General features: G+C 40.4%; 1 protein-coding gene across 1 annotated transcript; it reads right to left on the reverse strand.

Moving 5' to 3' along the window:
- Positions 1–22,541: 22,541 nt before the first annotated feature.
- LOC149299439 (cadherin-related family member 2-like) lies at positions 22,542–50,729 on the reverse strand. The gene is made up of 30 exons (XM_089485999.1): positions 50,693–50,729; positions 49,935–50,074; positions 48,387–48,440; positions 47,828–47,917; positions 47,197–47,286; positions 46,270–46,389; positions 43,793–43,936; positions 42,751–42,826; positions 41,043–41,158; positions 40,501–40,731; positions 39,603–39,758; positions 38,983–39,147; positions 38,817–38,878; positions 36,504–36,747; positions 36,170–36,409; positions 34,996–35,065; positions 34,030–34,635; positions 32,876–32,947; positions 32,236–32,285; positions 31,806–31,957; positions 31,613–31,715; positions 30,916–31,004; positions 30,170–30,247; positions 29,395–29,472; positions 29,086–29,146; positions 28,243–28,370; positions 27,759–27,872; positions 26,565–26,648; positions 25,836–25,896; positions 22,542–22,670 (listed from the first exon to the last, which is right to left on the reverse strand). The coding sequence occupies exons 1-30, from the start codon at positions 50,727–50,729 to the stop codon at positions 22,542–22,544; spliced, it is 3,840 nt and encodes a 1,279-aa protein (XP_089342125.1).
- Between the last annotated feature and the right edge of the window lie 21,360 nt (positions 50,730–72,089).

Consider the following 72,089-nt stretch of genomic DNA (forward strand, 5'->3'; position numbering starts at 1 on the left):
TTCAGAATACCAATCCCTTCAAATCCCCCAAATTGCATACACATCCTTTGAGTAGTTTCTGAGAGCCAACTCACAAACTCCCTGTGGACAGATTGCCATTAAGAGGCAATAGGTTTAGCTGTTTTCACTATTCTTTAAAAGCTAGTTAAAAGATATTCACATTTAAAATAATAAAAAAAAACAAGTGTTAACTAGGGGCTGCTCAGGCTGTGAAGATTTATTAACCTCTGCAGTGCTAGACAATGCAATCACTGTTCTGGAATGCTACTTTAGCAGTTGGGGTAGATGTCCCACAGTGCTACTTTTGCCCCAAACAGCTTGTGAGCGCTTTTGCCCCAAGCAGCTTATCAGTGCCATCCTAACACCCAAACAGCTTGTTTGTGCCATCTTTGCCACAGCTTACCAGTGCCCCCAAACAGCTTATCTATGCCATATTTGCCCCAAACAGCTAGTCTGTGCCCTCATTGGCCTCAAACAGATAGTCTGTGCCATCATTGCCCCCAAACAACTTGTCTATGCTTTCTTTGCTCTTTGGTTTGAAGGGCCCTTGCTATACAATTTTGAACCGGTAAGAGGAGACAGGAACAAGTGGTCACAGGGGTCGCCCTGGGCCTTCTAGAGGCACAGGCCCCATCGTAGTTACGCCACTCATGTGGTAGTTATACTATAACTTGATAGTTTTTCTGCCTCATTTATATGTATTTTATTCAATTGCCAAAATGTACTTTGGACAAGACTGAACAGTGTACATTGAGTGTTTTTTCTTTTAAATATACTCTGAGGCAATTGGCTGGACTTGCCTCTTAGTCTCTGTTGATTAAAAGCTTTGTCGTCCCTGGCATGCTCAGTGACCGATCAGCAATTTAAAAAGGTCCAAAACCCCCTCCCACACTAGAGAACAAGGATTGGCTGGAGATATGGGAGGCTGCCTCCAAATCTGCGGCCGTTAAAACACACTTAGATTCTATACTAATCCTTTTCAACTCTTTTGAATACATCTTAGATCTTTGGACTTGTGGAGGAAAAACTATGGACTTTAGGCCTTTAACGTACATGTTTAGTGGTCCTCTTTAGGAGCAAATTAGTGCCTTGTGTGAACAAATGACCATCATAACAGATGGAAATAAATTACTACATTACTTTCATAATTGAACAATCATCTAACAATCATAGACACAATGAATGAGAATCTACTCATGGATAAACTTACAACGCTACCGCATGATACTCCTCAATCATGTTATAGAACTTGGACTCCATGGCTACAGAGCCCACAAGTGAATCTCAGGAGAATCGCAATCTAATTTCTACTCTTAAGCCTGCTCCCTGTGAGTTTTCCCGTGCGTCACAGCACTAAAAGTGAAGTTTGGTTTACAAAAATGTCAGCCAAGGAGACATGACAATGCTTGCTGATGCTTCAAGATTGCGCTTTTGAACATGAAAATGAATGAGCGTTTTCCCCTTTCTTTCTGTCTTGGGTAGGTGTGTTTTTTCTTAATCTGATACTTTATTTTTTTACTTATGTTCAGTAAATAGAAATTGATGCAGTGGGATGTGATTGGCAAAAGTGAAGACCATTTCTAAAAAATGCATTTTGCTCTTTGAACAAAAGAGCTGATAAAAATACCAGTTCTTACAGTTCTTACAAAGTACAACCGTAAGGTGCTGAACACTGTACTTTTAACTAAAAAAAAGTTATTTAAATGAAGAATTTAAAAAAATAACCCAAACCCTATCTTTAAGCAGGGCTCAATCATGTAGCTGAAAGCCTAAAAACCCAACCTGCTACCATTGCAACATTTATTGTTAGATCAACTTAATATACAGAGACAATTATATGATCTGTGGTAACATTAGACATTGTGACATGAAGGATGCTCAATTTGAAACCCCTCTCCAGTAATTATTAACACATTTATATAAGCATATATTGAGATGATACTGGATCTCGCATGACCCTCAGCCAGAATGATGAGGGTAATGTGAGTTATAGTTTGCAAAAGTGAGTGGACCCGAGGTGCAGAAAGGGTGTATGAATGTATGAATGCATATTTTCCCCCTATATTGTGTTTCTTTACATTAAAAGCAGCATTTAAACCCATATTGTGTGTCCCCACATTGTGTGATATGTTGTGTTACCTACACATTGTGTTCTGGCTGCTGCAAGAATCCAGTGGGACTGGAAAGTGGCTACCTTACCAGAGCATGGTAAGAGGCCACATGGGGGCTGCAACAGCACAGACCTCCGTTGATTTTATAGCTCCCTGGGCCGGTCAGAGGAAATCAGAGGATCTCCCGAACGGGTCCATATTTCTCACTGTGCACAAAAAGCGGAACAGTGAGCCAGCTAACTAGGACAAATATTCTCACATAAATTGTCACTGTTGGTAGTTTGCACACATGTGTTCCATATGCGGTCTACATGTATGTACAACTACATATATTGAGTAAACTCACTTAGGAAGATTATTTCATCTTCATCATGTTAGTTTTTAATTTAGCATTGATGGAGAGATCAGAGTGGCAGAGTTTTTACCATATCACATGGCGTTTTTACCATGTGATATGGTGCATGGTTTGGCTTAACCTAGGCATCTATTAATGGCTTAAAGCATCCAGAATAAAATGAAAAAAATTAATATATTTTTATGATGGTTTCACTGGCTTAAAGTACTGATCTGATCAGGACAAGAAAGTGTCCAAATCCCCAACAAACAGTTAAACTAGGTTTAGATACAAAAAACAGGATACAAAAAAATGTAACAGGATACAAAATGTTTTTTTATGTATGCTGTATTACACATGGTAGCTTACCTAAGGGGGGGGGGGGTCCGCCCTGGGTGCCACTAGTCAGGGGGGGTACCAGGTCAGCCAGGGGCCAGCAAGCAGATGTCTATGCGGCCTGACAGCTGCCTAATGTGAGTCCACAGCTTAACGATGTGGAGCTTGCACAGTGTGTGAGGAAACTCTCTTTTCCTGCTTCCCCTGGGTGGGAAAAGAGAGTTTCCTCACACACTGTGCGAGCGCCACAGCAGTAAACTGCAGGACTGCATTAGGCAGCCGCCGGGCCACATAGACATCTGTGCGGGCCCAGTGATGCTTGGCTGGCCCCTGGACCAGTGAAATCTACAAGAGAGGTAAGGGGGTGTGGGAGAGTGAATGGGTGAATTAATTAATTAATAAATGAGTGAGTGAGTGAGTGAGTGAGTGCTTAGGAGAAGAAATGAGGCAGGCAGACTGTTGGGGGCAAAGGTGGCACAGATAGGCTGTTAAAGGGGCAGAGGTGGCATGGGCAGGCTGTTAAGGGGCAGAGGTGGCACAGGCAGATTGTTTAGGGGGCAGAGGTGGCACAGGCAGGCTGGTTTAGGGGCAGTGGTGGCACAGGCAGGCTGTTTGAGGGGCAGAGGCTTTCCACATCAGTGTCTAGCTCAGTGTATAGTGATGGGAGTTATGCTGTTCCACCAGCAATATCTGACTTAGTATATAGAGATAGGAGTAATGTTGTACCATATCTGTTCAGTAAATGTTATTTATTTAAAATGTATTTAATTTATTTATATTTTTATAATTTATTTGTTCAGATTTCTAGTTTGTTTTGTAGTTGATTTGTGAAATAAATATTCTTGCCAACATACATTTTTTGTATGTGAGGGTGGTGCCACATACAGGTTTCCCCCCCAGTGCCAAATAATCTAGGTCGCCTCTGATTATAGATCTTCCATATATGTACCTGGTTTTTGCAGAAATCAGGTGATTTATGACTTAATCCAATTTATTCTTTTCCATTTTCAGCAACACTAAGTCTAAATTGTCTGCAAGCTATCTATTTGTCTTTACCATTTCAAAGAATTAGATAATAATACTACAACTCCCACCTAGCTGGTCAAGGCTAATGGTAGGTGCAGGCAAACAAAGTTAGGGACACAATGACCAAACCATGGTATTAGATCTTACTCTGTGCACATGCTGATATTTGGTCAGCCCACACTAATTTGTTAAATCACTTTTTTCTGTTTTTCAGAACATCGCAAAGCAAGATTTTAGAATATTATGGAAGAAAGCTGGTCCAGAGATGGGCAGTCCTAAAGAGCTACAGAGATTGCAGCTGTCTAAACCAGATGCTGTCAGTGAGAACATTTCCCTCCGTTCCCCCATATCATCCAGAATCTGGCAGGCAGATGACCCTACACGCCATTTAGGGTTCACTGGGGAGGATCTTAGCATGCGAAATTTCTGTGTCAGCGTACATGGAGATGCTGATTTCTTGGAGGGAAGTTTCAGCTTTGATACTGAAGGAGATAGCTTTCGAGCATTGCAAAGGATTGATTCTGTGGATGCTCTTAGTACTATTCCCGTAATGTTAGCTGAGGAAGAGAATAAACCATTAAAGCAACATGACAGTACAGAGCTTACCACAGCAGACAACACTGAACACAAGAGTCACTTAGAGAAATGTCTAGAAGAATGCACATTCACTGCCACTGGATTTAGTGAGTTAACAAACAGGGACTTTAAATCCCCAAATGATGTCACAGAATGTGGCAAAGTCAAACAGGATCAGCCTCCCAGCCAAGACATAACCCATAGAGGAGGCTACTCAGAAACTACACAATTGGACAGGGTAAACTTAAGATGTTTCGTAAAAATAGACCATGAACCTGTGTTGCACAAAGAACATTTATATGGAGCTGTTGAATGCTCAAGTGACTTTAAAAAAGACGAGTCAAGTACTGAAATAGGAACAGCAAAAGACAAAGTGACCTCACATACATGTGGAACTGACATTGTGCCCTCCCAAGTTCCTTCCTCAGTTGAAGAAATTACAACAATTAGGGTAACTCAAGATTCCTCACTTAGTGTGACATCAAATATAGATTCTAGCTTGAGTACAATGACTGGCCCCATAGGTGACAACACACTAAGAGACATTTTGCCAGAGACTTCCACAAAAGTTAAAGAAGACAAAATGATTCATGGAAAACCAGCTCCTAATCAGGATGCCAACACTTTTGTTGATGAAAGAAAAACTGAGACCATGACAGATGGGAAGACAGGATGTGAGGAGGCTGCCAATGGAGACTTTAATGCAAAAACACACTTGTATGAGCTAGTGCCATCTAATAATGATAGGAGTACACAAGCTGATAAAGTGGAGTATAGATCTATTGCCATAAGCCCTATTGTTCCTCCAGATGGCAGCTCATCATTCAATTTTCAAACTGGAATGGCCACTAAAGGAACATCATCTGTTGCAAATTCCTATAATGTTAGAACAGCTGGGAAAGAGTGTACTGGTAGAGATGAGCAACCTAAAACCTCTTCGTTTGAGCTCAATCCTCCCAATCAAGATGTTGATACTGAAACAAGAGTGCAGTGCAGGTCTATAGCAGTGAGCCCCATTGTACCACCAGGTGGGTCAACATCATTTACATTTCAAACTGAAAACCCACAGGCCACTAAATCCGTACAGGGCTCTAGTGATCAATTGACCAACATTAGAGGTGCCCACAATCTCCACAAACCCTACTCAACTGAACTGACTCCATCCATTATAAATGTTGGAACTGAAACAAAAGTAGAATATAAATCTGTTGCAGTGAGTCCCATAATCCCACCAGATGGATCTTCATTCACATTTCAAACGCAAAAAAGTTTCAACATTACAGCAGGGGTGCAGCCATCACAAGGTGGAGATACATTATCAAAAACATATTCCTTTGAACTGACTCCTCCTAATCAGGATGTGGGGTCCCAGGCAGACACCAGAGCAGAGTGTGTTTCAGTTGCTGTTAGTCCAATTATCCCACCAGGTCAATTGTCCACATTTATCTTTCACACAGAGCAAAAGAATGAAGAAATGTTTGGCAGTGCAGGCAAGGCAGGAGAAAGTGCCCCTATACAGAACCAAACAGGCACACCACACAAACAAAACCATAGTGTTGGCACTCAGGCTGACACCAAAGTGCAATGTATATCTGTGGCGGTCAGTCCTTTTGTGCTCCCTGATGGATCTTCCTCATTTCCTTTCCTCACAGAGAAGACAGCTCAAAACCAGCCTGCAGACAACAAAACCGACAAGGATCTTAAAAATACAGAAAATCTTCCAAAGACCTACTCATTTGAGCTCACTCCTCCTGAGGAGGATACTGGGACTGCTACTTGTGTGGAATACAGATCTGTAGCCCTTAGTCCTTTTGTTCCACCTGGTGAATCTTCTTTTAGTTTCCTAAGTGAAAAACAAGAAGTATCATCTAAAATGTATGAGCTAACAAAACCCAGTCAAGAGGTTGGGACTCAAGCTGACAACAAAGTTGACTGTGTATCTGTTGCCGTCAGCCCAATAGTTCTGCCACAGGGGTCTTCTACTTTTAATTTCCAAACAGAACAGAAATCCCAGGAATCAAGTGCACTTCCAGCAGCTCAATCACTGCAAATCAAACCTCATAATCTAAAGGATGTTGGGACTCAGGTTGAGACTAATGTACAGTGCACATCAATAGCTGTGAGTCCTTTTATGCCCATGGAAGGATCGTGCTCGTTTACATTTCATACCGGGGCTGCAAACCAAGATACACCATGTCCAGCATGCTCATATGTGAAGCCTGTCATGAAGGATGCAGGGATGCAAGTGTCTTTTGTGGTTGAAACAAGGTCTGCTGCTACTGACCCAATGACTCCTACTGGTAAATCTTCTTGTGCCACTTATCCTGAGGTCCGTGTGAAAGAACCCAAAGGAGATCACCCAGAGCCAGTGAGAGAGGTTAGCTGGGATGAAAAGGGGATGACATGGGAAGTATATGGAGCATCTATGGAAGTTGAAGTATTGGGGATGGCAATACAGAAGCACTTGGAAAAGCAGATTGAAGAGCATGGGCGGCAAAAAGTGTTGACACCTCAAAATACAAGAGGAAGCTCTATTCGAGGCGCAACAGGAAAGGGTGAGACCAAAAGGCAACCCAGCACATTCCGCACATTTTTCCACAGGCGACCGCGTTGCTGCTCAAAAGCTGGGCCTGCAGTGGAGTGAATCACCCAGCGATAAAGCCATTTTATAAAACAATCAAGCAAAACACATTAAAAAAACACACAGAAAAATCTTCAACTGTCTTCTGCAGCTGTTAAGTTACAACTCGAATTATAAAAGAGCAAAATCAAACCCTGAAAATAAAGTCTAAAAAGTCCACTCTCAAATTACAAATAGCTAAAATGTTCTACTTTGAGAAAGTCTTTTTCAGAGTAGAGGAAGAATTTTGTCATTTTTTAGGCATACAGTTCACCTTAGCAAGCATTAACGTGTTGACTGCATCTTAACTAAAATCGAACGAGGGAGACGGGGGGAAAAGTAGGAAGATGGCAGTTACAGCCACAACCAGAGCTATCTCTAGAAAATATTTTTGGACACAAAACAATAGGGTTAGCATAGGCCCTATTGTGTAAGTGATATGATTATCATATTGTTGCTTTCAGGAGGGTTTGGGATACATTTTTTTTTAAAAAAGGTTAGGATTATGCCAGGTGAAGCAAGACAATATTACTTTCATCCTTAACTGTAAATATACAGAGATTTGATATCGGTTATTAGAACACATGCAATACATTTAATTCATGACTGGTAATTCCATTGTTGCTTCATTAAGTGAATTGTTAAGGAGCCAGGAAAAATTGATATATATTCCATTGCGTCATTTTAGAAATATTATTAATCTATATTGTTTGCTTGAGAGTTTGGGTAGTTTCTTAGATGCAATATATCTCTGTGGACAGCTGTAAGTTATTGCTGACTTTTTCTACTTTTTAAATATTAAACACACAATTTCATATGTGTTTAAAGAAAGACATGCATTTAATGTGGTCTCACTGGTCTCGTGTATAGTTGAAGCCAACTCTAGGAGAGCTTAAAATTACATTTTTGTAACCTATATATATGAGAAAATAGGTAAAGCTAAATTAATGGCCTGTACACAACCAATTGCCAGAATCATTAAATTGGTCTCTAAAATATAGTAGAGCCCCAAGCACTTTATGTCTAATGTGGGGTCCCTGATGGTCATCATCTTTGATGTTTAGTAGATGTTTAGTTACTAAAACGTAATACAGTGAATCAAGGAGAGCTGAAACACTTCAAGTGCATTGTGAAGGGCTAAACCGGTGATTTCCTGTTGTTAAACCTGGCTAATCAGTCCCTGAATAATGCATTGTTAATGTGATGACATTAAAGAAATATTAATGATTCAAGTATGTATTATACGGGGCCCATTTAGTCCTTTTTTTTGCAGGAGAATCTAGCAGAGACTAGCTGTGCCTAATAAAGCCGTTCAGTTGAAATGTTTGAAGTGTATATATATGGGACTTGTGTAAATGGACCAAAAAAGATTCAGACAAATTTTCCTTTAATATTTGGTCCATTTGCTTTCGTGCAACAAATTTAATTTCCTGCTCTTTCGGTCGAGACAAAATTCGGAAGGCTTTTTCCATTCGGAAATAAAATTTGTCACTCACCAGCATTCACTCTCTCACACTCTTATTCACTATTTCTCATGTTCCCTACCTTCTCTGCTGACCACTTTGGTGTCCCCTTCTCCTTTCCCACAGCTCAGCTACTTCTCTTACCTCTTCTTGTTTATCTGTCTTTGTTCGTCCGCCTCTCCCTGTGTCTTCTTTCTTCATCTGCTTCTCCATTAACTAGGCCGTTTGGAGCACTTCCGCAAAAGGGAGAAGCCTCAGAGCACACCATCTCCCCTGATTGGAGGAATGGGGAGAGGATGTCCCGATGAGTCCGCTCTTTCATGGAAATACTCAGAGAGGTGAGAATAATAAAGACAGATTTGTGGAAAAAAAGAAGTGTTTCTGCAGCTCCCTTTTTTTTTCAATCTATCTGCATTATTCTGGCCTCTTGAAGTACTTCCGCAAAAAGGTAGAGACACATGAATAGCCTCTTCCTCCAATCACGGAGAGGGTGTGCCTGGAGTGCCCTTTTGTAGGAGTGTTCTAGGAGGCCTGGTTCATGGAAAAGTGATAAGGAAAAAAGACAGGAAGAAGCAGGTAAAAAAGAAGACAGAAGAAGAAGACAAAAAGAACAACAAGAGGCAAGAGAAGAAGCAGAGCTGAGGGAAAGGGACTTAGAAGCAGTCGGCGGAGAAGGTAGGCAGACATTGAGAGAGTGTATGAGAGAATGTGAGAAAGACGGAGAGAAAATGCGCAAGTGTGAATGAAAAAACAACAAAAATGTGGAGCTCTCTGCTTTGTTTTTGTTTGTTTCGTTGGGGAATTGGATTCCTAAACAGTCTTACAGGGAGGCCAATAGTCACTGTAAAAGCTGGCTGGGTACCCTCCCTAGATTTGCTTTTACGTAACTTTGGGGGTCCTATTGATTTTCAGACTCTGTCCCCTTTTGTAGTAAGTTAATATATATATTAAAATCATCTGGGTCCTGTTTAATTTGGCTTACTCTCCACTTGTAGAATCTCGCCATGATCTTTAGCAGCCACTGTGAAATACAAAGAGAGTAATCTGAAAGAAACAACAAAATCAAGTTGAAAGACTCAGAAAAGAATTTGCTGGAGACATAGACCCATTTCAGTGGCATCATCACACATAAAGGGCAGTATGAGAGACTGCGAAAATGAATACCTCTGACCACTTTTATTTTTTTCTGCTTACTGCTGAGTATATTTGCATATATATGCATCAATAACTGTTCTTGCAGATTACACTGGTACTAAATATTGCTATTTGTATTCTTATAATTACCCCTTCAAAAACATATTCAAATATATTTGACCAAGGGCACTTTAACCAAGAACACTAATGATTAGCACTAGTTTAGAGAATAAAATTACAATACCTTGGTCCCCTCCCTTGTGTAAACGTTTAAAGCTATGGCTTGGTAAAAATGTGTCCGTTTTTCTTAAATGTAATTGTAATATTGCATTAGTTAGATTTAATCTGTTATCAGATGTAAGGAGCTCATAAGGTCAAATATATAGTTTTACAATGTAATAATGAAGATACATTACCAAAAATAGTGAAACAAGAAACTTGTCTCCTGACATTTTGGCTCTGTGATCTTGTGTGCTATGATCACAAAGTGGGGTAGAGCAGTGATTAGTGGCATCACAACATCTCACCATATCCAGCAAACTGCAGTGGCGAGATTCTTTGTTAAATATCTGATACAATCCAGAGACAGCCATTGGCAGCCATGAACCAATTTATATAAATACGGTACATACTAATCAGTTTATTATAATAAATGAAAATATTATGACAAGTCAAAGGAGCATTCTTAATCCCTTCAGCGTGATCTACTTGCAGAGACTAGTGAGTATTGACCAGAGACAAACTTAAATCTCTTCTAATCCTCTTTGCCTGGATAGGTTGAGTCAAAGTTGCCCTCCTTCACCTGAGACATTAAATAAAAGCTGAACTGTCCTTTTCTGATCAAATTTTCCTGAAAAATTGTATGTGTTTGGCCTTTTAGGAATAATTAATAACAAAACTTTAACAAAAGTGTTCTAATCATTTTACATTAATCCTTCCTACATTATACATTAATACGGGGCAGGGCTCTGATTGAGATGAGTGCCCTTGATTACTCTTTGTCTCTAACACTGCTTCTAAAGTAACATTGTCTTTTGCTTTAAATGCCATGAAATATACCCAGCATGGTCAAAACCATTACAAAATAATTTGAACAAAAAAATAAAATAGTGGGGCCATACACAAAAACCTATGGGGCATCCATGTATCTACAGTCAGTTCCAATGGAAGAGAGCAAAGATTGTGTTGCTCTCGTTGTCTGCTTGTGTTTTAGTTTGTATTATTGCAATAACAATGCTTAAAATTTCTGGGAATAATCTAATAAACGCTCTTTGCATATGGAGTGCTAAATAGTGTGCAGGGTTGCAACACTGCATCCACTTAACACACCTTTCTAGTTTTCCTATCATTCTGAGCGCAAGCTGCCGCAGAGTAATGGAATTTGTAAGAGAAGCAGCCGCTACCTTTGGTGGGGTCTCAGATACCTACAAGTATAAATTCTTTTCTCAAGATTGTAATTAAACTGAAGATATGTGTAAAAATATAATTCTAGTGTAAAAGTGTGATCAGCGAAAACTCAACCCAGATTTTGTGAAATGCCACATGTCGTGCGTATTATTGTTAGTAGCGTATATTTCTGTAGATCTTATACATTATTTAAGTGCCAGAGGGATGCCCACAGGATGCTTTGAGCATTCCTCTGCCCATTCGCACAAAGTCATAGACATTTTATGTGCATTCATTTTATAAAACAAGGCAACTTACACCTTCTTGCAATCAGTTTCTGCAGCAAATGCTTAACATAAATAAATCTGTTTTTAAGACATTTTGCATTGAACATATAAACATTTCTGTGATGTATGGTCAAGAGGCAAGTGTCAATATGTATAAGATGTTTAGCTGTATGTCACAGGTTATGTATTCAAATTCATACTTGGGGTCGGTGGGGTTGAGCATAACAACTGAGCGTATTTATTATTTCTATGATTAATCTTTTAAAGATTTAATTTACAATTTTGCATGATTTATGTTTGGGGGAAAAGGTTTGTGAGATGAAGTCTGCTGATGAAACCTAAGCTGCATTTACAACTTCCATGTCAATGTCCATCAAACATATTTCTGTCACTCTTTCATTGCTGAGTCTGACCTTTTTTCAAGGTCATACTGTAGAACACCGTATCCAGTCCATCTGGTAATTAGTGCACACTGGGTGTAATTAATCAGCCAGAGTCGTTCCATCTAAAATGTATAAAGAAAAGCTTGTTGAAGCTCAAGATGATTTTCCCAGGTTATAAATATGGACTTTTGTTGTCATGAATAAATATATAGCTACAAACAGAATGTGGTTTATAGCTTCATTTATCCCAAACAAATCATCTTAAATATTTGAATGTAACCCCTTTCTTTACTGAGGGTATTTTGTACCCAAAAACCTGGGACTTTTTCCTGAGCAATTTTATGATCCTTTAACCATGATTTAGATTTCTTTGTGTACCCACACAAATTATATATTGTTTTTAAGGACATATAGAGCTTTCTATTGATATTTTAGATGTATAGTCATTTAATATGAATATTACATTAAAATAATGAACATTTTTTGAAAAAAACTAAATTTTCTTCTAATATTTTACTATGATAATTGACCCTAAACTAGTTCAGTTGATTTTAAAAATACCAAACATGTGTAGGTTTTTTATGGTTTTTCTTTGGAAGTTACACAAAATGGAACATGCCGTTCCCTTTCCAAACTTGGAATTTTTACGTTTTCGGAGAGAAGGTAACCCAGGGTATTTTACCAGGAGCATTTTTTCCCTAAACTTTTAATTTTTCTTAGAATTCATATTACATACAACTACATTCTCTTTTTTAATCTTGAAATGTTAAATTTGTACTTTCTGAAGCCTATGTCTCAGTTGGCACTGTTTAGCAGCCCACCAGCTTAAAATACCCCACCAAAGTGTATATTTTTGAGAAGGCAACCCACAGAAGTTCACCAGGAGCATTTGGATGCTTATCATGCAACAATTTGATCACCAATCCTTGGTGAAGGGAGCCATAACATTTTTGTTTGCTTTTATTTACCACCCTTTGCATGTTTCTTAGGATTGTCTGTACACATTACATGCAACTGCAGAAAAAGCAACCAAAAATGTATTCAGCTGCGTTTCCAGATGCAAGAATACGTTTTTTTGTGAATTTTGTAACTAATTTTCTTTTGGGAGGCTTATTTCTCATTTGGGTTCACTCCATGTAGAAGCCACAATAGGGCAAAACATGTTGCGTGACACTTTTGAGCTCGCATACTTTCATGCTTTATTTTGTATTTTATGGAATTTTTATTTTTGCTAATTCATATACATTTTTCTCATCTTACCTGGTAACTTTCTTGGAAATACATAGTATGATGCTGGATGCTGCATGTTTTTAACATAAGCTACTATTTTTATTGAATGCATTTTGTCACATACATTATATTGATTATTTCTATTCTCTATATTTTCTGAAACACGGGGGACAAGAAGACCATTACTATTGATTTTGAGGCACCTTCCCACCTCAATGCATATGTTAGTGTTCTACCAATTTGCAGAAACTATTATACCATTACAATATTACGCTACATATTTTTATTTTTTCTTTCATGTATATCCCATATCTGGACACCTATTGCCAGGGATGCCAGGTATGGTGCTTAGAATAAAAAGAGTCATGGTGTTCTGCTAAATACTGACTGGCATACAGATTGGTTTGATGAGCTATAAGATCCAACAAGCTGTCTTACAAAACATATTTAAAAATGTTGTGGTCCACAATAATCATTTGTGACAACATGGCTACTTATACCAGGTGTTGCCGTAAAAGGGGCAAATCAGATACCACCATGTAGGCAGACATCCAGGTCTCATCATTGTGTAATGTGGATATAGAGTATGATAGATAGATAGATAGATAGATAGATAGATAGATATTTACTGCACCATAGGGCTGTAGACATTTTGTTTGTTTCTGGGGTCACTTAACCATCATAAGTGACTGTCTAGTCATATCTGAAGAATAAATTAAAGATTAACAGTGTTTACCTTTGGTATTTAAGGGTTAGATTTTCTTATTTGGCAAACAATTGCCGATGTAAATAATTTTGTCAGAATTAATTCTTTTCACATATCCATGTGTGTTTGTTACATATTAGCACTCTATTGGCTTCACCTTACCTCAGCTTATCCCATATACCAGTCTTTTGTAAGAAAAAAACAGCTGTGCTGAGTGATAGGTGCTGTAAGGGGTAGAGCTGGAGGATGATTTATGTGGCTGTTTCAAAGGTTTTAATATGGTTAAGGTTAGCTTCAATAAAAGACAATCATCCCTCCATACGCAAACCTAATCTAGAACCTACTGACTAGGAGTTTTTGAAAGTGATTTTGACATCCTTGAGGACAAAGCCCATCATTATGATCAGTTAGTCCAAGCAGCTATGAGGAACCCTTGATTTTGGTATTGATGATGTAAACGGGTAGACTATCACTATTCTGAGCTTTGTGATAGTCTTAACCTTAGCATGTATATAGTATATTGTAAACAAAACCAGCACAAGCACATTCTGTTTTACTATTCAAACTATTGAATGTATTAATATGTTCCTACTGTGAGGCTTCTCAACATTTCTCTGCAGAAGCACATGAACAAATGATTGGAGGGGGCATATACTGGGTTTTCTATATGGTGAATGCTATCATAGTAAAATGACAATCAGGAGTGGGATTATACTCCAGTGCACCTCATTGCATTACAAATCAGGTATCTCATGGCTAGTAGTTAGAAGCATAGTTATTTTCATCAAAAGTTGTGAAGTGCTCTTAAATTACAGCGGGAGAAAAAACACATATACATTCAATGCTTTGCAGACTCTGTGTGGGTCTTACACACAAATGTTTCCTAGCTGAGGACTGTCGTTAATAATTAGTAACCACAATCCTTATTACAATGAAAAAAAAGTTCTTAATTATTAATAATTCACCTTTTCAGTGAATATAATAACAGTATAATAATATAATTCATAGTTTATTGTATGATGTAGGAGCACAATACAAAAAACACCCCGCAGCTGTACTGAAAGGGGTATTAGCAAAGTACAATCTTTGCTGCACTAGTGGGCCGAACCATAACAGTATTGGTGTATTGCATGGTTTCTTACATTCACAAGATACTTTTTTGTCTGCTCCATCATGTGGCATCAATTTGATGTGAATATTCTTCCATGTCTCTTCCTGATATGCCTTAACCCCAGTGACTGCCTGGTACGCCACCCCCCTCCCAGGCAGCTGTCTCACCTTGTGGTGTCTCTGTGGTATCAGCGCCTGGTCTACATTCCTAATTCTTTGCTGTTCTAGTATTGATGTGAAGTTCTAACATGTGCCATAGGGTTTTTATTAAATGTGATAAAGTGAAATGATGTGCCCTTTTTGTTCTTATTTTCTGATCAACTCTGTTTTGGGTAAAATTGTGGAGCTAAACGTTGGTTAATAAAAGCATCTGAAAATCAATTGTTTTGTATTCTGCTATGTATCCAAACAAAACAAGGGTAACGTGAACACTTTTCCTGCTGGTAAACCTGGAGATTTGCATGCTAAATATAAATGGGTCACTATCATCATATAGAGAAACCACGACTAATCCCTATTTTCATTATGTTCATGCATTGGTTAATAATGGGGTAGTTGACTAAAGGCCTTCAGATGAGTTATGCTCTTATAGATAGTGTGCCACTCAGACAAAACATTAATTGCACTCAGGGCCGTCCAAGACATAATGCCGCCTGGGGCGAAGTTTAAAATGCCGCCCCCCCCATTATCTACCCTTCCTCTGCCGCCCCCCCCAAAATCTACCCTTCCTCTCCCTCCCTATTATCTACCCTTCCTCTCCCTCCCTTTTATCTACCCTTCCTCTCCCTCCCTTTTATCTACCCTTACTCTCCCTCCCTCCTTATTATCTACCTTACCCCCCCTCTTTGTACTTACCTTTCAGGAGTCCTGAAGCGAGTCTCCCTGCTCGGTCTCGGTGCCGGCTTGTAATGCTGAGCGCCGGAAATTGCGTCATCTTCCGGCGCTCAGCATTACAAGCCGACACCGAGACCGAGCTAGAGAGCTCGCAGAGGGCTCTCTCTTCCGTTTAAAAAAAAAAAAGGGCTTGGGGGCGCCCCTTCAAAAGTGCCGCCTGGCACTTATTAGGGCCGGCCCTGATTGCACTCTCTCTAAGTAGCTAACCTTTAGCATATTTGTCTTATTTAGTTTTCTCTGACAGTTTAATCACACAAAACAACACAGAAACTTTCAAGTAGAGTTTTTCAGTTTAGGCTGCAAAACAAAAGTGTTACATTCAGCAGCGTAGCTGGAACTGTATCTTTAATATGATGCGCTACAGACAACAGTGATGACTGGCAACAGCTTCTACATTCTTGCAAGCTAATTATTTGAGGTGTAACGATGGGAACCTACAATGGATGATAACTCTGTAACTTACGTAGAGCAGTATGAGCTTCAACTTTTCTAAAAGCTAGACATTTGTTTTTAGGCTCCTTCGTTTCCTGTTGCAAAAGGGCTGGAGTGCCACAACCATGTTTGTCCGACTGTTATCGGTTAATAATAATTTAATAATGCATAGTTTTTATTCATAAGCAATTATTTTTTACATGCTCAGGAACTTACTGAAAACATCTCACCGGGTAAACTTTCTCTCTCTCCAGACAACCAAAGATCTGTGGACCTTCACGTTTCGACGCCTTAATAATTATACCAAGATGCCAAAATTGTCACGACTCTGTTACAATGATGTCCTACTGGAGAATATAGAGATACACAATACCAGGTTATAAATAAAATGCAGTTCCTATGCCAGGTTACAAATGCGAAGCAGTCATTATGGAAACCAATAGAATGATTCTTCTGATTCTCCGTAATTTGAATTTTGCAGTGTGATTGCTCGTTATTCATATCTCTCCCCTACTTATTTGAAAACAAGTACAGATTTTGTAATCAAAACAATCTAATAAAGATTTAATGACTTTTAGACATCGCTGGTTCTAGACTAGATTTATAATTATTTATAATTAAATCTTTATAATTCAAATCTAAACCAATTGATTGTAACAGATTATACAAGCTGACAGTTGCTGTCCTAGCAGATGGCTTCAAAATATACCATATGGTCAGTTCCAAAGTTCAAAGAAAACTGCACTAAAAATCTGATTTCAATGAGCACAGAACATAAGAGAACATTTTGTCTTATGACAAGTATTACACGGATGAAAATACAAAATCAAGCATTGGAATCAGTAAGACTTTTTTTATAAGATACAACAAATAACGATAAAAGTCATCTGTATATTCGCTAATAACTCAGCTGTAAAATTTTACCTATTGATGCCTAAAGAGGGGGATGCTCTACAATGTGTCTCGAAATATGTCATTTTGTTTGCAAGACAAATTTAAAAAACAAATTCAAAGAAGACACTTACAGAAAATAGACCAGTCTGAAAATCTAAGTGAGGATAACTCCGATGAGTTGTATTTAATATTAAGGTTGTGATCTCTATAAATCTTATTTCAGTAATAAAAGGTAATTATTAAAGAAACTTGCAATGGACCCATTATAAATTGACATGCCCTTTTTTCGACCTGTACTTACTAACAAATAATTTGTACCTTAATATGTTTAGCAAATTAAGTAACTTGATTTTTTTTTACTTGTGCTCCCAAAACATAGTATGCTTTCTTCTGCCCTCCCAGTGATCTTTGTAGCCTTCTCCAACTTTTCTCTTCCATGCTCTTCAGTGAATTTATTTTTTTTGCCAAAACTCTTCCTTGGCATTCCTAAAAGGCTTATTGGTGCACCTTTTTGTTTACTCATCTACTTTTTGGCTTGACTTACTCATTCCTAAAATAAATTACTAGCTGTTAAATTCAGACCTACACATTCATACATACAAATACACAAATTCTACCTGTAGGAGGTGAGTTCTAACTTAAATACATGTCACAAAACCGAGATAAAATGGTTGGGTTTCCAAAACAAGTATCGGTGATCAGAAAGCAGGTAGACTTTATGTAGCTCACTCATGTAACCATTTTATTTTCTCTTCCACCTAAAGTGTCAGCTTTAGGAGGTTGGTGGTGTTACAGGGTCACCGTACCCAAGGCTGGGTACCCCTGTTTGAGGGCTGAGGAATCACCAGTCAGTCCCTCATACGGATAGCACTCAGCTATCCACAGATCATCCAGACCACCATTCGTAGTAAACCAAGAAGAACTCTCTTTTATTTACAAACACACAGAACTTTATACAATCTCAATGCAATGTGTACCGAACCCAACCCCCAATCCCATCAGCCACATCCCATCACAAATCCCATCAGTATACAGGGGATGTATCAGGTGAGGGGATTACAGAATACAATGGGTTCCCCCACCTGTGTTATCCCCCCTGTAGTGCAGGTGCCGTCTGGGCAGACAGGGCTGTGCTGGCTGATTAAGAGCCCCAGCCAGATTATAGGATCGTCTCTTTGAAGGCTGGGGCTGAATCCACATCAGTCTCTGGGCCGGTTACACAATAAACACAATATAATATATTACCGGGTCACGGGATACGGAACCGGACACAAAAGCGCTCCGTGACCCGGCTAAACTTCATATGACACATGAGCCAGCTAGCCTGGCCCTGTCACAGATCTCCCCCTTGACCAACGGTCCGGCAGACCAGGCAGATCCACACGGGTCTGCTGCAGGCTGTCCGAGTGGACAGAGTTCAAAGGTGCAGGCCTTAGTTCATGGCCCCCTTTGTCAGAATCATCCATTGAAGGTGGGCCAGGGCCCTGGTTGCGCAAAAAGATAGTCAGTAGTCCTCTGTGAATTGGAGGACGGTCCCAGCTCAGCCGGGGGCACATGGCTATCCCCCTCACCGGGGTAACAGGGGCACCTGGAGACTCTTGCTCCCTAGTCTTGGGAACTGAGTCTGGGGCAGCTGCCAGGCCAGGGTGGTTGCATGGAAGGAAAACCCTGCTGATCGGGCCGGGGGCACTCGGGGAACCAGGGAAACACGTAGAGGTAGTAAGCGAGGCCTCTACCGGGACACTGGAGTGACCTAGAGGACACTCTGGGACAGGAACAGGTGCCCTTACAGGGTTATTGGGCGAGCTAAGCAGCTCTGCGGGGTACTCAGGGGACCCAGGGGAATACTCCGGGGCAGGGACAGGTGCCAATACTGGACCACCGGGAGGGTTAAGCAGACCCTTGATCTTTCTCTCTGGGACGGGTGCCTCTGCCTGGGCACGGAGAGAGTCAGAGGAACACTCTGGGACAGTGACCTGGGCTTCTAGGAGGACACTTGGGGAACCGGGGATCACTTCGGAGAACACAGGGATAGGAACCAGGGCCTGCGCCAGGCTACTGAGAGGACCCAGGGAACTCGGCAGCCCCTCTGGCGCCCTCGCTAGGTTAGGGAATGGTGCCTCTACCGGGTCACCGGGGACTTCAGTGGGAACCTCTGGGGCAGTGACCCGGGCTTCTCCCAGGACACTCGGGAAATCAGGGGGACAATCTGGGGCCCTGGCTTCTACGGGCATAGCTAGGGGTTTGGTGAGGGGAATTGTGCCACTTACTCGGGCGGTGGGGACAGTCATCTCTTCTGCCGGGGTAGAGCAGCCAGGGTTGTTGGTGAGGACTTGGGTCGGAGCTTTTGGCTTCCTCCTCCGCTTCTTCTTGCTGGCGAGGACCTCGGTTCTTCTCGCCAGGGCAGGGGCCGCGGAGTAAGTGAAGAGGACCTCGGTCCCACTCCCGCAAGTTGTAGTACCATGCTCCCAGTCTCCTTGTAACTCCTGGAGCTCTACTCTCCGCAGCAATTCTTTATAGTCCCTCTCGAGCTGCCATTCCTCTTGGACCAGGCAATCCATAACAGTCTCCAGCTCGGGGGGAATAGCATAAACCAGGACTTCTGCACGGTTGTCCCAGATTGTATCCCTGCGGTACTGGCAGGGGCTTCCGAAGGACGAGTCAAATTGGAAGGCATCATATATCAGTCCTGGGTCGACGGGGCTATACAGCATCAGAGGGTCGCTGTGGTCTTCACCTGCTAACTGCTGGGAGAATCCCTGGTAGCGGCTCTGGAGGTCGAGCTCTGCATATATGAGACCCCTCAATTCGTCTTCCCACTCCGGCAACGGGTTCTCCCCCAGGAGTGGAACTCTTATATCCCACATTGTCCAGTACTGTGCCCAGTATGTTTCAAAGTGGGGATGGGAGAAATCATCCCTCCAGTCTGCAGGCGCAGACTGTAACTGCCATTGCTGGTGTTCCAGCTCACACACCTCGGCTGTAACCCGGTCTGTCTCACCCTCGGGTTCTCGGAAGGGTTGGATATCCTGGTATGATATTTTGGGGGTCTGTTCCCCTAGTCTGGGAGATACAGACCCACTCTGGCTCAGTTCCTGGTGACACATTTTAATCACCGCCGTCACTTGATCCGATGTAGCCCCTCCTGGGTACAGGGATAGGTGCCATAGAATGTTCTTTTGTAGAGCACTCAGTCCGAGGCTCTCCTCTGGGGCATCCTGGTGCCGGTCCATCTCTCTGCAGTCCGCAATCAGAGTAGCCTTTCCTTTGCTACAAACCTCCAGGAGCTCTCTTGGTGTCTCTCGTCTGCAATCCCAGTTGGTGGTTTGGATTTCACCCAAGTCGTGGGATTCTTCCCACCGCTGCCAACCAATGTTACAGGGTCACCGTACCCAAGGCTGGGTACCCCTGTTTGAGGGCTGAGGAATCACCAGTCAGTCCCTCATACGGATAGCACTCAGCTATCCACGGATCATCCAGACCACCATTCGTAGTAAACCAAGAAGAACTCTCTTTTATTTACAAACACACAGAACTTTATACAATCTCAATGCAATGTGTACCGAACCCAACCCCCAATCCCATCAGACACATCCCATCACAAATCCCATCAGTATACAGGGGATGTATCAGGTGAGGGGATTACAGAATACAATGGGTTCCCCCACCTGTGTTATCCCCCCTGTAGTGCGGGTGCCGTCTGGGCAGACAGGGCTGTGCTGGCTGATTAAGAGCCCCAGCCAGATTATAGGATCGTCTCTTTGAAGGCTGGGGCTGAATCCACATCAGTCTCTGGGCCGGTTACACAATAAACACAATATAATATATTACCGGGTCACGGGATACGGAACCGGACACAAAAGCGCTCCGTGACCCGGCTAAACTTCATATGACACATGAGCCAGCTAGCCTGGCCCTGTCACAGGTGGCTACTAGATTTAGTTTAGTATTTTGAAAAAGGTTGCCAAAAACAGTTTAAATGTTATGGCAATCACAGTTTTGAGCACCTCTCCACCATTTTCTGAACCACCTAAGTCTACCACAGTTTTATTGTCTGTAGGCCATGTTTTGTCTAGTGTCTGTAAAGTCATTATTTTGATACAGTTCCCTCACTTATTTTGAGTTAAACCTAATAAGGTGGCTTTATAAATAACATAGCATGTACATAAATTGTCATGGTGGTGTAGAAGACTCTGCATTATTATTCATTATATATGCCATTCTCTTATCAGAGAAATTGTGTGGGTGCTGTGTAGGTGTAGGATACATTATGCCAGCAAATCCACCAGTAACGTGCTGTGTTTCTAGAATTACTTCAATTACATACACATTTATGGCTACTATGACTGTCCAATGCCAGATTAACAAGTTTGGGCCCCTGTTTTTTTGCACATACTTTTGTTCCATCTCAACAATTTAAACATAAGGTAAAATAAAAAATAAAAAAAAGTTTCTTACAGATTCCTCTATATTTCTTCATGATGTCACTCTCTCTTCTTATTTAGCTTTAGCATCACATCTAATCTTAGGCCTGGCTAGGTGCAAACTATTTTTCACAATAAAGTATCCAGCCATTGAAGTGCCAAGTTCCGGCTGCCCTGTGACTGTCCTAGACATAAACGTCTGCAAAAATCATAACCATAAAGTTTAATATATTTGAAATGTTTTCAAGTTTAGGATTAAAAGGGTTTGTACAGAATCACCTTTAATAGTCTTAAAGTGATCATTAGTGATCATATCAAAAATACTTTATATTCACAATCATTATATGTGTATTGCTGCATAGTCATCAAGCAGATGTTTTATGGTTTGTGGAGAACTTGCTTGCAGGTATTAACGTCTTGTCAAACTTACAATTTCTCATAATTCTTATGCAAAACAACTGACTAGAGATTTTTCCAAAAACCTCATTATAGGCAGCACTTAAGAAGATTGCTAAAGCTGCAAGGTGTACCCAGATATTTATAGAGGCAAGAAAAAGTAAGTGAGCCATTAGGAATTACCAGCATTTATGTATAAATTTGTCTAAAAATATCATATGATTTTCATGTAACTTACAATAATGAACAAACACAATCTTGTTTAAGTTATAACACACAAATCATTGTATTGTTTGTATCCATATTGAAAACATCATTCAAAAAATCACAGTGTGAAAATAGTATGTGAACATGCTCCCATTTCACGTGGCCAGTTTGGGACACCTGTGTTGTGTGCCTAGAAGCAGGGCAAGGTGGGACCAGCCTCTGAAATTGGTTGTGGTACTCAAGGTGCCTCCTTGCACAGCTAAGCTTCAGAACATCACAAGGAGGCCAAAAAAAAGCTTAATTGGATGTCTGTCTCCGTTGATGTTAAAGCTCCCTCTGCAAGTCAGGGGAGATCAGAATGATCATGATACTCCTGCCCACACAATTGGGGCAATGCATGAAAATCTGCAGTCTTGGAAGGTATATCACGACAGATCAAATGACCATATCATCTGCCCAAATCATAAAGTTCAAATTTCCATATAAATTATAAGTGTTATGCCACTGGACAACGAAAACATGAAGCAATAGCTGTTGGCCATTTATATACATATATTTAAAAATGATAATCTGTGCAGATTGTGAATCCACTTTATAAGTCTGTGGTGTCAAGAGCTGCATTGCTGTATGAATTTTTCACTCTGTCATTAAGAGCGATGGCCAGGGGTTCATCTCTGCATTCATTTGAAGCTTCAGTTTCGGCGCCCATCTCCCTGTTTTCCTGTATACAAAAAGGGGTATGAATGAAATAATCATACATGACAAAGTAAAAGTACAGGAAAACATTATTAACAAAGCAAAATTAATGATTTGACTTCAAATTCTAATCACTGGACAAACTATGCTGTGAGTTCATATGAAGGCACACTTCTTACAAAGGGGCTTTAAACAGGTTGGAAAACAATGCTCTAGGGAAGTACTATGAACAAGAGGGTTTGAGTAACTGTGGGTGGTGGTTGCTTAGCCTATGCCAACAATGTTAGAGACCCTAAGCTTCGTTTACCTAGAGGTATGTTTGCCTCTGACTCTGAGATGCCACCTTATGTCATTTATGCAGGTTTAGATTTTTTTAATGATAAACTGACTTTGCATATGTGTTAGATTGCCAAGAAGTAGCATGAGAAACACGTGTGTACACTGTATTCCTTCCAGCCATTCATCCACAGAACACAGATCCACTTAGCCCTACTGAATTTATTGTTGATGGTAGGTACCTTTTTCAAATTGAAGTGGATGATTCATTATTTCAGTAGTGGCAAGAAGAATTGCACATTTGGATTTGTACAAACTTTATTTTTAATTAAATTTGCCAATATTGTGTAGGAATCTCCAATAACGAGGACAGCCCCCCATCCAAAAGGAATAGAGGCGACGATAATCGATTCGCAAATGTCTATAAGATGGAATGATTACGGTTTTCTTGGTTGTGCAGAGGCGTCAGTGTATGAAATGGTCAGATGGCCCTAATATACCAGTCCCAAGTAGGCTGAATCCTTGTTGCCTGGAGTCAGAAATACAACCATCCGCATGCAGCAGCAGTATTAGTGAACATCCTGGCTGTAGTAGTGGTAAAATATTCTCCACCCCACCTACTAACATGAGCCACAATTTTAGTCACTCAAAGAGGGGTCGTGTTCTACTTTGCAGAAGCAGCAATGTAGCTATGCTACTGGTTCCCCTACATGTCACCGGTACCACCATGTTATAAATATATAAAAACGTGTCTGTATCTTATGAATCTTACTGTATTTATTGAATAACATTTACTGTATGAATATATATATATATATATACACTGTTATGCTATCAATAACCACTATCGAGTGTAAAGTCAGAGTCCACACTCCTTGTTTTCTGCAATTAACAACATTTATTAAGAGAGGCTAAACAAATTAACAATACATATACAAATTACTATAAATTAGTATATGCTGTTACCAAACTATCTATTCATTGATTGAATGGAAATAACAAAGAAACAGCAGGATAAGCCTGTAAACACGTGATACAATTACCACTCCCTTGTGATCATCTCCATGCAGACTCAGAGAGAGAGAGAGAGAGAGAGAGAGAGTTGGCAGGACTTTATAAACACAATAAGTCCTCCTTCTGCTGGACACTCCCCTGGTAACCTATCTTCTCCAGTGACCCTTAGAGACCAAGTTGATAGAAAAGGGAACGGAGGAGGGAGTGGAAGGTGACCAAATGTCCTAACTGATTTGCCATGTGCTCTGCAGAGAAGAATCTCCATTAATGTTTGAGACCATTTTAAGGTCTTGTATAGAGAGGCTTTGCCCATTGGATCTCTGCATCATAACACCATTTCACTTCATTGGCATACAGTTGGTTGTCAATCATGCCTTCCTTTTTACACACCACCACTATCATTAATAAAAAATACAAAAAATGCTAGTACCACTAAAACCTCACCTGGTATACAACATTTTAGTAAAGCGTGGGATTAGTTTAAGAGTGTGGGAGATGTCATCAGGAAGTTGCCTGGGTAAGGTGTTAGGACATCTCAATAATTCTGATATGAGCCAACACCTATGTACACACCACAGCACAGCTTTGCTTCAGGGGTTACTCTGAGGTGATCATTTCTTTCAATTTTGTTGAATGTTGAAGGAAATCCATACGACTGGATGTGTCTATCTGCATGTGCCTGCTCTGTGCCATGTCCTGCCCTTATGCCTCAGCCTGTTGTTTTTTCTAATATGGAGTGGGGTGGATTCGGCCTGTCTAACAGTGCCTGATCTGTGACTTGCCCTGCCTCGTAGATAAATCTCTTTCCCTACTATGGGGATTAATTCTTTTTTTTCTATTATTACGGGACATTTGTATACAATCCTGTCGAATCTGAGTGTGTGCGTCTGGCCGAACTCACCTTGTGCCCTACACAGTCCCTGCAACTGAGTGGCCTTACTGGGGATCAATTCTTGTTAATATGGGGGAAGAGATTCTAATATTGGGGAGAAGTCGGTCCTGTACAATCTTGTACAGCCTGGTTGTGTCTGTCTGGCAGTGCCTGCACTGTACCCTACCTCTGCTGCTGCAGCTCTGTCAGTTCTTGTTCCCTTTTTCTAATAATCTAGGGTGTTCAGTTTTATACCATGTGTGTAAATGCCTCTGTCTGCCCGTGTCTTCCCTGTCTTTGCGGGTCAATCTCCTTCCTTGCCCAGAGGGAATAATTCTTTAAATATTTTTCTAATTTCTGGGTTACTTCAGTGTCCTGTCAGAATCTCTTCCTAAACCTTAAGATGCTGCTTTTTTTGTTAATAGTGATAGAGAATTCAGGTAGTGGAGTGGAGATGGAAGGAGGGAAGATAATGAGTTCAGTTTTAGAAAGATTATAGCAGACAAGCAGTTGGTAATACGGGACATAAGAGACGGGGAGAGATCAGGAGAAGACATGTAGATTTAGGTCTCATCTGCATATAGATGATACTGGAGGCCAAATTAGTTTATTAGTTTGCCAAGAGATAAAGTATAAAGAGAGAACAGCAGAGGGCCAAGCACTAATCCTTGTGGGACGAAAGTGGAAGCAGCGATTATGTCTTGCCAGAGAAGGAACATTTAGACCAGGAGAGAGCAGTAAATGAACACTAATGAAAATATATAGAGCAACAAGATGAATATATATATATATATATATATATACTTAACCTGTACCCTGTGATAAAAACAATTGCTGAACAAAAACCAATTCACAGTAATCCACACCCCTCTCTTTTTGTAATCAATGTGCTTAGTGTAGGTTTTTTTTTAAAGTAACTTATTTATTTATTTATTTACTGTACACACAAAAACAAGTAACATTCTACAATAACTGAAAAGGCTTCTAGCCACAGTTTGTTCTATGTTTGCAAAAAAAATGATCCCCTACCTGGAGCGTGGAAGAATTATTGTGGTCCTTGTCAAGTATATGTTTGTAAAGGGAGTCCACACTGCAAAACAAGCACAACATCTTGTTTAATAGATCTTGGATGGTAATTTTTACCAAGACCCATCATGTTTCCATTTGTCTTCTGGAGATGAGTAAAGGTTCTCTTAATTTGTTTTATGTCGCACCCTCTCTCACCTTTAAATAATGCTGACAGGTTAATTTCTATTAATTTACATGAGGGCTGGACTAGGGATGATTAAGTGGTTCTGGTACTTTAAGGGCAGTGGCTGCTAAATGGCAATTGCATGCTTTCACAGCATGCACCTCGCGTACTTAGAAGGCAGCTGCACACTAAAGGACCAGATCTGCCTCTGGAGAAGCAGTATTGGTAAGTACTCTATCGGCCACCAGTCCACAATGCATTTGCCCAGGCCTTAGTGAGTTATGTATAAAATTATTTTTGTGCAAAGCTTGAATCGTGGTTTCGTCACTCTAGAAACCAATGGAATTGAACGATCAGCTCTAACATACCATTGGCTGCTATGGTGATACCACCACTTTTTATTTATAATAGCAACTTCCCAAACACCTGGTGAGAGCTACTCAATGCTTCCAGCGTTTTTGAAGGTAAAAGGACAGATTATGTCATTATTTCAATATCTTGCATTAAAGGCTAAACAGGACTAATATCAGCAAATAAGGGTGAGTTTTTTGTGAAGATTCCCTTACCTTACGCTGTCACTCACGGAAGTGGTTTCATCAAATCCTAGATCTACAATAGGACCCAGATCGACATTCAATATAGGGTTAGCTCTGAAATAGAGACAAAAAGAGAAAATATTTAAATATCATTTGCTTTTTGACTGGCCACAGACACACAGGAAAAAAGAAAAGTATAAAATCTGGCATTCTTTTACAAGATGTTAATGCTTCACTAGTTTACATACAAACCACCATGATGCATATCATGATTTTCTTTGTTGCTGAACCAAGTATTTCTGCCTTTTTTATGAGGTGAATGATTGGGTAGTGTGTTATTACGAAAATTTAAAATTCCTTACTTTTCCATGAAATTTGTTTTATTTGCACATTTTCAAGGTCACCGTTGCCTTTGGACTCCCTGCTCACAAGCCACACTGTGCTCACTGCTTGATGGAAGGGCTAATTAGTTCTGTCTCAGAGAGGATATGATAACATTATATAAATATATGCAGGGCCACAATAACGAGCTCTTCAGTGACCTGTTCATTAACAGAAATATACAAAGAACCAGAGGTCACCCTCTGAGACTGGAAGAGCGCAGGTTTCATAGACGACAAAGGAAGGGATTCTTTACAGTGAGGACAATAAAGGTATGAATTCACTGCCAAGGGAGGTAGTGTTATCCAATACATTAGATGCCTTCAAAAGGGGTCTGGATATTTTTTTAGAAAGGCATGACATACAGGGCTATAAATAGAATTAATATTTTAAAGCTTCTTGATCCAAGGAGAAGTCCGATTGCCTCTTGGAGTCAAGAAGGAATTTTTCCCCTGATGGCAGAATTCGAAGTAGCTTAATTAGGGTTTTTTTGCCTTCTTTTGGATCAAGAATAGGAAGGTTAGGTAGAAGGGTTGAACTTGATGAACTATGTAACTATGTTCCCCAGAGATCATCTTTAGTAAGATGTTAATTAGTTAGTTTGCTGCTGCCTTTTTTAATTGATTTTTGGAGTGGCCCTTTCTTTGAGCTGAAGATGAGGGGCATCATATGACAATGCTTAATGGGCCATTAAAAGGCCAATATAAATAGCTTTTTCCACAGGTTGCACCCCTTCAGTGGCAAGAGGGTGGATAGTTATTTTCAAAGTTTTCATTTTAGCCACAATTACACTGTGTAGTTTAACTATCCATTCAACAGCATTATCACATGGGTTGTCCTTACCTGTCAGAATTGAACTTATTGGTCCCAGGTATGACCTCTGCTCCTTGCACAACTTCCCCAGGCAACGCCTTTGCTATCTTTGAAGCTTTGATTGCTCGTAGCTTTCTCTTGTTGCTGTAATACACAGACAGTCATTGTCTGCCCCTAATTTTGCCCTTAGGCCTTGTCATCGACAATACATTAGGGGAGAAAAGGCTAAAGGACATGGACAATGTGTGCACAATGAGTGTCATTATATAGGGTGTTTCCTACATGGGCAAAATTATTGGCAATATAAACATTTTCTGTTGTTTAGTTAAAAATGCTATATATGTTACCTGCCCGCAAAGAGAAGCATATAGATTTGGTTTTTAAAGTGTTTCAATTAAAGGGTAGACACTCATTATAAAGGAAAAATGGGTCAGTTTAAGAAATGCTTACAACACTTTCCACAAGTACAGAAACATTGAAATAATCACAAAGCCCAACTAATACATTGTAATACCTTTTTCTAATGCAGACCAGAGCTGTAACCATAATGATAAGAACAAGGACCAGGGCACCAGTCAGACCTGCAATAACTCCATACAACATTTCATTTTGTTTATTATCTCCTGGATCGTTAGGGCTACCCTATACATGAAAAAAAACACCATGTTAAGCTTAGTTTACAATTGAGCAATAATATGTCATATATATATATATATATATATATATATATATATATATATATATATATATATATATATATATTCTATAATTAATTATATATATTTTTTTTTAAATACTAGATACATTACATAAAGTTACATTATTGTTATAACATAATGCTTACATACATTTTTCTTTGGCTGGTATGGTTTATTTTTCCTTCCAAAAAAGGTAATTCTCTTTCATGAACAAATATTGTTTTAAATATACGGTATTATATGAACAAAAGTCTTGGGACACCTGACCATTACACCAACAGAGACTTTTATGACATTGCATTCTAATTGTTTGTGAATATTACAAGTTTGATTTTGTAACTCCTTACTATTGGCACAAGGGCTCAGGTTCTCTTACTTTTTACCTTATATTATCCCATTACAAACCAGTTAAAGGGGACACCCCATTGTCCCAGGGACAATAGATATGCATATGAAACTAAACATATACCTGAGGTAAAAGCCTGAGCCAGGTCTCCACAGACTAGATCTACCAAATCATAAAAAAACACCATTGCATTTTCCTGTTTTTCAATAAAGCAGTCCCTATGTTGACCACGTCTAATTTTCTATTACAGTTTGTGATGTGTATGTTCATGAGTTACTGAAAAAAACTAAAAATTGAGGCAGAATTGACTCACAATGACTTTTAGCCCCAGCTGCAGAAGCTCAGATAATGCTACCGAATTTCCACGAATGATCCTATAAAAGAAAGCAGTATGATACTGAGAACTTTGGATACCTTAGTGAGACCAATACCCTTTATTTTCATCAAACCAGAATCATATTCTATAAACCCAGGAGACAACTATATCAATACAAAATCTCAAACTATTTATTTTAGATTAGAAATAAATGTTAAACATACAAAAAAAGGGTCAGCATAGTAAAATCTAGATACTGTAAAATAATTTTTCAGAGAAGCAATGTATGAGTGAGTCTGCACTTACCGGTCCAATGCCTCTGGTGTGATAGCAGTGCCGTTACTATACACAAAGTATACGTACAATATTGTTTCAGGATCAGCTCTAAGAAGAGAAGAGTGTTTTTTGAAGGCAAATATCCCACTATGTAATTATTGCTATATACTCTGCTACTATATATTATATTACTATATACCGGTAATATATTAGCTTATACCAGGTAAGCCAGTGTTGGCATGAGTATGACACCTGGTTGGGCCATGGATTGTGAAGACATGTATTACATGCCAGAACCCATCCAAGCCCACCAATATCTGGGGCACCTACATTCAGCCCAGCATGAAATGTATTACACATCTGGATTCAGTGGCTCTCCTTTAGATTACTGTCCAAGCTATAGTTCTACAGATCAATGAAATAACTGCAGTTCCAGTGACAACAAATATCAGATTTCTTATAAGCTTTTATTCTGCTAGATTTTTATTCTACACAATGGGCTCTGAATAAATGGAAACATTCTGCTGATTTGTACTGGGAAAGCTTGGGACACATTATTTAGAAAATCGGGTATAATGGGTTTTGAGTGTAAATTGTAGAACCTTACTGATATGGCACTTACAGCTTTACTAAAGAGGAGCTGTCATAACCATTTGAGAACTTAATAACTGGAAAGCATCAAATTCAGTAGTAATCTCATATTCCATTATTAAAAAAAAAATTTCATCCCTCAGTGTAGAATCATACAGTTAACAAAAAAAAATCCTGCTTTTTTTCTTTACTATTCCTCGTTTGACTGACTCACCGAGAGGAGATACTTTTTGAAGAAGCCTCTTTGATATCAGATATATACACAGTTGCACCTGTTGCCACAGCAAGCCACCTGCCATGAAAAACACCTGTTAGCCCTAAATTGAGAGTGTGTGATGCCACTTTGCTTTGTTAGCAAGGGAGATCATATCTCAACGAGGTTACATATAAAAAAACACAGCTTTTGGCAGGAGAGTTGTGGTTTCAATTCACTTAATTATATGACATGCTGTTCCTAGGAGTGTTCTTTGCAAAATGGATTTGGCCCTATGTAATGCATTGTTCATTTAGTAGGGTAACTGAATCTCACTGATTTAATTATGCGTTATATAGGGCCAGTCAAGTTCTGCTTGCAGCAATAGATTACTGGGACTGGGTGTTTATAATGTAAAGTCAGTGAGCTGAAACTGCAAAATACTTGCAAACGCCAACTTTTGTGAATGAATCAAATAGTGAAGACCTTCTTAAAATACAATAATACTTATGGTTCCCTTGTTAACACAATAGACTGTATTGTTTAACAACACATGTCAAATGGAAATTAAAGTTCTTAAACTAGACTGGCAAAGACAATTATCTCAAGACACACTTTGGTTTGTTACACTAGCAGCCGTGCTGATGTATGTTGCATATTTTCTCTGTAACAATATATTAGGAAAATATATCAAGATGAACCCTATGTGTCCCACTGATGGTAGTATCCCCCTAATTCAATCAACCACAATAACTTCTCTTCCTTACTTTTGGATCTCTTCTGAATTTTCCCGCACATAATCTGAAGATTTTGAGAACGTCAGGCTGACCCGGTAGGATGTGTCAACGGCAAAAATCTACAAGTTACGGACCAAGAGAAGAACGGCAGAGGTTTCAATGACTATGAAGGAATGTATGCATTATAAAGGCTGGTTACATAGTTAGTATAACTATGAAGCAAAGACATAAGAGGCCCTCATGGTTACTTACAGTTACTGGATGCCAGTAGATATGGTACAGTTATAGGGAATGTAAAACCAGCAATGCCAATCAAGCAAATGATGTAGTGAGTTGACAAAATAAATAATCTTGATGTGACTCAGACATAGCAAAGGCATTCCTAGGTGAAGTTTCTTTTGAAGAACATATCAGTAGAAGGTGGGTTAAGAAATGTTTCATATAGTATTTATCTGCCTGAATGTGTCATCATTTCTTTTAACAGTGCAATATAGTCAACGTACCTATGTCTTCTACTATTTGTAACTGATTTCGTCTTGGTGTAATTAATTGAAAGCTACTGTACCTCATAACAAATTTCTAGATATCTCCAACAATTATTTGTAGCCATGAACAAGTGATATTTAAAATGAGGTAAGTATAAGTAAGGTAATTTATGTCTGGTTTCTGCCTTCATCGGATTGTAATACTTTGGTTATTATTTTCACCAAAAATGTTGATCCCTTACATTTATTGAGCGAGTAGCATTAAGTGGTGGATCTCCTCTGTCCATTGCATTGACAGTGACTTGGTACTGACCCTTCAAATTCACATCCAGGGAAGTGGCAACCCTACAATACAAAAAACATTATACAGATATTCACCTAGCAGTGTTTAAGCAATTGTATATAAACTCAGAGAAGACATATGGGACTACTAACCTTATACTACCCTGGTAGAAGTCCTTCTCTAAAGAAGGGACAATACTGAAGATGTTGGACAATGATGTGGTTCCTCCACTGGAGAAGATGAAAATCACAGAAGCAATTGAAAAAATTATTTCTGCGTTCACTCCCATGTCTTTATCTCGTGCCTGGTGAAAAAAATAAACAAACAGATCTATAACTCACACTGACCCTTTATGGGGTCATGCAACAATTTATCTAGCACATGGTGGTCCTCTAGTGACATATTGTGGTGTTGTGTTTGAATGCAACCAAAAGAACTCTGAGGGCTACAAGGATGACTGCTTAAAGAGAGATGAAAAGTGGCAAAATAAAATGAAATACTATTTTGCCAGCCCAGAAATAAAGTACTTATTGTCAACTTCTTTCATATAATTGATTCACATTGTGTTAAAGGATTCATTACCTTAACTAGAGCTACTTGGTAATCAAATGGAGCAGCTTCGGGCACAACCACTGTAGGAACACAGAATGACAAAAAAAGTCAATAAACATCTTAAATATTGGAAAAATCAACCAATGGGTTTACCTAAATCCAAAATATAATGTAACTATACATTAAGCTCTTCCTGCAGCAGAAGCTCACTTGGGTTGGCCCTTTATAATGTATAATGAAATCATAATTATCCTGCAAACTTAGTTTTCAACTGCCCCTTCAGTGAACAGATCCTACATTGTGAAATAAGCAGTTGGTAAAACTAGCACGTTCAGTTTCCTACATTCTACAGCAGATTCAGATTTAATGGTGAATAGACACCTCTAGTCCTTCAATTTTCCAATCCAAACCTACCACCTTGGCCTCACAATACCATTAATAAAATGTATGACTACTCCATTCTAACCCATTTCTTGCCAGCAACCTTGCCTCTTCTTACCACTGTTAAAATCCATCTTGTTATTGACTTTTATTAAATACCATTAATTCAAATCTAGACATAATCTGATAATATGATATATAAGATACACTGTTACCAAACCCATTATTTGCCCAAAAGTATAATATTTTTGTAATAACCAAACCCATCCCAAAGAGAATATTTATTTACCGAATGTTTCATCAATCTCTAAGAACTCTGGTATATGATCGTTAACATCTTGAACTACCACTCGCTGGGTAACTAAATGAGTAGAAAATACATGGAAAAAATTAATTAGTATAATATATAGCAAATCATTCTTCAACATAGACAATAACTGTATAAATTGCAGTTAGACAAAAAAAGAGTAAATGTATAAAGGGGAAATTTCAGAGAGCTAAGGAAAATAATGAATGCATAAGGTTGTACATAGAATGCTCAAAATAAGAAATCATTAGCATAATGGCAAAAACTCTAGTCAAAGAAAAGTTTATAAGGAATTTTCCATATGTTTTCCCATAAAGGGAGTATGATGCAGGAGTCTATCAATGTGGATGCACCTTAAATAATATATGTTACAAAGTTATTGGGGCCAACTGAGAAAGAGGATAGGGAACTATGCATGAGGGTCCTGAAGTCTACTGAAACATAAGTTTAATAGTTTATTGGATTATTGATTATAGCAGATGTAAAGAAGAGAGGATAATTATAGGTGGTGCTAATGGCATGTAAATAATAGAGTATAGGCATTACTAAATGGAGTTAAGAAGTATTGGAGTGTAAAAAGAAAATAACATTGCAGGGGCAATGGAATAACATGGAAGAAATAGAAGAAACAGTGGTGGAATACTATGGATAGTGATATGGGATGTAATGATATGTATAAGGATATAGCTACTGTTTTTGGAAGACAATGATGATACCACAAACCACCATTTCACAGTATGATGCTATAATTACTTCCTACAGGGTTGGCAACGACATTATGTTTCAAAGTCGCCAATGCTCCACCTCTGTAAAACTCAGTACCAGCAATTTCAGCTCTTGACAAAAATATGGGTGTGATGTGGGGAAGCCCACTGTACTTGCTGTATATTTTCTGTATTCTTGTTCACTTTGGTTGACATAGGCACAATATCCCAACTTTCAGAATGGCTACTATTACCAGTTTGTTTCAAGAACTATACTGAGTTTTTCTGTGAGCAGGAAACACATGAATCAAGGCATATGTTCCATATAAACCAATGGTCATTTTTTTCAGTGTGACCATATGGTTGGATATGTAGAGGATTTCAAACAGAGAACATAAAATATGGGAAACAAATTAAGTTTTACAGTCTAACCATTTGCGCTGTATCTCTCTCCCAGCAATGTCATTTTGTCTTCTACACGTAATAATATCACCACCAGATCACAGAGCTCATAGTCCACATCTTCAGAGCGGTTTACGTAAAGCTCCCCAGTTGGTGCCAACCATAGCCAATCATGGCAAATGCTGCCAACATCAACTCCATTTTTTAAACACTGCACAGACAGCTCCTGGAACTCTAGTTTATGATCTGTGTCAGGGTCAGTTGCATTCAGACTGGCGAGTCTCTCTATACCCACTGTTCTGTTCTCAAGAACATTGAGATCTTTTAGAGGGTCTATATATGGAGGCTCGTCATTGAGATCCAACACTTGGACAATGGCAGTAGCAGTTGCAGTATAGCTGACTCCCTGAACCCCATTGTCCTGAGCTTCAATGATCAGAGTAAAGCTTTTTTGCTGTTCATAATCAAGTTTCACTTCAGGATCTATAGAAAGGTCTCCTGTGAAAACACCTTTGCCTTCACTCTGTGCACGGATAATAAAGTTCCCTGATCCGCCCTGTGAGATACGGAAACTAACTCTATTGTTTAGGTCAGTTTGGTCATGGTCTTCAACTTGTAGGCTTCCAACAAATGCCCCTGAAAGACACAATTTGTTATTGGAGCTGACTGGTTGTCACTTATATTACATAAGCACATGTATAATATTTTGGACATACAATTTTAACACTTGTAGACTGAACAATCTTCAGATTAGTCTAGAATACAGAATTTATTATTTCCCAGGTATGGATTATAGAGAATTCTAGTGGTTTTACAGAAATTACAGAAGTTGATGGTTAAAATATTCAGAATTTATTTCCTCCATGTTAATTTGTTTTACATTGCAAAAAGATATATATATATATATATATATATATATATATGCATGACAGAATGAAGCAATCAGTGCTAAATTAATTATAATGCAGGTGGCATCACAAAGGAGATATGACCTACCATTGGTGCTCTCGTTGACAGAAAAATGAAATTCTGGTTTTCTGAACAATGGTTCATTGTCATTTAGATCCTGAATGAAATATAGTGAGATATTTATTTCCTCATTCACAATAAGCATAAGGTTGCTATGACAAGATCATTATGCTCCATTTGTAATATTACAACAAGTAGAGTGCAGAAGGCAAAGGAGAAATATCCTTGTGTTGGACCTATGGCTTAGGTCTACATTCCATAAGTTATATCAAATTGTGTAGTCTTGATTTATAGTATTACCAGCAGTAGAATATCGGATCTTTTGATGGTGATGTTCTAGCGGTATAGGTTGCAGAGAAAAACTAGACTCAGAATGGTTTGGTACACATAGTTCTGAGATACAATTTTATAAACAAAAGAAATTAGTATCATTACGATGTTTGTATTAATTTGCATATATATAGGCTGATATTCAATTTTTACTCTGCAACAGCAACCTAACTGGTAGATAACAACACACCTACTGGTCTGCTCGTGTAAATTCTAACCACACACTTATTGTTGATCTCACATCTCAGTGCTTTCTATTAGAAGGTGAGTTCATATGCAGTAATTTATTGCTCCTCCATCATGGCTTTACAGTTGTGCAGGTGGTCTAACACCTGCTATTGTCAGGGTCAAATGGCCCAGTTGTTTGTTGTGGAGAACAGCAGCAGGTGCTCATCCCTGCAAATGCCCTGCTCACTGAGGACATCTTGTAGAGAACAGACCTCTTTGAGAGCAGATGACAGCACTGGGCTGTTCCAGTACAACGTTCAAAGGGTAAAGGAGACAGAATGGCCGTTCGTTCTAAATATCAGGGCAAGCAGAGTACATCATAATGTATGGTGGAAGCCAGGATCAGGGAGCCAGAGGTCAGAGTAGTCAGGAGGCAAAGCAGGCATTGGCAACAGGAATGTGTACAGGATAGATTGGTTGCCTAGTCAAATTAACTGTATACAATGCTACCCTTGAAGATGAAGCATTTTAAGTAATAGTCAAATGTATACACATTGTTTTTTGCATATAGACTCAATAGAAGTGAAATTGAGCACTCCCTTACAATTTTAGCTGTAATTAAAAAAATACTGTCTTAACCATGCTGTTTTAGAAGCCCCAGTGTGGGTGAAAGGAAGTGTATACACTTTCAATTACTGTTTACCTCAACATTGATGGTCACGTTGACATTAGAAGACAGAGAAGGCTCACCAAGGTCATACAGTTTCACAGTCAGAACAATGCGACCATTCTGTGTTTCGTTAATAGCTTCTCGGTCTAGAGGAAATAAACTTGTAATAAGCCCTGTGGTGACATTAATGGTGAAGTTATCACTCAGGACACTAGGAATGAGGAGGAACTCAATTTTGCTGTTGTTGGTGTTTGGTTCATCTGTATCATATGCCTATGAAGAACACATATGTAAGTCAATTTATAGCAATGTTACACATATGAAAACATTGTACTTTGCACTATGACCTTGTCCTCTTTCTTCTTACCTCAATCTGGATGCTGATATCATTACTGTTCTCATTTGTAAATATATTATATATCCCGGCTGCTGTTGGGGTCTCATCATTGATATCAAGTATAGTTATTTCAAGTAGAGTGGTACCCTTTGCATCCCCTCCATCCTGTGCTTGCAATGTTGCATAGTATACAGAGCGGCGTTCTCGATCTAATAAAGTCCCATTGACTACGCTTATTAGTCCAGAAGTAGGATCAACGTAAAAATTTTCACGTCTCAAGGGAAAACAAGGGAAAAAATGTCATGTCAAGTCCATTTCTAAAATGTATATTTGTATCATACAGTAAGAAAATCTCTACCCCTAGTATAAGTGTCCTGTCTTTAATCATTTGAAATATTTGGAGGTGTGCATATAGGGATTGAGATGACATATTTGCTTCAATACCATATACTCCTTGTGGCTCTATGTAGAAATGAACACAGTGTTGCTTGGCCCATGACTTAAAGGGGAAGTTCTATGGAAAAATAAACATTTTTCTTTGAACATAAAATAATAATATTTTAATCTAATATACTTTATTTATCTGCAGATCTAGAAGCTTTCATTTTTGGATAGTCATGGGCTATTTTGCATGACTTTCCCTGGGCAAACATCACACTGTGCTGATTACTTATGACAATGCCAATAAAGTCTTGCTTACTATTTTACTCTATAGACTTTCATCAATTTGAATGTGCAACTGGGTGATTGAAACTGAAGGATTCTATTGTTTACTACAAGGCAATGCAAGTCTAGATAAGATAACAAAGCCAGGACATACAACTCATCTACCACACCTATAAATTACAGCTATTTTGAAGCAGAAAGCATTACAATATTGTTGAGAACTAATTGTTAAAGTCATGTGTAAAAAAAAAAGTGGTGGGAGTTCCCTTTAAGGACAAAAGTATTGGGACACCCCTCCCAATTGAATTAGAAGTAGACGGGCAAATGGGCCAAAAATGATTCAACAAATTTTTCGGTTCGTTTTTGGCCCATTCGTTTTCGTGCAATGAGTTTAGTTCCCTGCCCATTTGTTTGGCGGAAATTCAGGAACAAAATTCATTGCCCAGTGCCCACATTCACCTTCATTCACTCTCTCACACTCTCTAAATGTTTCACTACCTTCTCTGCTAACCACTTTCGCTTCTGCCAACCACTTCCCTATCTTCTGCGTTTTCACCTTCTATCTTCTCCCTTCTATCTTCAATCTTCAATCCTTAATCTGATGTCTTCTTTCTTCCTCTGCATCTCTGCGGACATAACCCGGCAGCAGCCGCCAAAATGGCAGCGATGTGGTGACGTACTCCCCGATCCTCCAATCAGGGAAGAGGACGTCACCAAAAGCACCAACTGAGGGCAATATGGCCAATGCAAGCACTGTCATTGTGCCCCCCGTAGGGGCTGGGCTCATACGGGCTTCGTATAAATTTTCTATTTGTACGAATCAGAATGCAGAAGTCTAATTAGAGATGTTTCAGCCACATCCATTGCTAACATGGCTGCCAAGCGCTGACAAGCATAGTGCGTAAAAAGAATCTGTCCTCTGTAGCTTCGCTTACTACAGAGTTCCAAACTGTCTCTGGAAGTAACATCAACACAACCACTGTGTGTCAGGAGCTTCACGAAATTGGTTTCCATAGCTGATCAGCTGCACACAAGCCGAGAATCACTATGGGCAATCCCAAGCATCGTCTGGAATGGTGGAGCAGTAAAAATGTGTTCTCTGGAGTGATTAATCAAGCTTCACCATCTGGAAGTCTGAGGTTTGGCTGATGCTAGGAGAACGCTACCTAATGGAATGCATAATGCCTAGTGCAAACTTTGGTGTAGGAAGGACACTGGTTGGGGTTGTTTTTCAGGATTTGGGCTAGGCCCTTTAGTGTCAAAAAAGTCCCTGGTCAGGCGTCCCAGTACTTTTGTCCATATAGCGTAGGTTGAGTTGTTTCAATAGTTTATTTACAAAAGCAAAACATTTTAGCTCAACTCTTTTTTTAAGTTGTGAAAATTGACTTCAATTTGCAAAGATTTTAGTATTTTAGTGAGAGTGTTTATAAAGGCGTTGTTCTCTGGTGCTGTGTAAAAAAAAGACATATTGTGTTTCAGTAGCTGCAGAAAAGTAATTAGGTGTAGTGTTTGGTTCAATACTACACTGTGATAGGATCATTGTATTGCAGATACAACAGACAGTCATCAACAAACGCACAAGGAACGCTGAGTTTAAAGAACCGAAAGGTACTTTGTCTGGCCATAGAAAATCTGCTTCCAAATGTCTTTAGTTGCTTGATCTATTTAGTTACTTACATAGATTCTGGCAACAGCTGGTATGTGATATGTCCCAGAGACCCAGAGTCAAAATCTGTTGCCTGGCAATAATTCATAAAACATATATTAGGGAAAAATAATAGAAAACAACCTCAAATTATCACACGAGGCCATGTGATTCTTAATTCAACTTCAAAGCACATACCGTAATTGTTGCAATGGTGGTGCCATCGGCGCAGTTTTCTTGTACTTCAAGTTCATAAGTTGCCTTAGCAAATGTAGGTATGTGGTCATTTATATCTAAGATGTTGATGCGCACATTGGCAACGGAGCAGCAGTTTTCCAAATTACCTGTGTCATTGGCTACAATCTGAAAAAAAGATAGGACTATGTACAAAAAAAATGCTTCTCCACTATGCTTGACAGTTGGTATGAGGTGTTTGTGCTGATATGCTGTGCTTGGTTTTCCATCTCCACTTTCGTCTGCACAAAGGACATTGTTCCAAAAGTCTTGTGGTTTGTTCAGATGCAACTTTGCAAACCTAAGCCATTCTGCCATGTTCTTTTTAGAGAGAACAGGCTTTCTCTTGGCAACCCTTCCAAACAAACCATATGTCACGACCTATACTTACTCAGGCAGCGGGCAGCCGTGCGCCCACTGCTCAACGCTTCCTCCAGCCGTCTCGACGAGTGCCGGCACTCACAAAGGGACCTCGTCACGGAAATTGAGAATGTTTTTACATCCTCCACTTATTTTTGCTAGGGATATGAATATGATTTGTCTTTTACTTATTATTTGTATAAAAATTAAAATCAAGCAAATACCTCCACTTCCATTAAGTGGGTCTTCTCGTAGTCAATAGCTTCTGGATTACTGACCAGAATCTGCACTTGCCCAGAGTTTATCAAGCGTGCCGGAGACACTGAGAAGTAGTTAGCGTCTACCCCCCGAAGGTATAAATGAAAGGTCCCGTGCTGACCCTGCAGAAGGAGATAATAGAAATCATCTCGCACAATGTTGTATTAATGACTCACACACAACTACCAGGCATCATATGTAATAAAATTAATTGTAAACAAACAATAAATAATTCAGTACATAACTGGTGTCGCTTGGTTCGCTTAATTTTGAATTAAAGTTCTATTGAGTTTTGCTTAGCTCATAGGTTTTGAATGCAGCAGTCAAATTGTCAGAATGGAAATGCTTTTAGACCCTGCAAATTTCTTACAAATCCATTGAGTCATTTCTGACAACCAAACTGCAGAAAAAACTAAATTATTTCCATTTTGCACTATGAAAACTTTTATTCCTCTGGATGCATTCCCACCAAAATCATCATAAAGAAGTGGAAGGTTGAGCTCTTCGCTTTAATTTTTTTTTTAAAATCATTTTTATATGCCATTAATGATGTTATATTTTTTGTCATCAATATGTCATTAATGACATCAATTGTAAGTGATGTCATGTCTTATTTCATTAACAAAAGCACATGGGGAGGGAACTTAAACTTTATCTGGTATTTATCTGGTCTTATATTATATTTTAAAGATAAGGACAAGTTGTCTCAAGTATAATGAAAATACAAGATAGTAGGACAACACACTTCTGTAATATATATATATATATATATTTAAATTTCCTATTGTTGCATCTTGCTCATGTTTGGTGTTTACCATTTAATCATGGCATAGGGTGGAACTCAATTAAAACATGGTTGCATACCTTGTCAGGATCATTGGCAGCGATGGTCAGATTAGCCACTGGTACACGGACTGCAGAGTGTTCATCTAACATTCCAGTAAAGTGGTCTGAGAGAGCAGAGGTGAAATCACAACTGTCGATCTCACAGTTGTAAAACTGAGGTTTATTATCATTTATATCTATGATGCGTATCGTAACAGTTGTAGTGCTGGTTGCATTTTCATTTTTAATGTTTAGCTCCCTTTCCTGGGCCTGCAGGAGAGAGTTTATTTTTAGTTATTAAACTGTCAGTAACACAAGAAAAAGAAACAAAAAAAATGCAAATATGAGTGTGTTACATTTTGTTTTGATGAGAGCATAGGGAGAAGGAGAAAAAATGGGAGGGTGAGATATAGAGCTGGAGAGAGTGTCTAAATGATGGAAAATAATCTTGAAGCTTGATTTACCATATTTAGTTTATCCCAAATGCGTAAAAGACCATACAAATGATACACATATTCATAAATAAATTACAAGAAACAGTGATATATTATTGTATCGCCTCAAAGTATTCAAACACTTACCATCACCTCCAAAACAACCTGTTCATCTTTCTCTACCAAAGCTTCCCGGTCAATTGGTCCTGATACATATATTTCTCCGGTGGTACTTAAGTTAAAAAGGCCAGGTTCTGAAGAATCTGCACAGAAAAAAGAGTTTCACAAAAATCTTGATCTCAGTTCTGCATCTTCAGAACAATTCCATCTACCTCCTCATATCCATTATATATTATCTGCAGTCTGACACATTTCATAGAGCTCACATACCTGCCCTCTCCAGTGCCGCCATTTCCTTCTGTACTATTAATTTGTCATATGCAACACAGCACCATCTGCATTATTGTTACTTTGTAGTGGTTGTTTGGTAACATGAAGATAATAAAAATAACACGAAAATTTTGTCTTGTTTTTAGTATGGATCTAAACTTCATGTCATCAGTTTTATCTGCCTAAGCATTCACCTCCCTCGACTACAGAAGTGGCCAGACTACAGTATTGTCAGCAACAAGCAGCAAGAGATCAGCCGTTACTTCTGTTTTTTGCTGTCAGTCAAATGTTTGTACCCAATTGGCCTTTTGTTCCCAGCAGCAACCAAGTACATAGTGATGCAACTAAAGAGGAGAAGGGTGCTGCCATAGGTGAAAACCCTACCAATATCACTGGGTGACCTTGTCCAAGGTTCTGCTTAGAGGTTTTCATTATACCCACATACACAGGGCCGGACTGGCCTACCTGGAAACCGGGAGCAGCACTGGGGCTGCACTGATGGCTGCCTAATGCTATTTATGTGGGCTCCGGTGGCGTAACAACCACGGTCGTAACTGACCATTGTGGCACCCCCATGCTGTGCAAACAACCTCCCCTTTTCCGTCTAGAGGGAAGTAGGAATACAGCGGGGTCACGTTGCATAACCTTGCTGCTTCCGGTTTTACCTGGGTGATAAAAGAGATGTTGCTCTCACACTGAGCCACAGAAAAAGCTCCAGGTGAGGTAAATGGGTGCAGGAGGATGCAATAAGTGAATGAATGAGTAATTGAATGGCTACATGTATTAATGTATAAGTGTCTGTTAGCATGGATGTAAATGTGTAAGTGTTTGTGTGAGCATGGAAGTGTTTGGGGGTAAAGATGGCACAGGATGGCTGTTTGGGGGCAGAAATGGTACAGACAGGCTGTATGGAAGCAAACATGGCACAGACAGGCTGTTTGGGGCAAATGTGGCACAAGCAGGCTGTTTGGGGTAAAAATGGCACAAGTAGGCTGTTTGGGGGCACAGACAAGCTGCTTTGGGCAAAGATACACAAACAAGGGAAAAAGTTGGAACAGACATGCTGTTTGGGGGCACTGACAAGCTGTTTGAGGGCAAAGTTGGCACAGACAAGCTATTTGGGGGGACATAGGGACTCAACTGTTTGGGGACAAAGGTGGCACTGTGGGACATGGGTCTGTTCCCCAGGTACTTATTTGGGCCTTTGGTTTCTGGGATTTTGATAATAATGTAGTATTCTGTTATCCTTAAGAAACAATTTAACATAACTTAAAGAAGAATAATTCATAGCTATTTGTGACTCAGATAGGTATGTATAAAGGGTGTGGTGAGTGGGCACAATAGCTTGACCATGTGATAAAATATACGGGGCTCATGTCCAAATAATTACAGGGCTGCTGTTCATTCCTGATCCGGCCCTGCACCTACCTTTCAATCAGTACTGTTCTCATTGCTGCATACTTACGGGTAATAAAAAACAGTATCTCATCATTAATTCCCTTGTCACCATCAACAGCAGAGACTGTCAAGATATGTTTATTCTGAGGAAGGGAACAGCGTTATAGTTAGGTAACAGCTAATATCGATAAAAAGGTTTCTCACATTTTCTCATACCTTCTCTTCAGACACATAAGTAACTTTACACATTATAGTATTGACTTCCACACACATTGTTGGTGTATAATAATTTGGCAACTTTTAATTCAGGTCATTAACAAACTAACCTCGTATACATCTAGTGGGCTGTGCAATTAAAATCTACATGATCCATTAAAAACTCTGAAATTCTGAATCCTGAGTTTGTTATTCTCAATCTACCGTAGGCAGTTTAAAGGGCCACCAGAGCTCTACTGAAACCTCAAATATGGGACCACATAATCAACAATTTCTAGCTATGCTACCTAGTAGCTAAACTATATTATTGAATAATGCACCCATTGTCACTCTTTCAAGTTTGTATGACTGGAGCTTTTATTATATCCCCTGTGTAATACAACATCACCCTAGCTTGCCAAAATCAGCTAGTAGGATGCATATTATTCAAACTTCATACACAGGGCCATATTTAGCAAGGCAAAATGGTAGACAGTCTGGAAGTACTAAATGGGAAGTAGTTAGCAGGCATAATCCATTTATATACATTACTTCGTATGTAGAACACCATTATATTAATATGACTTCACCAGCATTGCTGTAATAATTAGCTCAGTGTAGCCCTTCTTAGGAGAATGTCACCCAAATATGACATGACTGCCTACAACGGCAGCTTCCAGGTGGAAATTTATTGGAAGAGTATGACACAAAAGCTGCTTATCCATAACAGTATATGCAATGATCAGATAAAATGCCTTATTTTACTATGGGACTTCCGCTCCAATGTGTAATTAACTAAACAATGAAGATTACTTTTATTAAATCCTTATAGGTATCAATATATTTTTTACAAAATAAACAAATGATGGGATATAGTCAAAACTAATACATTTGAATTGTATTGTGTTACTTACAATTGCTGTATTCTCTAAGATTGATACTGTGTACGGTGCATTAATAAATTGTGGATCCATGTCAGGTAAATCCACAATATCCAGAGATACATATGTTATACTGCTGCGGTAAATAAATTCATCCCTCAGAGTTCCTCCTCTGTCCTGTATATTTAAAAAAATGGAAAAAAAAGTTGTAAAAAATTGTTTCATATGAGCAAATTATTGTCATACTGCAACTCAAAAGCTAAGATTAAACAATTCCCTCAAAAAGACTCAATTTAGCCCTTGAATTAGAATTGCTATGTTGTCCCTTAAAAAAAGCCTACGTTGTTTTTTGGAGGTAAACACCACAAGATTTCCTACATTAAAGAGCATAATATGCCTTTGCATACGTAAAGTCCCCTTTATAGGTGAAACACCAGACTGCCTCCCATCATGGTTTTATTATTGTTTTAATAAAAAGGAAGGCAAATTGTAGGGTGCGATGTGATATTTCTGTTGGAGATCATTATATTAGGCCAATACAAGTAGATTGTCACTTCCCTATGTTGCATTTGTTTGAAATTGTCTTAATATCCACTGGACAATGAACATAACTGGGAAGCACCGCTTCTCCAGTTCTCCAGGTCAACACCCGAATCCTCCGGGTCGCGGGAGCTTGACACGCCCTACCCTCCGCCCATTTGTCATTTAAATGAGGATGTTTCCAGCTGACATCAGCGGGAAGGCCCCCGACGTCAGCGGAAACACTCACAGACGTCAACGGGACCGCCCGCCGATGTCAGTGGGCAGTCCTGGTTCCCAGGTAGGACAATAAGGTTAACATGGCCACAGTCATTCTCCATCCACAAAAATGGCTATAAAAATCACAGGATGAGAACAAATAACAAATTAGTGATATTATTATGTATTGTTGTATATAGCGCCATCAAATTCCGTAGCATTTACATGACAGTGCTCAGTCATAGAAGCCCCGGCAGACCTAATGGCAATTGGAGGTTTTCTACACACATCGCGCAGATGTCCACCGGCTGCCCCCACTAGACACCAAGGAATCTGAAGCACAGGGGGACAAGTCTAGGGATGCACTGGTAAGTCGGGGAGGGTAAGAGTGGCATATGGGGGGTATAAGGGCTTTCTGGAGGCAGAGTGGCATATAGGTGGTTAAAAGGAATATCAGGGAGGCAAAGCGGCATTAGGGGGTTAAAAGGAATATCAGGGAGGCAGAGTGGCATATAGGGGTTGTGACAGTGTAAACCCCAGGGAGATGATTAGCATGGCATCTGGGTACAGCTGCTATGCAGATTATACATATGGGTCCCTGGGGTGGAGTAATTGGAGAGCAGGGTGGGCCAATCCTCCGTTTCCCCATTTTGTGGAAATTCCATGCCAGGTTTTCCAGGAGGCAAGAAGTCTGCAGGATCCGCCCGGGATTTCTATGAGGCCGGAATCAGACACAGGTGCTGAGCATTAAAAACCCCTGGAGCCTGATACTCAGGGAGACTGTTGGGGGGAGAAAAAGTTCCCTGTGCTCCCAGGGCAAGGAGAGGCCCTGAACAAGAAGACCACCCCTGAGCCAAGTGAGGCAATACATGCCTGGACACTTTGTGTGCTGTCTGGGGGAGGTTTTCCAGAGCCTGGCGTAGCTGGGTCTGGCTGGGAGGTCGAGTTAGTGGGTGATTAGGCTGGTCAGTCTGGACCAGCATAGTTTAGTTAGACAGGGCTCCAATTGGGAGCTAGGTTTTCTTTTTATGATTTGGTTTTTTGGGGTTTAAGCGATTAAAATAAAGTGTGGTTTTGTTCAAAGCTGGTGTTCCTGACTCTGATTGCCAGGACCCCTAAATGTGACATGTATGGCCCTCATGCAACAGGGTTTGTCACAGGGTGTATAAGGCATATCTGGGGGGCAGAGGGGTATAAGGCATATCTGGGGGAAGAGTGACAAATAGGGGGTATAAGGCATATCTGGGGGCAGGGGAGCAAATAGGGGGTTAAAAGGCATATCTGGGAGGTAGAGTTGCATATACGGGGTATAAGGCATATCTGGGGCAGAGTGACATATCAGGGTGGCAGAGTGGCATATAGGGGGGCAGAGTGACATATCAGGGAGGCAGAGTGGCATATAAGGGGGTATAAGGCATATCTGGGGGGTAGATGTGCATAACTGGGGGCAGGTTGGCAAATAACTGAAACCCCCCCCCCAAAAAAGCATTTTTCTCAATCATAGTTTTTATTAAATATAAAAAAAATTGTTTTCTTGTGAATTAATATTTACTAGTCAAACTTTTTTCTTATAGGGTAGTCTTGTATTCAGGCTTTTTCTTTTTTCCTAAAATAATATTCAGATTTTGTGGAGTCATCTTAAAATCGTGTAAATACGCTATTTATAAAAATGGAAAGACCCCACATATTAGAATGGCTAACAAATGACACCAATCATACTGTCGCAATTATGTCATAATTCTGATAATGTATAGGTGCTTCACCAAGCTTACCGTAGCATTGACCAAAAGCCGGTAGAAGGTGCTCCTATTGTTGTAGTTTAAGGAGCCATTGAGTACAATACTTCCATTGGCTAATATATAAAAAAGATGCTGGAAATCATTTGGTATAACCTAGAGGGAAAATTCAAAGTTAAGTTCGTACATATATAAAATCTTAGAAATACTATTTGAATGCTGCATTAATGAGTACAACATTATTAATATTATAAACAACTGAGTATACAATACAGTATATGGTTTCACAGAATCCACGTTTCAGTATTTGGTATATGTAAATGACTACACACAGGACATTTGTTTAGATACATCAGTGTATAGTTTGGATGCCTAAGTGTTGACCAGATTAGTTCAAACCCAACCTTCTCACAGTGACAGCCAATGTGGTTGTTACTTAATTTTGCAATTTATGACCACTGGGTGACAAAACCAAAATGTTTACCAAAAATAAAAGTGGCGATTCAAATAGATTTTAAATGTTAGTTTTGCTGGGTGTGTGTGCTCTGTTGGTAGAGGAAGGAAATGAGTTGGAGGAATTTTATAATGAGGTTATACAACTCTCCCCGATCTTAGCTTTATTGTAGGGATATGTACAGGAATTATATGATGCATGTGCATGGAACTGATAGGATTTGTAGATGCCTACATCATAAAGTAATTTTTTTAACAAACAATTTATTATATTAAATAAAGAATTTAACACTGAGCTGATTTGTCTTGAGCACTTGTCCTCTCAACACTGAACTTTAGCCATTAACAATAATATTACCAGTAATATGGCTGCCGCTTTTTTTATAATTAAAATTGGCAATCTTAGCTGTTCCATAACAAGATTATTATTCATTATTACAGTTTTTTCAAAACACTAATTTTAGTGCATATAGATATCATTCATTTGCATTAATTCCATCACACTCTTACCTCATCAATGTTATATGTTGGGGTCACAAGTCTGTCATTATCATAGTCTTCAGCCACAACAGTATAGACAATGGACCCCACTGTGTTGTTCTGTAGAGCATAAAAATAATTGCTAATAATAAGGGAATTCAATACTAAGGGAATGCTATCCTGGAAAGTTAAATATAAGTATAAAAGTATATTTGAACAGGCTGGCAAAACCACAGGTAGAGGATCTTCTGTGCAAGGCAAGCTGGAGGTCAAAATACAAATGAATACACAAAAATATCACAAAAGCCCAGAGAAACTGCAAGGAGACCCTATAGCAGGCAAAGATGAAACCTACTGGTTTAAATATCTTTCATACAAATGCCCGACCTCCAGGTGGTTGGAGAGGCAGAGAACCCGGGAGGCAGTAATGCCTTTCATTTCCTCTGAAATTTGCTATTATGTTTAACACTTGAACCACTATGAGCCTTGGTTTTTTTTAAAAGCCTAACTGTGCTGATGCTGTGTCTTTAAGAAGTACCCAAATATTTTGGGTATGCCAGGATTGTATAGCAGGGTAAGCTATTAGGGTTCATGATGTGCCAGCAGTTTGCCCAACTTTACAAACGTGTACCATCTATTTCAACATTAGATGAAAGCTTACCTCTAGGATTTGAGCAAAATAGGGAGTGTTCAGGAATACCGGGTCATTATCATTGCAATCCCTCACAAGAATTGTCATCATCTGACGAAACTATAGAGAAAAATGCACAGAAACATAAATCTTAGTGGAAAAACATTGTATTTAAAACAAAATTAGAGAACCTTTTAGTTATGTGTAAGTGTCATCAATGTACAGCTCTCTGGCTATTGTTAGTTCACAATTATCAGAAGAATTATACATTAAAATCGCCTGTTATCAGGAACAGTGAAGAATTTGGGGATTACCTTTACTTCATGTTTGATTGGGGTAATTGAAAGAGGGTGATATCGTGCGATCCTTTTTGAGACTTTTATCACTATTTGACTATGAAAATATGGGAATGAAAGGTCCAAGTTTATGACTGTACCCAATGTGAAAAGGCGCTCAGTAGCTGCTGATGGACACTTTTCTAGTAAACAAGTCCTGAAAGAGTATAAATTGTATTTGAATTCATCTTGCTCCCTCTCTACACCAAATAATGAACCATTGTATGGTAGCCAATGACAATGAAGATACTTACTGGTATTTGCTCCTTATCTTGAACAATGATGTCTATCTCAAGACTGGGTTTACTCTGAAACAACAGTGTAATACACATATATTAACTATATATGGCTGTCTACTGTGTTGAGTAAACCATTTAAGTCTTAGTTGAATAAAAAAAATTGATCTAGTAAAGATATACTAGAAGTACATTTGATTTGTGTGAAAAAGCACAGTACAACACTGTTAAGTGGTTATTGTAAGCTCTACATAGTTATACAGAAATAATATATAAAATCAGGATAAACAGGGAAAGAAAGAGAAATGGGTATGTGTGAACTGTAATGAACGTAGAAGTGTATAATAGTAATTTATAGACCAAAAACATATATCCATGGTTCCCACATATTTTCATATTGTGGAAGAGTATCATTTATTTGGGGAAAAATATTGGACTATTTAGGTCTATGACTGCTAAAACACCCTTATACTTTTGGGGTGTGGGATTTTCCAATGATATAGCATAGCATGTTTTATCAGTTGTCCCATAAAGTTTGGAATACAGGCTCCAATCGAGTTTTCTCAGGAACAAACTATTTACTTCAACCAAAACAAGTCATGCGGAGTTCTTCTCATCCAAGATCACCTTCTGACGTTGGTAAGCTTGTGAGCAGGGCCCTGATGACCTAATATATCCTTTATTTCTTTGTCTGTAAATTCTAGTTTTGTCATTGCTGCATAAACTGTTGTTGCTGTATAAATAAAACTAATAATGGGTGAAATTTCTGAAGAGAAAATCTGCATTATATTAAATGTGGAGTGGTCATTGTGGAATTATTTCTGAGGATTTAAAGGTAGGTAGACAATGCAGTAGAGCAGCAGGTAATGCTAGCAGAATTCCTGGTTGTATAGCGAGAGGTATTAGCAGTAGAAAGAGGGAAGTGCTCATGCCGTTGTACAGATCACTGGTGAGACCTCACATGGAGTATTGTGTACAGTACTGGAGACCATATCTCCAGAAGGATATAGATATGTTGGAGAAAGTTCAGAGAAGGGCTACTAAAATGGTTTATGGATTACAAGATAAACCTTACCAGGACAGGTTAAAGGATCTTAACCTATATAGCCTGGAAAAAAGACGTGAAAGGGGGGATATGATAGAAACATTTAAATACTTAAAGGGAATCAACAAGGTAAAGGAAGATAGTTTATTTAAAAGGAGAAATACTACCAGAACAAGAGGACACAACCATAAACTAGAGGGGCAAAGTTTTAATGGTAACATCAGAAAATATTACTTTACGGAAAGGGTAGTGAAATAGCCTTCCAGCAGAAGTGGTAGATGTTAATACAGTAAAGTCATTTAAGCAAGCATGGGATAGGCATAAGGCCAAGCTAGATATAAGATAAGGGCAAGTACTAAAGGAAAGTACTCAGAGGTTGGGCAGACTGGATGGGCCTACTGGTTCTTATCTGCCATCACTTTCTATGTTTCTATGAAACCAAAAGTATGTTTTTGCTAATAGCTCCACATTTTGACACTTTGCCCCAAACCATTGAGTTTGCCAGGGTGCCTGTTGCCTACCTCATAATCCAAGGAGATTGCAAGTTGGACTTCCCCAGTATCTGGATTAACTTTAAAGTAATACGAGTCTCTTCCTCCTATGCCATAAATTAGTTTATCATTGTCAGGGTCTGTTGCAAAAATCCAGAATATTGGTTCTCCTAATGAGGACAAAGAAACCTTTGTAAAAATACAAGATTCAACGACCACCAGCAGTTGTTGGCAGACACCCAGTCTAGACTGGACCTTCAAATGAGAATGCACCAACATATACAATTGCAAGAAAAAGTATATCAACCCTTGGGAATGACCTGGATTTCTACATATATTGGTAATTAAAATTGATTAGTCTTCATCCAAGTGATAAATACAGTCTGCCATGACTAAGAACACACAAACAATTATCCTTTTTAGGTCTTTATTTAACATGCGTGCAAACGTTCAATCTGGGGTGAAGAGATGGGTCCACAAGGGGATGATGGCAGCTAAGGTGAGTGATGGGCCTCCTGATACCCAATGTTCTAATATTAATGATCTTGCATACAATGTTTAATCAACAATATTAATAGCATACGGGTAAGGATATAGAGAACACAAAATAGTACAATATACTGTTATTTAAAGGGTACTTTTTAACCTTTACTCTTCCCATTTGGAAATGTAACTTTTAATTCACTTTGATTAATATTTATGTTCCCTTATCCCAAGCTCTTATGAAATATGGAAACACATGGAAGGGAAAGCATAACTTTTAGAGGACAATAAAATGCCATACTTACCCACAAGTCTGTCTTCGGGTACAGTTGCAACAGTCATGTTTGCAGCAAATTGTGGGCGTATGTTACATGAAACTGAAAAAAGTTATATTTCAAGGCATTATCCACTAAACTACAGACAGAATCAATGGAATACTTGGCTACATTATCAAATATCATAAATATCTGACACAAAATTCAAGTTTTATTCAACATAAATCTTTGTTTAAATGAGACATTAGCATAGCCTCAGAGACACCTATCTTTGCATTTGAATGAGATACTAACAGGTAATGGAACAGCTCAATCTTTATGTGTTCAAGGCATGATTTATACTCCAAGAGCATGAATGAACAACCAAAGGAGCCGTGACCTCTTTAACAAAGACAAACTCGCAAAGCTCTTTCTAAAACAGACTAATGCATTGCCTCTCTTTCTCTGTGGATGTCTGCTCCCTTTTCAGAAAATTCTATATGAGCAGTCATGGTAACCTAATGGTTCAGATGTCATAACACTAACTTTTCACTATTAGTTTATTGCAAACTGTGTGGCATAGAGAAACTCCTTAAAGATTAAATATCAGAATAAGGCCACTACTGGATCTACAGCAGGTGTGGGACAATTTGATGTTCAAATCACATGGGTTGCCAGAGGTCACTATAAAATGGTAACATCTAAGCAATGTTGTGGCCACATGGATTAACTATCTCACCCTGACTTAAAAGTTTATTCAGTACCACAATTCACCTCTGTATACACAATGTATAAAGTCAGAAAGGGTACTTAACACATTAAGTGATATGGGCAGCAACATGTGAAATATAAACTTGTTCTTAAAAAACAAATTATATTAACAAAATGATATAATACCGGCTCCTATCAGGAAAAAAATTAGCAAGGAATGTATCCAGGACATTTTCCAGGACATGACATCTGTAAAGACAAAGAAACTGCATATTATTATTATTATTATTATTATTGTTATTATTATTGTTGTTGTTATTGTTAATTGTCATATACAGAAATTGCAAACTTCAATGGTAAGGAAAAAATGGATGGTTTTACTAAAGACAGGAGGCGAATATTATGCATATTCTTTCTTTACTGTTTCCCATAGAAGCAAATAATATCATATCCTTTTCTAAACCACATTTTCTGATGTCATCTCCTACTCAAGACTAGACGGTTTTGTTGGATCATTGAGTTAGCAGGAATTGACATCTCTTTATGAATGTCATTCTGTCCACAGTGCTATGGCATCTAAAGCTTCCCTTTCTGGGTAAAGATTACACGATATCCTTAGGGCGGTCGACCGGTCTTCTGAATCAACATTTAGCAACCAATCCCTCATGTCTCTACTTCTGTGATGTTATAATGTATTGCTTTCGTAGCTTTAAGCTTGCATAATATGCAATCCAGTTTAAAGATCTTGCTAACACTGTGACATAGTCAACATTTTATTAAAAGACAGGAGGTGAATATTATCGCCCCTGATAATCATCTAACAGCCCCTTGCTGGCTGCATAGTTACGATTTATACTTATTAAACAGTTATCAATATAATAAAAAGGTTCTCATAACAAGGAATACTTAAATGTCATTGCTGCTCTTTTCCATGAAAAGGTCATTATACTAAGCGCAGTAAAGAATAAAATATTCCAAGCAGTAGGTTTTTCACAAATGTGCTGTTCCTGATGTGTTCTACTAGTGGATTTTAAACAACATTATAAAGAAACTAACAACGGTCTCTATGATGTGGCAGAATTTTAACAATTTTAAAAAAGTTTAAACATGCTCACTGTGAGGTTAGTATAAAAATAAATTCTCTACTTAAAGATTTATATACCAGCTACGTACACAGTACATATATGATCAGAGTAAAAAAATTTAAGCATGGGTAAAATAAATCCTGTGAGGTGAGCATCATTCGTAAAAAAGAAAGTTTAAACGTCTCTTGTGACTTTCCACAAATCGTATAAGAAGGGTGAAAAATTATACAGTAACACTGAAAGTCTAACTAGACACTACAGGCGACCATTTATCTGTATACAGTTCAAATGGTATGTTAGCGAGTACATTTATAGGCCAGAAAAGGGGAATGGAGAAGAGAGAGAGGAAAAAAGAAAGAGAAAACAAAGGGGGGTATAGTGTGTACACAGCAAGGATACGATTACCGCCTTCAGGTGGCGGTTATAAACTCATTTAAATGTCATAGGTTACAGCTCAGGTGTCCAATTGTGTATTGCATAGCCATGGGCTCCAAATCTTTTAAAAAGAGTTTTGTGAGTGATGTGATAGAGCAGTTAGTCAGTCCATCTGTCCGGTTTGGGAGATGTATGTGAGAGCCGTCTAAATGTGTTGAAACAGGGCCAGCCCTAAGTTGGGTGACAGAACATAGTTCTGGTAGGGCACTAGATACTTTAGTTCAAAGCTTGGCTTTAACAATTTTGAACTAAAATCTGTTTTGTTGTTTTTAATTACATTCCAACTTTGGTTGAACAATCGCCTGTGCAGGTGTGCCTAGGTAGTGCGTAAACATGTATCTCTGCTTGACCTGAATCCCTTAAGACTGTAGGGGTTACATTTGTACACAAGGGGGTGTTGATTGAGCAGGCTGTACAGTTGATACATTTTTTGTTTTGGCGATATAGTTATAATCATATATATTGATGTTTTTTTAACCACTTTTATTATTAAACTATCAACAGCTTGGAAGCATCCACGTATTCCCTCGCTGTTACAGATTAACAAAATTATATTGCTTTAAGAATTGAGAATTACATTCATTAGAATCTTTTAGAAAGTCAAAGTCCATTAAATTGACTAAGGCCATAAAATAGGTTCTGCTTTGTTTGCTGTAACAGCATACCTGCCATTAAACTGTTCTAATTCCTTTTTATTTCAACGATTTGTATCCTGTAGAAGTAAAGAAAGAAATAAAGAAAAAAAAAAACTTGGGGTTAGTAAATATACCCCTATTCATCTAAACTTTCTGTTTTTGACTTGTCTTAACAATTAAATCAATCAATAATAATAGAACAACAAAAAAATATTTCAAAAGCCTCTGGCAATCCAGCTGCCCTGGATTTATAGCTGCTACTTTACAGGTCTCTGGTTAGACTTCACCTAAAATATTACACAATTCTGGACATGTTCATCTCTAGAAAGAGTTCAGAGAATGGCTACTAAAGTGGTAAACAATTTGCAGGATAAAAATACCAGCATCTCAATATGTGTAGCTTGGAGTTAATAGGGAAAAGAAGAGATATGATAGAAACATTTGAATACTTAAAGGGATTTAACAAAGTACAGGAGGGATGTTTATTTCAAACGTTGCAACAAGAAGTTTCAATCTAAAACTAGAGGGTCAGAGGTTTAGATATAATGTAAGAAACTCTTAATTTACTGAGAGGGTAGTAGACTTGATGGGCCAAATGGTTCTATGTTGTTAAAAGTTTCAGTTAAGAGTATCGGGATTGACTGTAGTTGCCTATCTTTGTCTACAATGCCAATCCTCGCCAATTCTGATAGTGGAATGCAATTAAACTTGAGGTTAGGGATTGTTTGCAGCTTCGGTTGAATCTCATTTAAATGGTACATGGTGGACAACACTTCAAGTTTACACATTCCAGACTTATCCAATATGCATTTACTGCATAGAAATACAATGAACAAAGTGCATGAAGCTTCCAGTCAGACTCAAGGTCAAGATTTTTGGGTATACTAGCATGAGCAGAAGCATGTGCAGCTAAATTATTCATTTTAAGCCTGTCCAGTTTGTTTAAGTAGGACTGGCCCAATGCGACATTTATCAATAGGCTGACCAGCTAAAAAGATAGGCTAGTAGCTCATACTGCACTCAAATAGGACAGTTTGTTTCTAGCATTTTCACTTTTTCTCATTTACATATCAGGATTTTACCTGTGTTGAATATATTATCTGAAATTCCTTACCATGTTTTGTCAGACTCTCTCCCACTTGCTCAATTTACAATGATCGCTAAAAATCCACTTATTCAGAAATGCATACAACCTACTTTCCTGATACCGTCATCCTGCATCCTAAATAAACCATTCATCCTCCCCACCTTCTAGTCCCCACACCACGCCTGCTACAATAAAATCATACCCATCCAAGCAGTCCCTCTCCTCCCATCTCAGCCTCCTAAAATATTATAAGTGTGCATGGGCAGGGACCCCTCCTCCTTCACTACTAGTATAAATTAAGGTGTTAATATTGGGGTTTATTCCATATATTGTCAATTTTAACATTATTGTTAAATATTTTCTCTGTCTCTAATGTCACTTCTGTATCTACTGGCACTTTATAAGTCAATGCAATGTAATTTTTGTTTGTGTGTAAAGAACCAGTTTGTTGGAGGACACTTGGCTGTAAATGTCTCCCACGCTAAAAATGTCTTCCCTGCAAACATTTCATTAAAAATTCTTCGCTTGAAAATGCTATCCTTGTTACTCTTTGAATCTGGTAGCTAGATTGCAAATAAAATCTGCTTTTGGTGAGGTTGACACTCCTCAAATCAGAGCAGAACTAGGAGATGAACAGCTCTGCTTTATTTGTGAACCCTCCTCAGCAAGATGGACATCTGCCTAGCTCTGCTCTATTGTATATATGTCTTCATTAGATTAGGGCCTGGTAGGCTTCAGTATTGAGCTGGTTACAATACTGACAGTGTTCTGTAATTATACCCACTTAACACTTTGCAACTGGCTTCTGGCAACTGTATTTTGGGCATAATTTCTGCATTATTGTACTCACAATTGTCAACTATTAGCTAGTTGATACATTAAATGTATATACCGTATTTGCTCGATTATAAGACGAGGTTTTTTCCAGAAAAAAACTTCTGAAAAACCGACCTCGTCTTATAATCGAGGTCGTCTTGTAATCAGGCCTCAGATCATCCCCCACGATACCTCACAATTCCATCGGCAGCCGCCGCCGCCGTATCAGCTGCAGCCACCGCCGCCGCTTCTGTATTCGCGGCAGCTGCCGCCGCCGCCGCTTCTGTATTCACGGCAGCCGCCGCCGCTTCTGTATTCGCGGCAGCCGTCGCCGTTTCTGTATTCGCGGGAGCCGCCGACTCCGTATCCGCGGCAGCCGCCGCCTCCGCCTCCGTAATCCGCGGCAGCAGCCGCCGCCTCCGTAATCCGCGGCTTCAGCATCCTCCGATGTGGCCGAATCGGAAGCTGTGACCATAACAGATGAGCGGGTCACGTGGGTCGCGCTGTTCTCACCTGACCCAGCTTCGTTTTTTACGTTTTGTGCCTATGATTCTATGCAAATCAGTCCTACCTGACAGTCTGTGCTCCTGTTCACAATTTGTGAAGAGGAGCATAGACTGTCAGGTAGGAATGATTTGCATAGCTGGTTCAATTAGGGGCACAACCTAGTGAACTACATTTCCCATGATTCCCAGACCCCTTTAAGCGTGACTGAGGAGCATGGGACATGTTGATGGGACATGTTGATGGGACAAGTTGATGGGACATGTTGATGGGACATATAGATCTGCTATTCCCACTGACAGGTGAGAAAGAAAAAAGAAAAAAACACAAAAACAGTGGTTTTGATTTTTTTCCCATTAGGGTCGTCTTATATTCAGGCCTTTTCTTTTTTTCCCCAATAAGATCCAAAATTTGAGGGGTCGTCTTATAATCGGGGTCGTCTTATAATCGAGCAAATACGGTAATTATTTTATGCAGTTTCATGTGATGGTAGCTCCCTCCTCTCTAAAAGAGAGCTTCCTGAATGTTTTATGATGTAGCTTATGGCACTAAGGATATTATTGGTTTGGTTAATATATTATTTTTAAGTATTTTTCTGTAGAAAGGTATTTTGAAGAACCCTCCTAGACATGACACATCATATCATAAGTCATGTCTGATTCACATCATCAAGCAATGTATGTATGTTTTCTGTATTTTATTGTATACAGGTAGGGATACATTTTAGCAAATGCAAAATATTATGTCTCAGCTTAATCCAGTAGCATAAAACCTTTCAAAACCAGTATCTCCAGTTGCTAATGGTCAACAAGTTAACTATCCTGGATGATTAGAAATTCTCCTGAAGACAAAAAATATAGCACATTACATACAAAGGAAAAATCACCATTGGTATATTAGTCAGATCCTAGCCAAATTTCCTCTTCATGAGAGAACCAACAACCTCAGACGTACATTTTTTCTTTTATGGGCATCAGTTGGGTGCAGTTGGCACAAGACATCCCAGAAGGGAGAAACTGCATACAAATAAGTATGCTTCCTATCTGAGGAAAGACAGCAACTTAATAGCCTGCTAGCTCACTTGCGCCATTACAGAGAACATATCAGTCTGATGCTGTGCACAGAGGCAGTCCAGAACCAATATACATTGGTATTTGTTTTAAAAAGGAGAGATGAATAGCATATTAAGTTTGCTGATCTATCTCCAAAAGTCTCTCTCTCTCTCTCTCTCTATATATATATATATATATATATATATATATACTGTCAAATATAAGAGAAAATTATCTTTACTAAAGACACATAATACAGAAGTTTCCTAAAAACATGTAATTTGTCCTACCTGGGGATATGAAAAAGCAGTGCCTTCTCTTGTCGCAGACTGTCTAATGTTAATAAGTTTCATCGTAGACCTTTGTATCCTACTCACCTCTTCATCTCGTCATATATACTTTAATCATTAACTGGAGATAATTAGTAGTCATAATTACCTGGCCCTCCTTACTCAGGAAGCTGATACTTCAGATCCAAAGAAAGCAGACAGTTCTTATGGAATACCAGCTCTTCCATTGGGCATGGGCAAGGAAATGAGAGCTGTACTGTATTTGTGATGTGTTTAACAAATTGTGATAATAAAACCAAACCATTAAACTGATATTATCTCTGCTTACCATTAACATGTCTTAGACAGAGTACTGTACAGCAAACAAAGTAAAATACATTATGTGAATATGGACATACTGTACCCATGATTGGATGGTTTCTGACAAACTGCAAAGCACACTTAACACAACACATAAAATGCCAAGCCGCTTCTATGCCACCCTTTGTTCCTGGTGAAAAGTCCATAGTGCTTCCTCTTCACAGGGTCTTTGAGTTTATTTTCAAGGATTTCAGCAAGGTCTGTGCACGAGGACACTCTCAGAACAGATGTTGTAAAGTCTCATTCACTACGATGCACTGTAGACAATGTCTTAAGCTGCACAGGCCTCTAGCATGTCCTTAGGGAAGGCTTGTTTAGTAGGCATCCATTCCATGTCTTTGTCTGCATATTGCATGCCCCCAACTGTCCCGATTTAGGCGGGACAGTCCCGATTTTGGGTCTCTGTCCTGCCGTCCCGCCTACCCCTTCCTCTGTCCCGCTTTGCAGAAAAAGGGTGAGGCCAGGGTTGGACTGGCCCACCGGGATACCAGGAAATTTCCTGGTGGGCCGGCAGGTCCGTGGCCGGCATACCAACATTCAAAACAGCCACTGAGCGGCTGCGAGCGGGATGGAAAGCCTCTTCTGGCAGCCGGCCCCTAATGAAATTAAAGGGGCTGGCGTGCACGCACCGTGCCGCCCAATGGCCGTGCCTCAGCTCTTCGTCCCACCCCTTTTAAGACGTGGGACTTGTAAGATGCCTCCACCCGCTGCCCCCACCAGACACCAGGGAGTCAGAAGCAGTGGTAAGTCGGGGGGGTGTTATATGGGGGGCATAAGGCTTTTCTGGAGGCAGAGTGCCCCATGATATGCCTTTCAACCCCCTTTATGCCACTCTGTCCCATGATAAGCCTTTATCATGGTGGTTAAAAGGCATATCATGGGGCAAAGTTGCATATAGGAGGGTATAAGGCATATCAGGGAGGCAGAGTGTCATATAGGGGATATAAGGCATTTCTGGGGGCAGAGTGGCAAGCCTGGGGGCAGATGTGCATAACTAGGGGGGCAGGTTGGCAAATAAAAGGAAATAAAAACAAAAACAAAAATTTCTCAATCATAGCTTTTATTAAATGGGAAAAAATTGTTTACATGAATTAATAAAGAAATAAAAGTTTCTTACAAGAATATTGTGAAGAATAATGTGATCACTGTTTTGTTCCACTGAATAAAATGGAACGTTTTCATCAAAACGTTTTTGCAGTAGTAAATGTTTTGATTCCAAAATCAAAGGGCAGTGTACATGTATATATGTGTGTGTAAGAACAGTGTACATATGTGTGTGTGTGTAAGGGCAGTGTACAAGTATGTGTGTGTGTATAAGGGCACTGTACATGTATGTGTGTGTATAAGGGCAGTGTACATGTATGTGTGTGTGTAAGGCCAGTGTCCGTGTATATGTGTGTGTAAGGGTAGTGTACGTGTCTATATTTTTCTTTAAGGGCAGTGTACGTGTACATGTGTGTGTCAGTGCAGTGTACGTGTATATGTGTGCATGTAAGGACAGTGTATGTGTATATGTGTGTGTGTAAAGGGCAGTGTATGTGTATATGTGTGTTTATGGGCAGGTGTGTGCAAAGGCAGTGGGTAGGGGTCCTGGGAGGGAAGCTAACATTAGCCTTTTTTAATTTAAAAAAAAATCTCTGCTGCTGTGGACTACTCTTCCAATGATACTCAGCCAGCATTATGGTGGACACCTGACTGGCTGAGAATCATATGAATTTTAGTTCACAGATAGCATCTGCAGCATCATGGAAGTAGTATGTCTGGCTGAGCCTTATGGGAATTCAATTCAATGTTTTGGTTATTTTTAATATGCATGACTGTGCTGACAAAAATGAAGCGTGTTTTAAGTGGCGATGCAAGCGTGACATTGTAAAGTGGAATTGCTTGTATCGGTGAGTTCTGCAATATATTTTTTTTAAAAGTGTCCTTCTTTCACATTTTGAAATGTTGCGAGGTGTGATATTGGTCAGTCTGCTCAATGCTTCATTAGTCCAAACTGTCCCGGCTGTGGCATCGGTGTGTGGGGGGTATTGAAATATGTTCCCTGGTGTCACTGGCTCTGATGAGTTTATAGGTCACCCCAGGGTACCACAAGTCCAGTTTAACTCCATCTAGATGGCATTCCCTCACAATCTTGGTAACATCCATGCAGAGGCCCACTGAGGCACGCTGTTTGTTTTGTTGAGCATACATAACATTTAGGTTTTGATCAGGTTAAAGGTCCAGACGCATGTTAAGCTGCCTTTAATGTCTACAGCAGTGTATGTATCAGTGTAGGTATATATGTTCCTGGAGCTTCTGCAGCACCAACAGGGTGATGTAATTCATGTTTTGCACACGGACGTCTGCAATATTAATGCCAAATTACAGGGAGTCAGGCTTACCAGCAGATGGCAGCATATAATTTTTTTCTCTTCACATACACCTCATATAAGGCCTCCAGATTTTATTATTATATTAAGTAAATAAAAGTGATTATATATATATATATATATATATATATATATATATATAATCAAGTTAATTATACCATGACAACACTAGCAGTTTTTAATGATAGCACAACATTCCACAATAGAACATCATACCAATAGTAAAACAAGATGGTGGTAGTGTGATGGTCTGGAGCAGCATTGTTGCATTAGGACTTAGACAACTTGCCATAATTAATGGAACATGAACCTACCAGAAAATCCTGAATGTCATCAGTTTGGGACATAATACTCAAGCACAATTGAGTTAGGTAGGACAATGATCCGAAACACACAAGAAAGAAAGCCCACCTCTGAACTAGCCTTACGGTACTTACCACTGTACAAGTCACTAGTCAGACCACACATGGAATACTGTGTACAGTACTGGGCACCAGTGTACAAGAAAGATATAGTGGAGCTGGAGAGGGTTCAAAGACGGGCAACCAGAGTAATAAGGGGAATGGGACGACTACAGTACCCAGAAAGATTATCAGAATTAGGGTTATTTAGTTAGGAAAAAAGACTGCTTAGGGGGGATTTAATAACTATGTATAAATATATAAGGGGACAGTACAGAGATCACTCCCAGGACCTATTTATACCCAGGACTGTATCTATAACAAGGGGACATCCTCTACGGTTGGAGGAAAGAAGGTTTCTACACCAGCACAGACGGGGGTTCTTTACAGTAAGAGCGGTGAGATTATGGAACTTGTTAGGGATATTAATGAGACAAAATAGGCAAAACCAATATTTTATCACATACGCAAAATAACGACGCTACCAAATATTGTAGGACCACATCCACAATATTAATTTAAGGAGATACCCTATATTTTATCTCCGATCCTAAATTCTTTCAGATCGCCGAAAATTATAATTCAAATTAGATAGATATCGCCACGATAGTCAATCAAAAATATTTATTTATTGTGAATACAATTTATAAAATCTATGTATGAGTCACACAGTGCATAATATAAAACACAACGTTCTTAAAACATGTCAAAAATGAATCAATTCAAATACAATATATTATCGATAGTTATCAATATGAATTAGTACTATATGAGTCTAACACACAATTAATTTCCAGTCCACTCAGCAACCAAAAATTTATAATAATCAGGGCAGTAATAAAAATATCACTATCTCTCTAATATTAGTTCAACTAATATAACAAATTAAAAATAATTTAATTGTGTCTAAGAGTATTAGTGAAATTCCTAATAGATGCAAATAATGTCAAACTTCATCTATAGGTAAAAATACCTTTTCATTATTGTTATTATCACGGGTTATAAGCTGCAGTCTCACAAGCCGCCATATACAATAATGCAATATAGTACTTCCCAGAAACAGGGAATTCTATACGAAGAAGACAAAATTCACCTCTATTCAGAATAATAAAACAATTATAATTACCACCACTTGTTGCTGTTGTCCCACCGGTCCTTGTAGAAGTTAATCCAGGTTAATTGGCAAGAAATTAAGTGGAAAAGAATATAACTTTCTACCAGTTATATAGGTTAGAACTCAAAGTAACTCCAAGAGTGAAATATGGTGCCAGAATCTTAAGATTCCAATTCTCTGGGGTAAATTTGGTGAATCAGTCCGTCCTTTTTCTTTTTTTTTTTCAATTATCCAAGACATAAGCTTAAAAACAGAGCTTATTATCATAGCCTCCACCTCTTGATTGGAATTCTCCAATCATAACGGTGGAGTTTTACCCATTAAAATTAGGATTTCTACTCATATTTACACCGTTGTAATTTCTTAATTTACCTGTGAGAGACGCTCTGGTCTAAGAATTAACTTAAAACCATTACATATGTGTTTGGAATTTATCCTTGGTCACCCTTATCGCCAGGTGTTACCTCCTAGATAGTAACTCAGGCCTTGGTAGTCTTACCATGTATCCCCCATTCCAAGTTACATTTCTAAAGATATGCAGCGTCTACTCCTTAACTTTCTCATGGAAGATAACATTAATTGTATCATATATACGCTGAAACATCATTATACATGAATACTCCTTTGTTCTCTATTATAGAGGGAACAAGGACAAAAAAGAAATCATCACTACATGATTAAGTAAAATAAAATGGCTCTGACTCCATTTTGTGTTCATGTAAAGTACAGAATATATGGAATACATGTTTTCTATCATAAAATATCTGACATAATCCCCCCTTTAGATTATGACAAAGCAAAATCCGATTTGCTTTAGAATGATCTAAACAAGCGTCAGATAGCATATTAACAACTTCAAATCATATTGTCCGACATGGGACTTGCAGGGGTATAATGCACGGATTGGAACACTTTTGCTCCTGTAAGAGAAGTCATTAATGAAAACTTTCTTTATCGATATCCACTTTAGTAATCATTTTATGAACGATGTCTTTGGCACGAAATATAAAGGAATGTGTCCTCTGGTTAAATCAGTCATTCCAGATTGCACTTCGTCCAAAAATGAATTTGTGTGGAATATTATCGGGTCGTGCACAAACAAAAGTTCACGTTTGAATTGTTCATGACTTTGGTGCAAATTAATGGAGTGAGAGATTAATTTGGAATGCATATTTGTGGTTACAATGGTATCATTTACCATAACCATTAAGTCTACTAGATACTCTCTTTGTCGTTCCATTTCACGATGAATAGCATTGATTTCTCCTTTTAAGCCTCGAATTTCGTTCTCCAAAGTTTGAACAGAAACAGAGTTTGCAGCAGACATACCGGTTGCCACGACTGCACCTATGGCTGTACATACCAAGGCAACAATTAAGGCAACAAGGAATCTTTTAGCTCGATGATTCATTGTAATGGAGCTCTATACAAACGGCTTCCTGGCTTGTTCCAAAATTTCTTGAACGCGTCTTTGTGCTCTTTCAAGATGCATCTGGTACCAGGCCTTTAATTCAGGGAGCTGCATCGATGAAACATTGCACTGTTTTTCGATGGAGATCTTCGGGTCTAAGCTGACAAACACACGTTGTGTTAGGATCCTCTTTTCTGTAAGGATAAATCCAGGCGCTTCTTGGATCATAATGCCAGAAGATGGTCCAGGCTCTGCGATCGGTTCCATCCGCATCTCGTGACACAGGAGTAATACGATCCAGACGATCGCCACATCCTTCTTGGACATCTTTCAGAACTCGAATCCTTGTCTTAATATTCAAAAAAAAGAATAGTATGAGTATACATACTTGTAATATCACTTGACATTAAGACATATCTATCCAATCTACCTATCAATCTTAAAATAGTTGCTGGATGGTATGGAAATCAACTTTATGGATATACATTATCACATAACATAACCACATGTCAAGTTGTATACGATACCACATTGTTGACTTGGATCTTCTGATTTCACACCGATGTTCAGTCTTCTATCTCAGAATCATTATCTAGAATTCTTAACCGAGATCTAGGATGACAAACACGCAATTGGTTAACATGAACCCATTTTTCAACAAAATCACCATCTTTAGGAATCTTGATCTTATAAGCTACTGGTGAAATCTTGTCAATTATGACATATGGACCCTTCCAAGAAGGTAGAAACTTCTTTTCCTTTACTTGGTTTCGTGCAAAGTTATACAGATAAACTTGGTCGGAGATTTCATATTCTTTCTTAGTAGTCTTCAGATCATAGTAGGTTTTAGCACTGATTGCTGCTTTTCCTAGATTCTTTTGTGCAAAAGCAAATGCATATTGAAGATGTTTACGTACATTTTCAACATACTGATGGGTTGTTGCAGCGTTGATCAAATTATGATCAGATGTGCGATATAGCAAATGTTGTGGTAAAACCATCTTCCTGCCTGTCATCAATTCAAAAGGTGACATCTTAGTGGCGGTACTAGGTGTAGCTCTAATAGCCATTAGAACCAAGGGCAATTTAACATCCCAGTCCTTGCCAGATTCTTTCACATACTTTTTGAATATATTTACTATGGACTGGTTATAACGCTCTACCCCTCCGCTAGAAGCTGCACGGTAGGCGATATGTAACTTGCGTTTCACACCTAGGATTTTCCACATTTTTGTCATCACTTCGCTTGTGAAATGACTTCCACGATCTGACTCGATTCTCTGAGGAAGGCCAAATCTGGAAAATACATGATTAATTAGTAATGCTGCACACACAGAACTAGTGTTCTCTCTGCATGGGATACATTCTACCCATTTGGTGAACATACATGTAACAGTTAACATATACTTGTTACCTCTTGAGGATCTAGTTACAGGTCCAATGAAATCGATTTGTATGTCAGACCAAGGTAGAGACATTCCTCGTTTCTGAAGTGGTGCACGATGAGTTGGAGCATGAGGTTGGAATTGCGGACAAATCAAACATCCTCGACAATAAGTTTGCACATCTCTTAGCATATGTGGCCAATAGGCATAATCACGCAGTATTTCGTAGGTGATCTTATCCCCACGATGACCAGAAGTAGGTGCATCATGTGCGTGTTGCAACATTAAACCTCTAAAGGTGGTAGGAACTACCCATTGTTGTATGCCATGTTTGGATGTTCTGATCAGCAATCCATCCATTAAATTGAATTGGACTTTATATCTCATTAAGATTCGCAAGTCCTCATTATCCTTACAATCATCATCAGTGATAGGATTGGCAATAGGATCTTTTATATACTCATAAAATCGACCAATAACGGGATCGTTCTTTTGACTAGTGATCAGATCCTCATTGGGAAATTCTTGACTCCATTGTGCAATATTAAGGTCCACTTCATTTCTAGCTTGCTGTCTAGTTATGGCTTCAATCTGAATTGATCCAATAAGATCATCAATGTTAAAAAGTTCTCCATTGATGGCTGCCTGTTTTGCTAATGAATCAGCCAAATCATTACCTTCTTTATCGATACTTTGTATCTTAGAATGACCTTTGGTTTTCTTCCAATAAATGGTCAAATCATGTTTGATTACCAATTCATCAATCTTACAAAACAGCTTACCATGCTTCACAGGTTTGTTGTTACTTCTCAGCATTTGGTTACGTTTCCAGCTAGGCAGATATTCGACAAAGCTATTGCGCACGTAGTTAGAATCGGTTATGATAACAAATTCTTTAACACCATATTCAATTGCCATTTGAATGGCCTTATATACGGCACAAAGTTCAGCTATCTGACTGCTTTTAGGACCAATGCTGTATCCTACAGATATATTTGGATAATCACCTGTCCAGGTGATTCCAATACCGGCAACCAATTTCCGTTCATTATCAATGGTGATATGATATGAACAACCATCTATGTATACACACGATAGTGGTCGACAATATTCCTCGTCATACGCTTCATAAGGAGAAAGTAATTGTTCCTCTAGGAAATCATCTCCGGTAGAGTTATCATCCAGAGGTAGAGCAGCACAATCATGTAGATCTGCTAGTCCCGGGGCAACTACGTTCTTCTTATTTTGATTATAACGGACTTCTAACGGCCATCCCTATAAGAATAAAGTCCATGCAGTAATTCTACTGTTAGAAAGATTACCGTCTCGTATCCTGTCGCTCTGCAAATATTGTAGAGGTTGGTGAGCAGTTTCTACAATAATCTTCTCGCCATGGATATAGCTCCGAAAATTCTGTAATGCCCATACCGTAGACAATAAAGCTTTCTCACAGTTGTTGAATTTCATTTCAACCGGTGACAAGGTTTTGCTTGCATATGCGATGACCTTGTTCAGATTGTCCTGTTTTTGATACAAAACCGCACTTATGCTTAAGTTAGTAAATCCTGTTTCCAGATAGAAAGGCTTACCTCCCTCCGGATATGCCAAACAGGGTGCCTGAGTGAGTTTTCTCCTCAGCTCGTCTATGGCTTTGTCCTGGGCTTCCCCCCAGTTCCATCTTACATCTTTCTTAAGCAGCTGTAAAAGAGGTTTTGTTAGTTCTGCATAGTTATCAATAAACTTACGGGAATAATTAATCATTCCTAGAAATGATCTTAATTCTTTGACATTGGTAGGAGTTTTGGCATTCAGAACGGCTTCAACTTTCTTCTTCTGTGGACTTAACCCTTCAGAAGTTACCTCGTGTCCAAGGAAGTTGACTTTGGTACGACACCATTGGGCTTTCTGTAATGAGAGTTTAACTCCTGCCTCTCTTAATTGATTAAGAACATGTCGGATCTCCAGAATATGTTTATCAAAAGAAGTACTTTTGAGTAAAATATCATCCACATAGGCCAAGGTTCCCCTTTCAAATGCATCAGGCATAACTTTATGCATGAATACAGCAAATTCATGACCAGAATTTATGTAACCAAAAGGCATCCGGGTCCAAGTATACTGCTGTTTTCCAAATGTAAAGGCCAACTTGTATTGGTCCTCCTTGTGTACCGGAATAGTCCAGTATCCCTGGGCACAATCTAAGGCAGTGAATATTTTGGATCCTTGCATTTGTACCAAATATTGGTCTATGTAGGGTACAGGCCATCCAGACATATACACACGTTTATTTAGCTGTCTTAAATCAGCACACAAACGCCATTGACCATTAGGCTTCAGAATTCCTAGAATGGGGTTATTATACGAACTGTGCACCGAACGGATAATGCCCCGGTCCTTTAAATTCCGAATGATATCCTGTAGCGCATCATAGGACGCTAAAGGTAGTCTATATTGCTTGATACATACGGGTGGTAGATCGGGATCAGTCTGGATCCTAGCGACATGAAGGTTAGTAAAACCACAATCATAAGAATCTTTGGCAAAGATCTCTTGGAACTCCATTAGAATTTCCCTTAGCTGTTGACGTTCATTGTCGTTAGAGCAAGCATCAGCCATGGATATCTGTTCTTCCACCCTTTCCTGAAATCCAGGAAAAACTTTAGGTTGACCTATATCAAAGGATTCCTCAAGTTTAGAGGTTAGGTCCTCTCCAGGTGGATTAATTTTCTTTTGGTCATGATATTCTTGTTCATCAATTAGGTGGTCAAAGACGATGGAGGATTCTTCAATCCTGCACGAACCTTCACTTATATTGAAAGGATAAACAGATTGGATAGTGAATAAACCTTCTGGAATAGAATTAAACGTTTGTTCCACTATTTGTTCTTCTGTCAAATATTCTTCAGGAATCAGACCTATTACATGATTTTGAAATCCAAAAGTATAATATTCTGAATCCAATGCCAAACCTACAACAGTACTTTTGGATAAGGTAATCTTATGAGGTGTGATGTTGTTTATAACAACATAAATGATGCCCACGGGGGGGCCAGCATGGGCTATAGTGGGCCTTGACTGTTGTGCGGAGGAGGGGTAGGCTTTTTTGGCGGGAATTTCGGGGGTGGAGTTAGGGGAAGATTATATAAGTGCCTGCTTTCCCGGGCTCAGGAACCATTTTTGTGGTTAGCTTACCTGGTTGCGTGTCTGTGCGCTGCTGGACTTTTGCTGTCTGTCTCCCTTTGCTTTTCTCTTTCTTCTGGCTTTGCTTCTCTCTCTCCCCCCCCTGTTGTCTTTTTACCACCCCTGCAGGTTGGCGGATGGACCGGGACATGGAGGAGCTGCTCGCCGGCGTGAGGAAGGCTGCGTTGGAGCGTGGATCTGCATGGCTGAGGGAGCAGCTGGGATCTGCGCTGGAGCCGGTTCGAGGGTCTGGAAGGCCAGTGAGGAGGACCCGTCCGCCTCGTCGTTTGAGCCCTGGTGAGGAGGAGAGGCCCGGCGACGTTCGTGGTGCGGCCTCCGGTGCCGGACCAGGCCGGAGCACCGGAGTTTCCCGGGACGGCGGCCGGGATTCGGAGCGGAGGAGGCGGCGTCCGCCGCGGAAGGCAGAATCCGGACGGCAGACGGCTGAGGGACGTTCAGGAGGTGGTGAGGACCCCAGCCGGAGCCCGGGCAGGGAGCCAGCTCGCTCCCCGGACGGAGGATCCAGCGGCCGGAGCGGCGGGAGGTGGTGCAGCCGTGCTGGGCCTCCGGGTCCTAGCGGAGGCCCGGACCAGGTGTCGTCCGGTGCAGAGTCCCCCGATCAGGAGGCAGGGAGGAAGAGGAGCAGGATGGACGGCCGGGTGCGGCCTGCTTCGCGGCCTACACGTGCTGGGAGGAGTGGATCAGCTGTCAGGCAAGTACCCGGGGCAGCAGGGGGTGCTGGACCGTGCTCCGCTGTTGGGGGGGCCCGGGTGCTGTTGCAGGGGGGGTCCCGTGCGGGGTCCCCCTTTTCTCAGGGGTCGTTAGGGGGGGTGGGTTCCGTTAGGGGGTCGGCGGGCAGGTCTGTTTCCCCTGTGGGTAGTGTAGTTGGGCCTTGGCAGCTTCGCGGTGCGTCGGGTTCTCCCTCTGGTTCGGTGGGGGCCAGGGGTGTTGGGCCGGCGGGGGGTTCTCCTGGGTCCATAGCCAGCGGTCGGGGGTCTGTGCGGTCTGGTGAGGCGTCGGGGATTGGGGTTCGCCGTCGCTCCCGTAGTCGGTCGAGCGGCGTATCTGGCCGTTCTAGGCGGGTTAGGCGTTCTCCGTCGCGTCGTAGTCGGTCTGCTCGTGGTTCTTCTCGCGTTAGGGGGGGTTCTCGGTGTTCTGGTCGGGTGGTGCGGGGCCGTTCTCCTGTTCGTAGGGGGGGGTCGGATGGGGGTCGTCGGGTTTCTCGTGATGGGGCTTCCGGTGTGCAGGCTTCGGGGGTTGTTTCGTCGGGGCGGCGGGTTAGGTCGTCTGGTTCGCGGTCTTTGGCTGCACATTCCCGGTGTTTTTCTGCTTCCAGGAGTCAGCGGGATGCTGGGGTTCAACAGATGCCGGATTTGCAGCCTGGGACTGCGGCTTCGGTAGCAGCCACTCCACAGGTTCCCTCGACGTCCACTCAGGATTCTACGGCCCAGCGGTTCGGTGCAGCCGGGGGATCGGTTGGTGAGTGTCTTTTGCAATTGATAAGTGCGTTGCCCGGGGCGCCTGTGGGTAGTGGGTCGGTTCGGGGTTTGTTGCAAGGGCTGCAGTTTTTGGTGGAGGCGTGTGGGCAAGGGGCCAATTTGGCCTCGGGGGTTCAGGGTGCGTGGGTGCCAGGTTCTCCGGTGGCAGGTGGTGCTGGGGAGCGTTTGGCGGGGGAGGTTCCCTCGCCAGTAGGGCCCGTTGTGGAGGTTGCGGGGGCGTCTGCTGAGGTTGCGGTCAGTGAGGTTGTGGTTGATAAGGGGTCCTTGGCCGGGGCAGTGCCGGATTCGGCGCGGCAGACGGCGTATGTCTCTTTCGCGGGTCCTTTAGGGGTGCATTTGAAGGCGGAGGTAAAAGAGAAGATTTGGAAGGGGGAGTATGTGGAGTTATTTTCTTTACTTCCTCTGGAGGAGTCTCTGGACACGAAGGAGGATGAAAAGAAGGATAGTAAGAAGGAGGATGAGGAGGAGAAAAAGAGAAAGAAGTGGAGGAAAATTCCTAAAACCTTCGGAAATTGGCTGCGGGCCTTTTGTATTTTGGCGAGCGTTATCGGGGAGAAATCCCCTGATAAGTGCTCTTCTTTATTTTGTTATGTCGATGGCATATGGGAGGCTTACAGGGTGTACGGGGGTTGGGCGTGGTGGCGTTATGACGAGCAGTTTCGTCAGCGCTTGGCGGCCAATCCGGGGATGCGGTGGGACCAGATGGACCTCCCGCTGTGGTTAAAGTTGATGATGGCGCAGAAGGCGTCGCCCTTTCCTGGGGGGGCCGGCGGGGGTTCCCAGGGAGCTTCGTCGGCCGCGCATAAAAAAGGCATATGCTGGCTGTTTAACGACAGCCAGTGCAAGTGGGGTGCCTCGTGCAGGTTTAAACATGAGTGCTCCGGATGTGGGGGTAATCACAGCCTGTCCAAGTGCTTTAAGCGCGCCAAGGCAGGTGCAGGCTCGGGTCAGTCTGGGTCAAAAGGGGAGATCGCCGGTGAACCGCGACGCGATGCTGCCGTGGCTAAGCCGTTACGGTAGGCGGGCGGATGCAGCGTTTCTGGACGCTGGGTTCGCACAGGGGTTTCGTATCCCTTTTGTACCGCGGGCTTCACGGATATTGCGGCGTAATTTGAAGTTTGTGTCGGCGTATCCTGAGGTGGTGCGGGAGAAATTGGGCAAGGAGGTCCGGTTGGGCCGTATGGCGGGTCCGTTCGGGGACCCGCCGTTGCTTGGTTTTCGTGTGTCCCCCTTGGGGGTTGTCCCGAAGCGGGAGGTGGGCAAGTTTCGCCTTATTCACCATCTGTCGTACCCGAAGGGTTCCTCTGTTAATGACGACATTGATAGGGAGCTGTGCTCGGTTTCGTACACTTCGTTCGATAGGGCGGTGGATTTGGTGCGGGAAGCGGGGCCCGGGGCGCTGATGGCAAAGGCGGACATTGAGTCCGCTTTCCGGCTACTGCCGATTCATCCGGAGTGCCATCATCTGTTGGGTTGTTGGTTTGACGGGGCGTTTTATGTTGATCTGTGCCTTCCAATGGGCTGTTCCATTTCCTGCGCCTATTTTGAGAAATTCAGTTCTTTTGTGGAGTGGGTCGTGAGTGAGGAGGCAGGTTGTCGTTCTTTAGTTCATTATTTGGATGACTTCCTGTGTGTGGGGCCAGGGGATTCGGATGGGTGTTTGCGCTTGTTGCGCACGTTACAGGTGGTGGCTGCGTCTTTTGGCATTCCCTTGGCCCCCGATAAGACTGAGGGCCCATCTTCTTGTTTGTGTTTCCTGGGGCTGGAAATCGATTCGGTCCTTGGTGTGTGCCGGCTTCCGGCTGATAAGTTAGCTGCGCTGTCGGCGGTTGTGCGGGAGGTGCGGTCTGCTCAGAAGGTTACGTTGCGGGTACTGCAATCGTTGTTGGGGCGCCTTAATTTTGCTTGTCGGGTTATTCCGGTTGGTCGGGTGTTTTCTCGTTCGTTATCCAGGGCTACGGCTGGGGTTCGGGCCGCTCATCATAGGATTCGAGTGTCTCAGGCGATGCGGGCTGATTTGGCTGTGTGGGAAGTGTTTTTGGCCCGGTTTAATGGGACGGTGTTTTTTCAGTCTGCTATGGTGTCGGCGGATTCCTTGGAGTTGTACACGGATTCCTCGGGCAGTGTGGGTTTTGGGGCTTATTTTGGGGGTCAGTGGTGTGCTGAGCGGTGGCCTGCGGCTTGGCTTGCTAGTCCGCTCATTAGGAATCTGGCTTTTCTGGAGTTGTTTCCGTTGGTGGTGGCTCTGACGCTTTGGGGGTGGCGGATGCGTAATCGCAGAGTTGTGTTTTATTCTGATAATTTGGCGGTTGTTCATTCAGTTAACAGATTGTCGGCTGCTTCAGTTCCGGTGGTTAAGTTGCTGCGGTGGTTTGTTTTGTTGTGTATGGAATTGAATGTGTTGTTTAAGGCTGAGCATGTTCCTGGGTATCTGAATGTCATTGCTGACTCTCTTTCTCGCTTTCAGTGGGATCGGTTTCGGCGGGAAGCTCCTGGGGCGGACGCCGTGGGCTTCCAGTGCCCGGAGGTGATGTGGCAGCTCGGGACCGCTTGCTTGCGGGATGGGTGAAGTCGTCATTGGCGCCTGCGACGTGGGCGGCTTATGATAAGGTTTGGCAGGAGTGGGACCGGTTGGTGAGTTGTGTGGGTTTGGTGGAGGGGGATGGCGCTCGTTTGGATGTTTTGTTATGGTATCTGACCGGGTTGGCTTTGGAGGGTGCTTCTCCCTCTAAGGTGGATAAGGTTTTGGCAGCTTTGGTCTTTTTGTTTAAGCTGCAGGGTTGGGCTGATGTGACGAAGCATTTTGTGGTTCGACAGGTCTTGAAGGGGATTAAGAGGGGGCGGCGGGTTCCTGATGCTAGGCGTCCGTTGTCTGCGGGGCTGCTTCGTCGGTTGTTTGGGGTGCTGCAAGGGGTTTGTTTTGACGGTTTTGAAGTGCTTTTGTTTCAGGCTGCTTTTGCTTTGGCCTTTTTCGGTGCTTTTCGGGTGTCGGAATTGGTGAGTCCCAGTAAGTCTGTGCAGGGTGGTTTGGCTTCGCGGGATGTCACGTGTGAGGGTGATTCTGTGGTTGTCTGGTTGAGGTCTTCTAAGACGGATGTGTTGGGGCGAGGC

The sequence above is a fragment of the Sceloporus occidentalis genome, unplaced genomic scaffold (genome assembly GCF_023333645.1).
Source record: "Sceloporus occidentalis isolate IW3139 unplaced genomic scaffold, rSceOcc1.0.p SCAF_28, whole genome shotgun sequence".
NCBI classification, from domain to species: Eukaryota; Metazoa; Chordata; class Lepidosauria; order Squamata; family Phrynosomatidae; genus Sceloporus; species Sceloporus occidentalis.

Excerpts from the sequence above, each read along its gene's own strand:
- LOC149299439 (XM_089485999.1), bottom strand. The coding sequence starts at position 50,729 with ATGACTGTTGCAACTGTACCCGAAGACAGACTTGTGG. Across the intron at positions 29,473-30,169 it reads TCAAAAAGTATCTCCTCTCG|AGCTGATCCTGAAACAATAT; the intron begins GTGAGTCAGTCA and ends TTCTCTTCTTAG. Across the intron at positions 22,671-25,835 it reads ATAATTCTTCCACGCTCCAG|GAAAACAGGGAGATGGGCGC; the intron begins GTAGGGGATCAT and ends TTTTGTATACAG.